The following is a 72,089-nucleotide window of genomic DNA, read 5'->3' on the forward strand; positions in this document are numbered from 1 at the left end:
CTGAACTTCAAAAAATGCCTTGTGTGTTATTCCTTCCTTAAGTGAAAGCATTTGTTCTCTATGGAGGCTGAGTAGGAGAAGGGCATCTACGGACAGGATGGTAACATAATCTTTTATGTTCTTTCATGTTTGTAAGAACTGGAGTGGACATACATAGCTTGTTCAGAGTCAGAAGGACTTTGCACAAAATTTTCCCTGAATTAAAGAGTGATTGAAGACACAGAGAACACAGCAGGATGATTCCCTCGTAGCTGGTTTTGTCAGGCTGTCTGTCTGCCTACATCCTTCACTACCAGGCAAATGCAACAAGAGCAGGAAGCCTGCTGTGCCCACAGGCACCAGACTTGGTGAGTGCAGTTTCTTACTGACTTTGCTCCTTCACCAACGTGGAACAGTGGGACCCATTCAAAAGCAAATACTGTAGTGCAGATGCTTTAGTAGATGGCTGTGCCTGAGTGCATGACTCAGTAGTCACAGCTACAACCTAAGCTGCCTAAGCAGTAACTAAGCTAGTGCTAACAAGTGCCCTATAGGAAGGATTCTAGATGCAGTATTTGTACGGAGCAATAATTTGGTATAAATTTTTATAATCCATAGTTCGGTGCATTCCCACACAGTTCAGCATAGCTGGTACTAGTGGAAGGCAGAGGTACACTAGCTAAGGGTGTGAGAGGCTGTTGAGCTAAATTCAGTAGCAGGTATCCACATGGTAAAATTTGCAAAATTTTTCAACATTGCAAAAATTACCAGTGGAGGTGTTTTTCTTCAGTGTATCGGTTGGTGCACAGCTAAACACACAGCTTCAGCCAGAGCTGTAGCTGTACCACTGCAGGGGAAGAGACTGGGAACACATCCACAGCAGACCCCCACCTGGATGGGGTGTTTCCACCTCATACCTATTTCACATCCTAATTGTACTTTCCAGACTGGTGAATGAAGCAGAGCTTACGAAATGGAATAAGATCTATGGGTTTTTTTGTGGTTGGTTGTGGGGTTTTTTGTGTGTGGGTTGTTTTGGGTTTTTTTTAATAAATCTTCTCTTTTCCCCTTATTTGTGAATTTATGCAAGAAAAGCAACTGCAGTCCCAGATTTTGGAATGCATCCAACTGTCAAAGTTCAATGATGTAGTGACAACTAAGTACTTTAATTCAGTTTGAAGTAAGAGTAATTCAGTAAGAAAGGAATGTATTGCAAAGTACTATTCAAGCCCACACATACATTAGACAGCAAGTGGACTGTACATTATTATTATTTCATTTCAAATTTCTGTCAGTTGTGCCGTGGGAAAAATTTCTTCATATAGAGTGTTTAATTCTGGAAGCAATAGTCATTTCTTAGTACTTAGGAAGGAAGTAGCAGTGGACAAAACCGCCTACAGCCTGGCAAATTTAGATCATCTCTAAATCCATCATCAGTTCCATTCTCCAGCATGTTTCAGTTACATACCTCAGACAACACTGATGGTGGCTTAACAGTAAATATGGAAATCAGTTTCTGCAAAGTTGAAGTTACAGGCTTTTCATAGGCTGCCTGGGAGGAGCTACGTGCCAAGTGCTGCGTGTGCCTGATGGTATCTGGGAGGTTGTTTCTGTGTCAGTGTGACACACAGTCACGCTGTGTCCGATCCTATTTTCTGGTGGCCTGGGGACACCAGCTCTAAACCTGGCAGGGATTTTTACATACATCAGCAGATGCCTGTTCAGTTCCACCTTTTAAATCTTGGTTTCACTGCTCATTCTGGCCCACACTTTCCATATAACTGTAGATAAGCCAGGGAGTGGCAGATATAAAATACCTGTAATAGCTGCTTAGTTCTCCAGGAAGCAACATTCAGTGGCACTGTCTCCAGCCCATGGAGATATAGGCCTGAGGGTCACTATATCTGTGAAGGGTACCACTAGATGAAACTTTTATATTAGTCCACATGCCTTCCCTTGGTGCTATTTAATTTCATTTATTAGGTCAGTTTTAATAACTGCCTAACTCTGCTTTGTAAATTGGAACCTGAAGGGCAGTGAAAAGATGATGTTAAGTGCTCACAAGCAGGACACGAATGCTGTTACACAAGCTCATTTCTATGGGAAAAGGACAGCTCAAATCACAGCTGAATAAGAAGTGGAAAAAAATTATGGCCTGTCATAATGACGATGACAGTCTCCTTGTGCATCCTTACCCTGCGGGGACAGGGAGGCAAAGCAGCCTGAGCTGTGCAAGCTACAGCATCCCTACTGCAGGATGTGCAGGCACATCCCAGTGGCCATCCAGCCAGGAGAGTGTGGCTGTGCAGGCTGTGGGAGGACAGCACTGCCTGACAAGACAGAGCCTGTGCTGATGGCCTTTCCCCCAAACTAATGCCAGTCCTGTGGTGCAAGTAGGTTTTATTCTGTGCTAAGTGGAAGTGCTGGACCAGCTTCCACTCTCGTTTCCTTGATTTAGGAAGTACCGATCTTTTCTTTAGTAATTAATGCATGACTCAGTTTTGGTTTTGTCTGTGGAGATGAATTTTCTCTGTGCTACCCAAGCTTCTAGAGAATGAACTGCAGGCCCCTCACAGCATAAACTAGCTCTGCCTAAGGAGGGAATGCCTGCACAGGGATGGGGTTCCTAAAAACTGATGCCAGAGAATCATGGCACAAACATTTTTACCTTGACCCAGAACTCCATCCTTCTGAGCTCCTGAAATAGCTGTGATCTTGATTCCTACAGTTTGTGCATGTTTGCTATGCAGCTGGAAAATGAGCAACAGAGCTTTAGATTTTCTGGCTTTCTTTGGAGATTGATCCATAATTTGGACAGATTCTCTAGAAAAATAGTGGCCAGGATGATTGAATCTATCAAGCATAACAACATGAGGAGATATCATCAGGATATGATATGAATTTTCTCAGTTCAGTGATGAGGACTGGCAGCAGAAGCCTCAAAATAAATGCTCGATTTGTTGAGGTTGTACACTTTTTTGGGCCTCCTTCCAGAACTGAACATATATAATGGAAAAAGTTAAGCAACCACTGAAACTTTGCAAAGTCACAATGTATGAACTGATGGTAAAAGAAAGTGAAGACAAAATGTTTGGAGAATTTATAGTGGATATAGGGATAAAAATTATTTCCCAAGAGAGAATATATCTAAATCAGCATAAAACAAGAACTAGCCTTTAGAATTTTGTCTGGTGGTACAACCCCAGCTCAACCGAGTGTGAAGCACGACAGGCCATCTCCATACCATGGTCTGTATGCTCTGCTAGGAAGAAGAACAGTAGCTCCAAGTTACACAACTCTGGAGTAATCTCAGTGCTCACTGAGACATGGAGTATGAGGAATGAAAGGAAGCTCCTCAAAATAAAGGCCATATGAAAAACATAGCCTAAAGCTGCAAGAGTCATTGAAATAATTGCTAACTCCTTAACCTTTCAAGAAAAAATTAGCTGAACTGTAAAAAATGGAGGATTAAATAGTGGGGAGGGGGGAGATAGAGAAAACTAGTCAGAGGAAGACACTTTTAATTTGCAGCCTGCTCTCTTCATCAGAATTACTTTAGGATAATCAGGCAGATGCGGATGTTTCTTGGAAGGTAATGCTTGAGTGCTGAAGGTAGAATATGATGGTTGGATAAAACATGCTTGCAAATTTGACAGGTTACATTATCTTTTATTGACATCCAAACAGAACTGCCAGACTCTGGAGGCTTTATTTTTGCATCAGCCTCTTTTTTTATGACATCTGCCACCTTTAGAAATTAAACAAACTTTTTATTGCTGAGTTTTAGCAGATTATCTCAAGCAGCCTTGACTGCTTCTTCGTAAATTGTGTGATATGTGATGTGTTTCTGACTTTAACCTGCATTTTTTCTCCTTTCCTTCTTTTTCTCTAAAATCATTCAAAATAATTTATGAAATTCACTATGTGTTATAATCTAACTTTGATCTGGGAAGACAATACCAAATTGAAATAGAAAAAGATGGATTATAGTTCCTACATTAATAGACTTGCAGAAAAAAACCCCCTCATACACTTTATGAAATGAAAAAGATAAGAGCATGAATTAATAATACTTTAACAGCAGTGGCACAAAATCCTTGAACAGTAATGCTCCAAAACTACTCATATTGATTTAAAATCTATATTTAAGACAGTTAGGTTTAGAAGTCCCTCTTCAGCCACATCAGATATAGATTTTCAATTTACAGGATTATTTTAAATTGTGGTCTTTAATTCAGAAAATATCAGATAAAGCTTTCCACATTTAAAAGTAAATTCCTTTCTTTTGCTCTCTCAAATTATGCTAGTTAAAGTTTAACAGTCATCACTGATAAATGCTTCTGTATGACCATGTCAAAGCAGAACTGCTGCACGACCCACACAAGCCTTCTCCCAAGCTCCATGCTTATAGGCTTTGGAGTCTGGAATGAGGAAAACCCTCAGTGGATACAGATCAGAAGAAGATGAGGCTCATGGAGCACTTAAGATCACGGAGGGCCAGATTATGCCTGAGATAATTTGTACCTATTGAGTACCACAAGGGTTTGTGTTCATGCAAGGGCAGAGTTTGTCAAAATCGTATTACTACTAATAAATAGAGATTGATCTACTTAAAAATAAAGTTAGCCAGTTCTTTGCTTTATATTGAAGTAGCAGCATCAGAGAATTGATTATTGCTTACTTGCATTCCAAAACAGTTATTGAGGACTTTGCTATATGTACTGTTCATTCAAAGGGAAATGATTACAGCCTGTAATGTGCTGATATGTAATTAGTACAGTGTCACTTTAAACAGAAAATTAATTCACAGTGGTTAGGTAAATTGTAACACATGTATCTATTTTTCAGTAAAATGACAGAAATTTTTTGTGTGCCCCAGCAAAACTGTCCTCTCCAAAGAAAAGAATGAATCGGTGTGGAAGAGATGTGAAATTTAATTAGAACTAAAGGGTATTTGTCACAAACTCAAAAATTGTTACAAAGCATGGAGGCTGGGAAAAAAAATTGATTCCAGCAGTGGCAAGAAATTTCTCTCTTAACTAATGATAGTAATGGGCAGAGAAGACAGCATCCAGATCCAAAGGAAAGTGCTAGTTAACATTTAATGGGTTGAAGATGAGGAAAAATCACCCTGGCTTGAGTTCAAATTCATATTCTGTGGCTTCCCTATTCCTGTAATGTGTTTCTGAAACTGGAAAATAATTCTCTTCTCACTTTGAGTCCAGCCACACCACTGAATTTTATGTGTGGGCTTCGTGGTGGAAGTCAGAATTCCGCTTAGACCTCCAGTTTAGGGGTTTGATTTGATGACCAGGTATGGAATGGCATCACCTCATCCTGGAGAAAGAACGCCTTGGACACCTCTGAGGTCATATGAACACATTATGTTCTTGCTCCTTATGCAAACCACAGAGGTAATGACTGTCTGGCTAATGATATCTGCCAGTGATGGTTCTTGACTGACTCACTGTGAGGATTACACTGGCCAGCGTAGCTGAGAGGCCAGATTTCAGTGATCATTCATGGTAGCTTCCAACTTCCTCTGACACTAGGGAAGAGGAGAGTGAAATACCAGGCAAGAGGCGATTTGCAATACTCTGCCTCCATTCCATCAGTATTCATCATGACTCAAAGTTTATAGCTCTGGAGTGAAAGATGATTGCACTGTCAGACTAGGGAAATGAATCCTGAGGAATGAGCAGGTTTCCCATTTATCCATAAATCAACTTATCCTTGTTGGTGGTATAAAACAGGTAAAAGGATGCTCTGTGTACAGCAGGTTGCTTGCTAATACATCCTGCTTCCTGTCTGAGGTGTCACACAGAGCAGACAACGAGACCCTTCCACAGAGCCTTGTGGGCTCAGACTTACTTCTCTCAGAAGTGCCTTCAGTGAACAAGAACGAGGAGACACAAAAGGAGGAAGTGCAGAATAATTAAGCAGAATCTTCTCTAACTCAAAATATTTTCATGCTTTTTCCACAGGGCATCAGCAAATCTTTAAGGATGCAATTTCAGCTCTAACCTTGAATTTCCTTGCTGTAGAAATAGGATGGAGTGAATCATTTAGTTTTATCTGAACATACTTTTTCTGTACAAAGCAGATTAATTCTAGGTCCCAAGTTTCTAGTACTCTGTGTTTTGATTTCTTTTAGTGCCTATATAGGCACAGTCTAGGGAATTGGTAAGACAGATGGAGCTTGGTTAGCATGATTTTTTCTTCACACTGAATGTAAAAGTGGTTGGGTATTTTTTTTACTATGCAGCTGAGATATGAAAGGCAGGTGGCTGGAAATAACTAATTTCTAGATAAACTATATAATTTGTGGCAAAAACCTTAGAATACACGCTTTAAAAGATTTGGGGATTCTTCAAGTTGCAGACTAATAGCTAAAAACTGTTGTTGCACTCATCATTAGGCAACCTTAAGAGCCATGCTACTATCTGTCAAAAATACTAATGGCATTCCTTCTGATGCCCTCCTAGGGAAAGACCTTTTAATTCATAGCTTTGTCCTTTGCCTAATTTGAGGTTGGACCAGTTGAACTGCACTTTATTCCATGCAAGATAAATCTGGAAATGAACAAACTGATAGCTGTGACTTTTTTACTTTTATTTGAAGTAGATAGAAAAGCTTAAAAAAACCCTAAAATATTTTTTAAAAGAAGTTTGACATTTTAGAACAAACAACTTATGTAATTTGCTTAATTCTGTTAATGTGAGTACTTATCAACAGAGTTCCTGAACAGGCATTTAGACGGTCATTTTCATAAAAATAGCAGCTAAGTACACTTCATTTCCTTGCCTGCTTCTTCGAGTTTGTTTGAAGAAGCAAAAGTACCAAACAAAGTAGTGACAGCATAAGAGTAATATGTGGAGAGTCAGAGACAAAGAAACCCAATAAATCTGCCAAAGATTTTTTGAACAGAGATAGCAATAATCTTGTTTTGTGCACCTGGCTTCAAAGTGCTGATCTTTATTATAATGTATAGCAATGTATTATGCTGGATTGACACATCTATCTATTTATCTATCTATCTATCTATCTATCTATCTATCTATCTATCTATCTACCTACCTACCTACCTACCTATCTATATCTATATTTATATAGATAGTATATATATATATAAGTATATGAAGGGATTTTCAAGCTCTGCTTTTCAAAACATTTCAGTTGGGAAGGAAATGTAAGTCCACAGGGAAAAGAACACAAAGAAGTAAATACTGTGCTCATAAGAAATTCAACAACAGCCTTGAATATTTTCGTTAGCATTAATTTATGACTTGAGTTGAGCAAATAGTAAGAAAACATGCTGTCCTGTGAATATCCGCTTGGATTCACAAGTGAATTTCAATTTAACTCTTTGAACCATTTCAAGGGGCTGTTTTCTGTGGATATTTGGTAGAGATTTGTTAGCAGAAACTGCTCTCAGCAATGCCCCCTTTAAATTCATAAGTTTGGATGTTCACCAAAAGTGGTTTCTTGAGCTGCATATCCACAGTGTCAGTTAGTTAATTACACAACTAACCTCATCAGGAATAACTTTTATATGGCTTATATAATTAAGAAATGCAGTATGATTTACAAATGTTCACAACTCCTTATGAGTGATCTTCAGACCTGGAATTATTAATTATGAAGGCATTCATAAATAATTCTGCATAACAAATTTGGAAATGTTGTGATCCATGTAAGGGCAATTTGCAAACAAGAAACAAAAGGCAGCATTTGTTTTTACATGATTAGTTGCTAATTATTTGCTTAGCTCTATCTACTATTGAAAGAACTGGTCCTGGCAAAGTAGCCAAAGAAATGCTTTGCCAAAGAAATTATCTGGAGATCATGCTGCAAAGTCAGTAGGGCTCATTCCAACTGCTGTGAGCTGGTGTGAGCTGGTGTGCCTTTGCTGAGGTCAACTAAATGGCAGTTTTAGATTCCAGGTTAGGACTTGGCTTTTCTGCCCCAGGTTGGCAGCTACTCGGGTGCTTTTTCCATTTGCTGTGTTGACAGTACCAATAGCACACAGTGTTATCTGTGCACCTGATTTCCATTCTTCTCCACTTCTCTTTCACAGATTGACACATAGGTTGAATTCAAAAGTGCAGGAAAAGAGCTTTGCCTGCGAAAGGAACCTGCACACCAGAAGGTTTGCTCTAAACTATTGTGAGACCTCCGGCTACAACACAGGACATGGGAGCTTTTCTGAACCCTCGTGTCTTGTGTTGCAGCCAGAGGGGCACATCTTTTCAACAGAGTCTGAGATAAAGGAGAAGAAACCAACGTGAAAGAGATGTAAAGAGAAAGTGAGAGATGGGTACAGGCATGCGACTTCACTGAACATCTAAAGAAGCAGACTCAGGAATGTGATCTTGGCATTAGCCTTGGAAGCTTTCTCCTAGATCCAGAGGAGATGTCAGATTTCTGCCTGACCCTGAATGCAGATTGAAAGTTCTGAATCAGGTAGTAAAAGTTATCTTACTTGCAGTGCCACTGGCATTGCTATTTTTGGGGTTTTTTTCTGCAAATTTGACTAGGATCACTGAATTAAACACTAAACAGTTTGCAGTTATCTCATGATCTGTCCTGTTGAACTCAGCTGTTTTGTCTCTGTACTTCAGCAGTTGTAGATATAAGTTTTCCAAAGAAATAGATCTAGAATAAGTATCCTCATATGTTTTAAGCAGAGAGCATGACTATGATTAGCATTGAAGTTTTTGTTTCTCACTGGGACAAATTTTTCACTTTTTTCAGCAGCTGACTTCAGAGTGTGCCTCATCCTGAGTAGGAACTGCAACACAATTTCTTTGTTTTGGCTTAACTTTGCCACTTGTTTAAAACATTTCATGCTTTTTGTCCCATCCAATAAAGTGTACTCAACTGAAATCTTCCTTTTTAATGCTGCATTATATTGGATACACTGGGATATAATGTTTTAAATATATGGATTAAAAATATATTGAAATACTGAAATACTCAGAGGAGGATTGTGGATTTGTATTTTGAGTTGGTAAAATAACAAAATAATGGTGATTAAAGATATTTGTGTTCCAGTCCTTCCGTTTTGACTTCTTTTAGGAAACTGCAAAGATATATCTCCTCATGTGTCAATAGACACATTTAGATTTTGGTGTAAAAGCTGAATAACTTAGGATATGTTTTCAGGCTGTCTCTGATCACTCAGACTTTGCCGCATTCTCTATTTATTGATTGATTTCAGTGGCAAGACACACAAAACAAAGCTCTGATCAAGGAGTTAAGAATAGCAGGAACTAAACCTTGGGTCATCATAAGACAGAGTTTTTGAAGACTGCCTTATCAGGCCAATACTCTATTTTTGTACTTCACTTTGCATTACTATTTCTGAGGGGGAAAAAATGGTACTTTTAAGAAATGTAAATAAATATTCTCACCTTCACTTCTCTGATCAGGCTCAGTGTTTCCTGCACACTTTGTGTAGCTATTATTTAAATGAGAGACAGTGCTTTCATTAAGAAAGTGGCCTCCTGGGTTACTGGCTGACTTTTCAATGCCATTTATACTTTTTTGTTTGATCTCTTGAGCTTCAGTGCAAGTCAGTAGAATGAATTAGCAAAATAATCCACAAGAGACCGATAGTCCAATGCCATTTCTTATCCCATTGATTCCTGCTGGGTTGAACAGCCCAGTTTTTGCATCTCTGTGTGTGCATGTCTCTGCCTCCAGCACTTCTTTCAGTCCTGAAGGATAAAACCTGATAATACTGAAAAATTTTGCTAGAGGAGCTCCATCTTTTAGAATTCTCAAATACAAGCCATGTTCGAACATCTTCTGGGGGGAAAAGGAGTAAGAAAAACTTTCCCATCCCAGTGGAAAGCCTTGGAGGTGTCAACACTTCAGGAGAGAACAGGAACTCATGCACTGGGATAGGAGAACAGAACTCTGGATGTAAATTACTGCAATTGCAAAGTTTACTACAGCCTAAGAATTTTACGTAGTTTTTTCCCTTTCTAAAATATCCCATGTGGGCTTGCAAAAATTGCAAGAGCTTCCTAAAATACTCAAAATGAAGGATGTACTTCAGGTTTTTTCAGTGATCTTGATTCAAATACTTTGCTTCCTATTGCATACATTACATTTTGCACTTGAATTACAAAGCAAATGGTTTGACAGAAAAATATGCCTATATTGTGGAAGAGGTGTAGTTTTTCCCTCTGGAATCTGCCAGCTAGACTGTACCAGTTGAATAGAGTTTTGCAAGTGGTTAGCCATCAGACTGTACCCAAACCTCTGGTTTAAAGAAAAAACCCAGCAGTTAAGTATAGTTTAATTTTTTCCCCCCAGGAAGTATTGTTATTATAAACTGTAATTAGTGGTTTTAGCTCAACAATATTTCGTTTCTCTTACTGGAGAAAAAGCTTCCTAGCTGAGCATCTTTGTTAGAGCTGTCAGTATCTGCATTTAGAAAAGGAAAGGAGCTGTGATGGAAAATGGGTAATTTCTTGGCAGTTTAGATGCAGACCCTGCCAATCAAGAAAGCTGAGGCCTCCTAATGATATTAAAATAACAAAAAAAAAAAAAAAGAGATTTTGTCAAACATTCAGGTGTTTTTCAGAGAACCTATTTGCTCAAGTGAGAAGTTTTATTTGTTGGCGGTGACTGAATGCTTGATTACAGTAGCTGTGCTAAATATCACTGCTGGCGCTTGAGATATATTTAGATTCAGCTCCCTCTGTCTCAGAAAACCAGCAATTAAAATGCAGCACTGCAACATAACGTAACTGATAATAGGTATAGGGCTGAGGAAGCTTTGAGATGTTGCCAAATCTGCTATGGAAACCATGGATGAAGCATGAAAATGGTGGGAGCTATTTCTTCCTGTACTAGTCAGAGCCTGTACCCAGTTCCATCAGTGCAACATGCAGTAGTTCAGGGATTTTCCAGGGAATCTGAAGGAGTTAGATGCCTTTGACAGTAATAATCACTACAGCATTAGCCTTACTGTCTATAACTTATCTGCCTCAAATAATGAAGCAAAGCCTAGTCTTAAACATTCCATTTAAAAGCCTCTCCTCTCCTCTCCTCTCCTCTCCTCTCCTCTCCTCTCCTCTCCTCTCCTCTCCTCTCCTCTCCTCTCCTCTCCTCTCCTCTCCTCTCCTCTCCTCTCCTCTCCTCTCCTCTCCTCTCCTCTCCTCTCCTCTCCTCTCCTCTCCTCTCCTCTCCTCTCCTCTCCTCTCCTCTCCTCTCCTCTCCTCTCCTCTCCTCTCCTCTCCTCTCCTCTCCTCTCCTCTCCTCTCCTCTCCTCTCCTCTCCTCTCCTCTCCTCCATCCTTTGGGTTCTAAATTGCTGCATGTGATTCCCATCTGATCTGACTTCTTGCACCGATCATTCCAGTTCTTCCCATATGGCTCTGATTTCATCTTGTGTTCTCAGGCAGTGAGAAAGAAGGAAACTGAGTGTGGGGCATAAAACCTAAAGAAAGGTTTATCCTATCCTATCCTATCCTATCCTATCCTATCCTATCCTATCCTATCCTATCCTATCCTATCCTATCCTATCCTATCCTATCCTATCCTATCCTATCCTATCCTATCCTATCCTATCCTCTTCATGCCTGAACCTTTTGTGATTTCATCTATTCTCTGCTTCCTGTTCTCCTCCTCCCCCTTCTCTGAATACTCTCAGCCCTCTCTGATTTAATGAGCACTAAGGTCATTAAGCTCTGTTAAAGCTCAGACACCCTCAGACAGTCCCAGGACAGAGGATGTGGCAGAATGCAGGCTCCAGTACATAATTCTTGACTGTATTTTTAACTGTCATCCATGTGCAGGAAATCCAGCACAGTACATCTTGTGGGACAGAGTGGGAAGGCATCGTCTCCTTGGCACTTAGTGTTTGACTTTGCTGGCAGAAACCAGCTTTGTAACATACATGGAAAAGGCCTGTGCACTTACAGACACTGAACTTTCCAGGGGTTGCATTTACTGTGAAAAAGAGATATAATAAAGAGCCACCCTTGTCCTCATTTGAGCTCTACTTTTGCTTTGAAAGTCACATGCTGTTCACTGAAAGAGTTTCTCCGTCTTCAAAACATGTAACATAGTGATTGTCAGAGCTCCATACTGACAGGATAAGGAGCTGGCTTAGCCTGTTTATCTGTAAAATACTGACACTGTATAAGTTACTTTAGCCAGTGACTTTCCTGGAAAGCAAGGGAGCTGTTTATATTTGCAGGCTGAATCAGTCTGTGATCACTATATAGAGCATGAGAACAAAAGTGGCAATTCACTCAAACTGCAAAAAAAGTCTTATCTGTCATTTACAGTGCCATTCTTTAAAGCTCCTTTCAGTATTTTTAAATTGAATTATCATATGTATGGTCTACATGTCTTTGATTCACTGAGTATTTAATTGACAAAAACCTCATTTTCAACTGAAAAAGGCAGCTTTGCTGGAAACATAATAATCCATGCACCATTAGCCTTCGTTACAGTCAAAAAGGAACAGTAAAAATGTCACCTTCTAGCTCAGGTCAGTTTCCTGAGTGGTTCACAGGTGTTGTTTGTTCACTTTACTGACTAAAATAAATCTTATTTCTCTCAGCTGCAAGAACAATGCAGCTAATGGAGATTGAGGTGGGCTTCAGGCTGCATCCCATGTATTCAGCAGAGATTAATTTAGTACTTTAATGAAGAATGTTTATCAGTAGTCATGATTCAGGGGAAACATCCATTAAGAGCCTTGGGTGAACTTGCAGTAGTCAGAAAAGAGATTGTCCCTGTAAATTAAGCCTCACCAAAGAGGCATGACAATCATGTGGGTCCCCACAGTGCTCATTGAGTGGAGCCAGGCTGGGCAAGGCAGGCCACTTGTGGGTGCATGCCTCCTCCCTGATGGCAAGGGAAGGGAGCAAGGCAAGATCTGCCAGAGCAATCCTGTAAATCCGACTGAGGGCTGACACAAAATCCCAGTGGGAGTGATGGGGTGAGTGAATGGTGCCCATGGCAGCAGGAAAATGAGGAGGGTATTTTTTCCCTCTTTGCACTGGCCTGCAAAGCCAGTTAGCTGTGAGAGGAAATTTTTCAAAGTTGTCTCCCTTTTTAAAGGCTGAGTGGCTTCCCTGGCAGTATGAGCTGTGTCCTGAATCCTTGTGCCTCCTGCTCCTGGCTGACACCATGACGCTGTGACAGCATTGCCAATCTTCATGCACGGGGCTGTGCCAATTGCTGGGTGCTCTCACCTCAGGCACAGGCTCCTGTCTGGCCCCACTGCACTTCTGGTGCTTTTCTCCCTTGATTCTGCTCTCCAAAGAGAAAGAAGCTGCTGTAGAAGCCAGCAGCAGAAGAGAGAAGTGGCATTTTCTGTGCAATGCCATTGGTATGTTTCTCTCACCATCACTCTGCTGGGAACAGCTCTGAGCTATATGGTCCCAGAGGGGGTTGGTAGGTTATGTGGTGTAGCTGGAGCAGGATGGAATCAGGCTGGGATTAGGGTATCCCATTAGGGCAGCATGTGAGTGGGCAACGGCCACCAGTGTCAGTCGTTCTGCTCTAAGGAGGCTGGGAGGGAAGGAGAAAGAGTCAGGGGCTGAGGTAGGGAGAGAGGAAGAGGAGGAGATCCAGACCTACATCCTGCAGGACTGCACTGCCTCCTCTTCCATGAGATTTTGCAGTACTGACCTCCTATTTCAACTTCATGGATGTTTGGAATGCCATTAGCCCTCAGCATTTGACAGAAGTGTAAAGCCACAATCTGCTTTATTTGCAGAAGTCTGGGACTATTTTGAATTTTGAAGCCATGACAATCAAAAAAGGTTTGAAATGGAGAGTGGTGCAGAAAAGGAGACAAAAACAGAGTGTGTGTGGGTGTGTGCAGGTGTACTCTCCAGATCATGGGCTGAGGAGAGAAGAGGTGCAAATGTTTGGGAGCCGATGTCAGAGACACCTGTTTCCCATGTGTTCCTCCAGAGCGACTCCATTAAATTCTGCTGAGCCACCTGGCTTCCCTTTAAAGTAGTGGGTCATGAAACTTTGCTCTCTGTCTTTGCTGCAGGAGTCATTTCAGTTTTTCAGAAGAGTTGCAAACCTGCAAGCTGAACCTAAATGTCGTTCACAAAAGCTGTTCTCTTTACCTCTCCCCCCTGCGTGGGTGTATCACGCCAGGTTACTCAGGCAGTGCTACAGTTCAGTGTTTTCTGTTTGACTTTGATAATAAACATTGCAAAAGGCAAACACATCTCCTTCTACTCTGCTAGCAGGGGAAAAGCAAGGAGTAGAAAAGGCGCTGAGATAAAAGACATAACTACAGGTGGAACACATCCACCAGCTGATGAACAAACAATACCCAGAATAGCAAGAAAATACTTTCAACACTGTGGCAGGGCAGGGCAGGCTTCCCTGTTCTCTCATGCAGTGTGCATTTACAACTGTGGCTGTCATGGGCATCCCAAAGAAACACCAAATGCAGCTGGCAGAAGGTTCCAAACTTTCCATGGCGTCATCCTCCCCAGAATGCCTCCACTGTGTGTTCTGGGGCAGTTCCAGGCAGGGAGCTGCAGGGTTCCCGTGGCAGCTGTCCAGCTGCATGCATGCTGGAATTGAGCTGAGTCTCCATCGGGGACTGACTCACTGCAGCACACTGACCTGTAAGGGAGCAGATTTCAAGGCCCAGTTGGTGGTGGCAATGTCCTCCCTTCTCACTCCCTGCTGGCAGAAGCTGCTGTGTGCTGGGGACTGCAGCTTAGTCACTCTGCAACCTGCATCCCTTGTCCTCTGCAGGATAGGGGAGAAGGGAGAAAGGACAAGAAATTGGTATCACCACCTAAACCACTGCTCCCAGAGGGCTGCACTTCTGTGTGGGTGCCTATGCCCTCTGTGAGGAGTGGGAATCACACTGAGGCTGGGGACGTTTAGTGGAATTGTTTGCCTTTGAAACGTTCATGGGAAATTTAAATGCAGGGCATCTCGGCCTGGCTGTCTTCAAAGGCTTTTTTACGTATGGATTACCTTTCCTCCTCCAAAAGTATATTTGTTCAAGCAGGAAAATTAACATTTATGTGGCCATTGTTAATCTAATAGCTTCCTTTTGCTTAATTTTGCCAATGTTATAAAAAGAAAAAACCAAAATTCTCTGTTTCCCTGGCCTCGTATAGTCTGTCCATAGCAGAGGCCAGTGCTGAGGAAGCATCTGCGGCACTCCAGGTCTTCTGCTCTTTTTTCAGCAGTGGACTCCAATATAACCAAGTTAATTGGCCAAAACCTTTTATTAGCGGTGCACAGGCTAGGTGATATAGTAAGGGCTGAATATAGTAAGGGCTGAGAAAGTCCTTGCAAACTATTTAAAGGGAGAGTCGATAATTCTTATGTGCTGCCTTCTTCTCTGCCATGGAACCATCCACACGTATTATAAGAAGAGCTGAATCACTGCATTATAAATAGACTCACCATGTATTTTTTCTCCCTGAAAATAATTTCAAATCGAACATGCCTACTCTATTCACTTTGAATTACTGCTCCTAAGAAAGGAGAAGATGATGACATTTTCTAACTCTTTCTACTTTCCCCATTAGTAATCTGACTGTTAAAAGCCTTGACTGTTAGCCTTTGGGATGCAAACCTGCTCCCATTTAAGTCAATGTGAGTTTTATCATTGACTTAATTGGAAGTGAGATTGAGCCATTGGGCATGTGAGTGGCTTTGTATAGAACTTTGAAAAAAATAATAAAGGAGACTGAGGCAAAATATAGTGCCAGTTTTTTCATCACAGTGATAACCCAGCTTTGCCCAGCCTGCCAAGAGTCATGCTAAGAGGAAAGCCTGGCCTCAAAGGAAGTGCTCATAATATTATAGCCTAATTAGTTTATGGGAGAAAAATGCTGAAGGGGAGAGCCGCTCCCGTTGTTAAATATTTCAGCATTGCAATGCTGACTAATGTTGTCTGCTCAACACTAAGTTAGCCAGAGTCCTTGTCCTGTTCCACTGCTGCCTGCCTAGGATTCCGTGCTCCCTCCTCAAGCCTTAGTTTTGGTTTAATGACAGTCATGCTGGGTATCTCTGAAAGTACAGAAAACATTGTTTTCATTGTTTTTCTGTGTATCTAATTTGCCCATTATTAATATTATCCTCAATCTTTTAAGTAGGTGATTATTAAGCAAAGAAATAGCAATGAAACAAGGAAAGAATGTGGTAGGGAGATTTACAGTGTGGGAGGCAGAGATAAAATTAGATTTCTTTAAGCTATGTAGTACAGTTATTAGGAAGTTAGGCTAATTTTTCAAGGAGCAGTCACTTAAATAACCTCATCTTATTATTCATGCTGAGGTATTTACTACAAAAATTCCTTCCCCCAGGTCATCGTTTTTTCCAGCAGCAGAAGTTGGGAACTCAACAATTGTTTGCAGACCAGAATAATGCAACGACATGTTACAGTAATGTGGATGGTAGATTATTAAAGGACATGATTTAAAACCACTCTGCTGGTTCTAGTGGGATTTGTTTGTTTGGCCTCTTTTAGCATTTTTACCAGCTCTCTCCAAGTTTTCCATTTACAGTCTCAGTGGAGACAGCAGTAAATTTTACCCACCTCAATTTGTTCTTAATGCTGTTTCCTATTATCTGCTCACTTTTCTAAAGGTGCCCCACTATCAATCCCACTGACTGATAATGGCACCAAGTATCTCCACCACCACAGAACTCCTAAGTGCATTTTGCCCTAATTAGTTTCTTTTCCCCCCCATTTCTATTCGGTTGCTCCCACCTAGTCTGTGTGTGAATTAATCAGACTGACTTTTAGGCTGAACTATTGGCTTCTAGGAGCACATGTAGCTCTTAACACAGAATACATTTTCCAAGCCCTGAAGTGAGAGGGAGTCTCAGATCATTTGTGAGTTTGGCAGTCCCGCACAGCTTGGCAAATATTTCCACTTACACTTCTTTCAACAAAATTATTCAAGTTCTGCTCCTGTTTTGTTCTGCTTTACAAGATTGTTTACAGGACTACCTCAGCATGTTCTCAGCTCCAGCTCGCTGGCACACCACACTGAGCCTCGTGGGTTTATGCAGATCTCTCCTCCTGACCTTTACTGGGCTGGGAGAGGGCTGCATAAACCCTGTGGCTCTTTACTGTGAAGTCAACCTCTCAAAATTCAGGGGAGAACTCTAGCTCTTCTATAAACTATAAACTATAAACTACAGCTCTTCTATGCTTTCATTATTTGCAGTCCTAACTTAATCTCTTGCTGCTGGTGATTTGCCAATTAAATGGGTCCTTCTTGTTTTAGAGAGGACACTTTTGAATCATTGACCTCTGCTTTGTTGTTGGCTGAATGAGACCTCACATGCCAAAGGCTGTGGTTTAGAAAAGGAGTCAACACAACATGAAGAGCTCTGCTGCTTGTGTTAGGCTGCTCAATACACATGATCTAATTTGAGGGCAGAGGTACTGAAGTGGAGATCATCTAAAGTCCCTCAAAAATGGCTAGGATTGGAGAGCCTCCTTAGAGTTGCAAATTCCATGTGTGCCCAAGACCTCTCATGGTGAGGCAGTGAAGAGGCACTTTCACTTCCACAATTATTGGTTGCTGATCTCCTGTGTCTGAGTGCGTGTAGCTGTTCCTTTAGGACAAATTTGGAGAGGCTAGCACTACCACAGATGTCATTTTTTCAAAATAAATAGGTTTTTGGTTAAAATAAGGTAAATATGAGCATGACAATGAGAGAAATGTGTCCTTAAAACACAGATTTGATTCCAGTATGTGAAAGGGAATATCCTAACCAGCTCCTGAGGTTACCTCCAAAGCAGCAGCATATGGGAAAAATCAGCTTTGAAAGCAACCACTTTGATTCATGTAAACCAGTATAAAAATTCCTGAGGAAGCTCTGAAGTAAGCTGGAAAAAGGCTAATATGGCTGTGCACTGGTTTGGCATTAATTTATTTGTGGTGAAAAGGGAAGAAGAGATTGGCTGGGGTGAGATGTGGTGCATTTTTGAAAATGCTGAGGAGAAGATGAAAATAGGGTTATTGGGAGATGTTTTTGTCTCTGAAACTTCAGCAACTACAGTTAAGCAGCACCAAGGAATGTATTTTCAAGGTAGATGCAGAACTGTGTAATGCTAACAGAGACAGGTGTACAAACAGCTCTTCTCACCTCTGCTGCTAACTCCTCATAACTGCTCTAGGTCCATGTTTCCCCCTGTCCTCCTTCCTTTCTGCATGTTTCTCTTTCTCATGTTTCTTTCTCTTTCTCTTTTTTCATTCTCTTTCTTCAAACAAGGCCAGAGCACATTCTTTTTATTAGCAGCAATAGGGAAAGGAACAAAGGATGAATCTGCCTGGCAAATTTGCATGTCAAATTCTTAAGACTGTCAGGCTCCTCTCATTCCCACTAGTATTAGTCCTTAAAAACACTTGTAACAGAAGTGACATTGTAAACAAGACAAGTGTCCCCAATGAGTAAATGAAGCTTTTCAGAATTAAATTTTTAGTAATATACGTCAGAATTCAGTCAATTGTTTTCTTAACCTGATTATGGCATTGCACTCCTTGCAAAAATAAACATTACATTTCTCTTTCATAGGAAAAAAAATGGAGGTAAGGAATGTGCAGACAGTCAGGAAGACTGTAAATGGGACATGGATTCAAGTCAGGATGCCTTGAAAACCTTCTTTCAGATTTCTCTCTCTTTTGGTGACCTTGTCCAGTTCTTTCAGGTTTCTTTTGCTGCAGTATATATGACTGTAGGACGGCAGTACAAACCCCCTTCTTCACCATGTAAGAGCAAGACATGGTTCTCCCCAGTCCCCAGTGCTGACATGCATGCATCCCTACCCTGGGCTCCGTGGTGCACTGTCACCAACATCTGGGCATGCAAGAGAGGCACAGGCCCGTTGTCACTTGGTTTCCTCACTGCATGCAGGTGACACAGGTTGTGTTTGCATGTAGGGGCTTTGCACTGTGACTACCCTGCCAGAAGTGACACACGCTGATGGGTGTGAGCTCTCTGTTTTTTTCTAAGAGGAAAGCAGCACCTTAAAATGGATCAGAAACAATATGTATATAATCACAGTATCCCGGAGCCCTTGGCTCTCTGGGGCCTTCCCAGCTGCAGGGCAGGGTGGCTGTGCTTTTTCTGCAGTCAACCCCAACCTCAAGAACCTTGGGAGAACACCAAATGCTTGGTGCAGCGCACTAATTGGTGTTATGTGCCAGGATTCATTTCTGGTCGCCTTCTCCTCCTTTGTCCGACTCCCATAGGTCCCACAGGTGTTGTGGAATTCATTCCTTGACCCAGATTTTTCTTCCCAACTTCCAAGGCCAGACGTTCAAAACTTTGGGCTTAACAGTTCTGCCTTTGTCTGAACCCTTCAGTGAAACGCAATTAGCACATATTTACCTAGCTGAGAGGCACATTGTAGAGCCTAATGAATGGCCTCACAGTACCTGGTGTGCTGTTAAAGTCTCGAAGAGCCTGATAAGGAGGTGAGCTTTACTTAATTAAGTTAACCTTCAGATTAATCGAGCTGTGTGTTAAAAAAGAAGCAACTTGAGAGCACATAGCTCCTGCAGGTCTGTAGTCTTGTTTCTGGGGCTGTTCTCATTACAGCGACGCAAACACAGTGTCTGTCAGAGGGTATGTACATTGCTGGGGTGCACGCTGATCCTCCCTGCTTATTTATGCTTTACAAAGTGTAAATTTCAGAAATAAATTGTTGATCTACTCTGCATGCAGCGAAACTTTGCCCAAGGCTGGACTGCTGAGGTTTTTTTTTTTCTGTGTGTCTACTTGCTCCTTTGGATGATGCCCACATGCTGCTATTTCAGTTCCTAACCAAGCAATTATCCAGCCACATGTATGTGCAGCAAGCAGACCGAGCACAGCTGCCTCCCCGGTGACTTCAAGGAAACTCAGGTGTCTCTTTCACTTCTTTTACTGCATTGACCCTTTGTACATTAGCCTGTACTTCTCTTTCTTTAGCGATTTATGGCTATAAAGGTATATCCTTTTAAAGCTCTCTCTCCTCTCTTGGCCGATTGCGATTTTTTTTTTTAATTTTATTTTTTAATGACTAATTACCTAGGGGCTTCGTGGATAGGCTGTTGGTTTTAGTGCCTCACTGCAGGGCCCCTTCCCGCTCAAGTGTAAAAGACAGAGAGGTCACAATACCAGTGCTCAGCATAATTTCCCCCCTCCTCCACTGGAAATCTGTCACCCACCTTTTTAGCTCTTGATGTGAAAAAAGGAAGAGAGAAGCAATATGTGGGAGAATCTCTGTGGTGTGTTGTCTGGCAGTCTGACATGCTAATGTTTTTTCCCTGGGAAACAGCTGAAAAGGGAAAGGGCTTGCTGGCTGGCTTCTCTTGCCATCCACGGTGGAGCAGAAGAAGATGCTGAGTGGGAAACCAGAGCTGGTAGAGCCAGTAAGCTGTGCAGAGGCAGTCATAAATCCCCTGTCAATGTGCAGATGAAACTCAGCAGAATGTTCTCAGATGCTGGATACAAGCCTAAGTGGAAGAAGACAGAGGACAAACAGTGTCACCCAGTGGAGCTGGAGCAGAGGGGAAGGGAGCCCTCAGCAATGGGGAGGTGTGATGCAGGGCCCCAAAGGGCCTCAGCACAAACCCAAGAGGGCTCCTGAACAGGGGACTGTACCAAGGCCCTCTGCCAAATCTCTGCTAATTGTGTCTGATGGAAAATCTTTCCATCTGAGTAGCACTGTCTCTTGGAGAGGGTTATTTTGTCTTCCCGGGGTGAAAAAGGTGAACAGAGCCAGCATGACTCTAGGCAGTGGTACTTGGTGTCATCAGGAGCTGTTTCATATCTAGTGGAGTCTTAACTGTGTAAACCTTTTGGATAATCAATAGTTTAAATGTAGTTGAACATAGCAGGCAAAAATTATTGGTTTGGCTTTTTTCATGGAAAAAAGTAGAATTCCAAGGAATGATGAAGACTTGTTTGAGAGTTGATGTGAGTATCTGTGACTTTGGGTGATTTATCAAATCTTAGAAAATATTCTGTATTGTATAAAGTAAAATGGAAAAGTAAATGGCTTACCTTTAATGGAAAGATCTGTAGTCTAATCTAGAATAGAACTAATTTATAATATACATGTATTTCTTTATGAATTTAAAAACTACATCTTCGAGTTCATACTCATAGTGCTTGTAGGGTATGTTTCAGGAGACAGAAACACCTGTAAGCAAGGAAGGTAGACTGAAGACATGTTGTATTTGTTGCTTTTGATCATGTCAGCTTGGAGGAAGAATCCTCAGGAAGAGATCTAACAGAAATATTTACAGTGACACGGATGACAATACACCCCATGGGCTTTGGCTCAGACAAGTGTGATATCCAGGGAAATCACTTTTTCTTACTGGAGAAGAAAAAAAAATGCATTAAAAAGTGTCATTTAATGCATGCCATAGTTATAGAAAGGTGTTTTTTATATGGGGAACCACTGATGTATTCCTTTACAGACAGTATACATCACTGTAAGCCAGCCTGCCTGTTTTATTTTGTGTATCTGTCTATCCAGATACCTCCTATTCTAATTTAATTCCAAGAAACTGAACTCCCACGAAGGGATTTATTAGGGATGTGATGACTTCAGACTTTACAAGTGATTTTGAAAAGATGATATAAACTTTCAGATACATCAAATGTCTCATTGGATGAAAGATTAAGATGAGCTTGCTTTTATCTGGATTATCTTTAAATGCCCAAATTAGTTTTCATGTTGTCTAAAGAGATGCAGAGATCTGGGTTTGTCTTTGTGAATCTGAGGGCTGGGGCTGACTCTTACCTGGTGTCTGAAAAGGAAACTGGATATACTTGGCTTTGGATACAGCCCACATTTCTCTAAGATATATGTTTTTTGTCCATTTGGAGACTTTACCCAGACACAGTTTGAGGACTTTTGCTGTTTGTCAGGAGTTTCTGACTGCTAAACAAAGCTTGCCAAGGGGGCAACACCTGGCAGTGTTTCACAGGTGGGGTATGGGTCTGTGTCTTGGCTTTCTGCTACACATGTGCCTGGGCAGCAGCAAGCCCCAGCATAACCTCTGCTTGGAAACTGTCTCCTGAAGCCACGATAGCTGGGGCTGGATCCAGTTTCCCACTGCTTCTTTAAACCTGTGGATGGCTGAGAATGCCTGCATGGGTCCTATCCATGCTCTCCACAAAAACGGAGACCATCAATTCCCATTTCTAGTCAAGATTAAATGACAGCATCACATGCAACTACAAAAGGAAAGTATCCAGGAGGGAGTGTGTGATCTGTCCTCCCACGTCAGTTCTTTACTGCCAGATCAAAGCTACCAGGAATTTAAAGGAGCAGGTCCAGGGAAAACCTAATCCCCCACTTGTTAGTGCTTGCCGTTCAGTGGTAAGGTTTGTGATAGCTGATGTTTTCCCCAGTGCCCCAGTTCTTTGAGTCACGAAGCTTGGTGTGAATTGTTTTCTTAAATGTTAATTTCTAGAAAAAAAGCCTGAAGACATGACCAAAGTCCTCCTTTGTCAGTGAGAAGTGAAAAGAAAAGGGGTCAAACTTATTGTTTTAAGCAGTACATTTTAAGCTTTTCTATGATCCAGCTTGTGGGGTTTTTTAAGTGTAGCTGTGACAACACTGCATTATGATTATGCAGCAAAATGCTTCCTACTGCCATCAATACTTCCTCACTTTGATAATCCTTTCTGCTTCTCCATTTCCTTCTTCCTGGGTTTGCCCCCACAGGAGGTGTGCAGCTGCAGTGAGAGGTACCAGAGGGCCACCACCCCCAGGACTGATCTTCTCAAGGTGAAGGTCACCTCATGTGACCTACCTTAGCAAGGAGAAAGAGATGATGGTGATGTTGTATAAAAGGTACAGAAATGGGGAGGGAGAAGAAGAATATTGGATTTCAGACGAATGTCTTAGTGTTTTATGATTTAGGCTTTGTTTTTGTCCAGTTGAAGTTTAGTCTGTGGGGCTGTGATTACTGCCTGTAGAAGGGAAGGCAAGGGAGGCAGCTGCACAAGGAAACTTCTGTCCATGGTGTCCTCTGTCCCTGGTCTCCCCTGACACTCACTGAAAAAAGCTAAACTCGTCTGCAGGGCAATTCAAAGCAGAAAATTAACTCCCTGCTCTCCTTTTTCTGTCCAAGGCCAAAGTTCCCTTTTCTGAATAATGCCTTCCCTGCTTTTCTTAACACATTGGTTTGTTGAATTAAATGGGGCTCAGTATGTGAGTTGACCTGAACAACCATTAGCAAACACATATAAAAGCTACACCTGTGAGGAACAATTGCAGGGAGGGCTGTCATGCGGCTCCACAGGCTGCTCTGGCTCAGAGCAGAGGAGAATTGGCAGCAGAGAATGATGGCTTTATTTGTACACCAGTTTCAGGTGTAAACAACAACTGCTTCATGCAAACCCTTCTGTTCATAAAGCTTCTTGTTTGATGATGGAGCCATTTAGCAATCACTAAACCCTGTTCAAGTGCAGATGCTCATTTTTTATTCTGAAAAGATATGTATGTGTGTTTCCTTTTGATAACTTAGTGCTGCTACCAACATCTATCACCCACATCTGCTTGAAATAACGCTTCTGACCCATTTCTCTCCCCTGCTATACACATTCTTGTTCCTATTGGATTTTTGTGTAACTGTGGGCACTGTTGGCTTGTAGCACTGGACTAATTGTGAGTCAAGTGTGAAAATGTGCCCATACTCAGCAAGTGACAATTACATGTTCCACTGGGTACAGCTGTACAGGTAAACGAGCTCTGTGTGTCACCACAGCAGGAGAATGTCTGCTGGTAGTCAGATGTGAGTCCCAGAGGCTGCTGAGACAAGATGCTGATCATCTGCAGTTCCCAGGAACTGCATTTCCTGGTGAGACCAGGAGGCTTCATGCCCCATGGAGGCTTTGCCCCTTGTAGTACCCTGCCCTTGCCCCTCAAACCTCTTCTTTGTAACTTTTGCAAATGCTTGCTGGATATGCAAGCCCTGCAGGACTTAATGGTGCTATTATGGTTGGCAGGAGTTTGCATTTCCTTGATGCATGCAAAAAGTGCCACTTCCACCAAGGCCCCTTAAGGTGTTCCTGTCTCCAACTGATGCTAAATATACTATTTAGAGTCCTTATGACCCTCTCAAAAGTACAGCTTACCTCCTGAGCAATTTCCACAAGTATCCAGGACTCGCCAGAGACAAATTCCCACAGGCAGCATGAAGCCTTGGAAGCACAGATGCAGAGTTGCTTGCAAATCTAGCTCAGAGTAAAACATAAGAAGCCCAGAAAGAAGATGCCCAGGCTCTGCAGAGGTGTGCCCATGTTTACAGACATTTCCAAATGATACCAAAGCCAGGCACAGGCTACATGAATGACTGTGGGAGAATGAAAGCAACTTCACTGGGTGTGGGGAGCCTTGCATCCAGCTACCAATTCAGAGAGCTGAGTTCAGTTACCTTTGGTGAAGGATCTGAACTCACCTCCAGAGGAACACATCTCACCCCCCAGCCTATTTGAGAATGTCCAGCTCAGATTGAGTCACACTGTCTTCTTTTGAGCACATGAGGAAAAGCTTGCCAGAACATTTCTACTTTTCCAGAGAGAAAGAGATGGTTATCTAATTAGCTTCTATTTCCAGCTGTCCCAGAGAAGCAGAGGAGGGTCTGGGCTCATTTAGCTCTAGCAGCAGGCTTTCAAGGACCCTTCCCCATAGCACTTCACTTTCCCTTGAGTTAGAGGTCTAACCCAGAGCTCTGCTTTCCCACACACTGGTTGTTCATGTAAGAGTTGGACAAGATGATCCTTGTGGGTCCCTTCCAACTCAGAATATTCTGTGATTCTGTGTCCCATGTCTTGTGTGATCAGTGGCCACTACATGGAGTGGAGGCCTGTTCAGGCAGCAATGCCAGAGATTCATTCAGAAGACCCTCACAGTGAGAGGCCATCACCAGCCTTCTCCCCTTCCTGCTTTCTCCTCCTAGCCCTGCTGCTCCCAAAGCCATTTGCTATTACCAAGCTGTTGTTGTCCCTGCAGCAAAATCAGCATAATGCACCTGAGCACTTCTCAGGGTGGCTTCTTGTAAATGATAATGTTGAAGCTGTGGTATAAGTACCAGCATGGGCGAGGAGGAGTGGATGCCCCATACCCTTGTGTTGGTTCTGTGAAAATGAAGGTAACCACTAGCTGGGCTTGGATGGAGGAGAGATACCATCTGACAGGAACACAACATTAAACTAAGTCAATCGGAGGCAAAGCCAATCTCTCAGGTTTAAGCTTAAAGCACTTTACAGGCTCCTGAGAAACAAATTTCATGGTGCTGTTGGCAAGTTTTATAGGTAAGTGTTTAATCCTTGTTCTGTTAATAAGGCAGCTAATGCATGATGTGTTCCTCAGTCATATAATGTGCCATCAACCATGTAAAATATCTTCAGCCCAGAATGGCAGGGTCTTGTCTGCACCTCTGGGCATGACACACACACAGCAGGACACCTGTGAAGCCAGAGATGTGCAAAGCCTCCAGGGATCACAGAAATTCTTGCTGATTTTGTTTGGCATGGGGTGCGTTCAGGAGTGATCTGCCTGGGGCTGCAGCACAGTCTGTGTAACTCTGTCTGAAAGCCATGGCCTGAACTCTGGTCCCTCTCTGCACTTGGGCTGGGCTCTGCTTCCCTTGGCACAAACAAGGAACGTCAACTGACTCCATCATTTCCTTAAGCACCAAAAGAAGTGGATGCTGGAAATGCTCTTTTTTGAAACATTAGTACTTGACAGCTCCTGCCAAGCATTAGTAGGCCAGTAAAATCTCTCTACATAAATTGTGTTGTAATTAGTGTGATTTGTTTAATGTCACCTTGTCTGGCTGTCTGAGAAACTGTCTCAAAATATAAAAACACTACGCTTCTCAGTTGAGAGAGTGGACTTCACTAAGACATTTTTATTTCTCACAATTTTTCTACCATGGCCCTTCCAAATCATTCAGGCTGGATAACCTAAGCCGAGTAAGGTAAGAATTCCCTAATGACGAAAACAAGGAAAATAAGATGTAGTAACAACAAGCATAATATTTTTCTTGATAAAAGTAATACGATAATAATTAATGAATGTTGAATTTCATTGACAGGACAACACAGTAAAAACATCCTGATAGAATAATTAATGAATGTTGTATTTCATTGGCAGGGCAACACAGTAGAAACATCCTGATAGCCCAAAATACCTTGTTTGGGTGCAAACAAGCCATTTTAGGGGAAGCAATAGAGAGGTGAGAGGAGATAGGAATTTGCTTGCTGGCAAGGTGTGTCAGGGTCTGACCTTTCTCCCTGATGCCCCTCAGCTCCTGAGCTGGTCTCCCTGAGCTGCACACCCAGGTCTGAAGGGCTAACAGGAGTGAATGATGGCAACTCTTCCACCAGGTGGCAACAAGGAGAGCAATAGGAAAGCAGCTGAGGGGCACTGGAAAGATTAGAGAGGAACTGGGTAGCAGCGCTGTGGCTTCCCGACGGACTCCAATACATTAAGAAAGCCCCCAGCTTGAATGTGGTCCCATCCATCAAAGCCCAGAAAAAGCTCATGACAGACACAACAGGAGGAAAACCTGTCAGGTCTTATCCTTGGTTGTTGAAACCTGATAAAATAGCTCCTATCTTCCCTATCCCATGAGCATCACCAGCAATCTGAGGAACAGAAAGAGAAAAAAAAAAAAAAGAGAGATTGGGAGCCTTTTCAAGCATGAGAACTATCTTGGGATGAGAAAGCTGCAGAAGGAGCATTGGATGCCCAGCTTAGGAACGGCATTTTTCAACTTTAATCTTTCTTCCAAATGTTTTGCTTTTATTCCAACTAATTGAACAAATGTCTTAAAATTCACAACACAAACTGAATTTGATTAAATCTAGCTTGGTTCATATGATAAAGCACTGCAGTTAGAATGCAGCTAGAAAAATACATTATGCTAGGACAAATAAGGTTAACTTCAATAAGAGCTGAGGTAAATTGCTTTTTGCATGAGATGTGCAATTTTACCTCAGTACAGCTTTAATCAAAGTAAAATATTATTGGACAAGGGAAAAAAACCAAACCCTTACAATGTAATGTTTTGTCTACCAACCACTCAGTAACATGTTAGTTTAAGATGCTAAATTTAACCTAGGCTATGCATTATCTGTCCCCAGATAATGGTATGTAAACAATTAAGGCAATATCTGGATATGAAATAATTTATATAATTTATATTTATATTTATAACGGATCAAAAAAACCCCACAGACTGTGTATGCAAATTGTCCACCAGAAGCCTGTCTCCCACCAAAAATTTCACTGAAAGGGGAAGAATGAAAATAAATACAGGTATTTAAATGGAGTTTTCAATTCACACTTATTATCACAAACATTGTGAGTATTTTCACAGCCACATGAAAAAGAATGTAAATTAAACATAGAAAATAAATTGAATAAGAAGTATTAACCTTGCATTTGTGGGAAGGAATGTTGCTGTTTTCTCCTTAGTAGTCCATAGTCGATCTTGTGTTATCCATAATTATTATGTGGATATTTTGCACATATAATACTGCTACTTCAAATTCCCACTTACAGCACATTGCAGCCTACCTTCCCTCTGGGGAGGACCTGCCCTTTTCTGAGGGGTAACACTGGTGTGCTGCTGCCCTGCTTTGCCCAGATGGATGCCTGCTTGTGGCAGAGCAGGATCACCTGCCACCCCTTTCTCACAGGGCCATGGCTGGAATTGTACCTCCTGTTAGGACACAGCATGAAGCTGGGGTAGCACAGTCCAGATACTGGGGAAAACCTTGGTCTTTGATTCCACCTGGGACTACAACCCCTGTGGCCAGGATGGGAAGACACTGACAAGCAGTTTCCAACAGAGCCTCAAAAGGATTTCACTCTCCCGTATTTCTGCATGCCACAGGAATATATTGCCTAGCATGCAGTACACATGGGAGACACACTCTCCAAGGGGATGCCTGATGATATTAAAAGTGGATGACACACCAGTCACAGCCTTCTCTGTTCACTGCAAGGCTCCTTTGGCTCTTGCACCCTCTCTTTGCAGGTTTCCCCTCAGCTTGCCAGCTGGGCAGCCAGGGTAGCTAAAGAGCAGGAAACAGCACTGGAGGGTAGGAGTCATCAAAGCTTGTGCTGGTGAATCATCAAGCTGCAGGCTTCTGAGGCAAAAAAAACCCAAAAAAAACCAAAACCACCTACACATCTGTCTGCCATGGAGAGAATGTAGGGAAGTTTTCTGAGAGTTCATGATCCGTATTTTGCTGCCCATAAGCTTCATGACTGCACAGAGGAAACTGAACTCACTGCAATCCTGAGCAGTGGTTGTGCAAGGATGGGAGGGGCCTTCTGCCTTTGCCACGGTGGCCAGAGTAACCCCTTTGCCCCCATCCATCAGTAATCCAGCTGAGGGAGAGCATGGAAGTTGTGTTTAAGCCACCAGTTCTGAGAGGATCTGCATGAAGGATGATTTAGCAACCTGGAGAGCCACCAGGAATACCTCAAGAGAACTAGTAAGGCAGTTCTCATCACCCTGTCAGCTGAAGTAAGAATAGACTAAAGCAAATGTGTAAAGCCTTGATTATAGTCAAATGTTTGGTAGAGGCAAGATAAGGGTTCATTAGATAGCAGGTAATCTGGGCAGTCTAGCACTAATGACCACATACAGTCATTTCTCAGACACAGAAAGGATTTGTTGTCTCACCATTCAACATGCCTTTTTACTGAGTATCCCACCAAAACCATCTTCATTTGAATTTTATGTGCGAATCTTAGCTTCTGGGAGGCAAGAAAAAGGAGGGACATGGCAGGGTCAAGTGTCTGCAAGTACAAAACTGTTATGCAGAGAAACTAATTCTAGGAGGAGAGGAGAGGAGAGGAGAGGAGAGGAGAGGAGAGGAGAGGAGAGGAGAGGAGAGGAGAGGAGAGGAGAGGAGAGGAGAGGAGAGGAGAGGAGAGGAGAGGAGAGGAGAGGAGAGGAGAGGAGAGGAGAGGAGAGGAGAGGAGAGGAGAGGAGAGGAGAGGAGAGGAGAGGAGAGGAGAGGAGAGGAGAGGAGAGGAGAGGAGAGGAGAGGAGAGGAGAGGAGAGGAGAGGAGAGGAGAGGAGAGGAGAGGAGAGGAGAGGAGAGGAGAGGAGAGGAGAGGAGAGGAGAGGAGAGGAGAGGAGAGGAGAGGAGGCACTTCCTTCCAGGGCTGTTCCAGAGCAGAACAAGTCAAGGGCCCATGTTGGGACACTTGGCCAGGCAGAAATTCCAGGTTGGGAATCAGGCATTCTCCTGTTAAAGTAGAGGACATGGAGGTGTGAACAAGCTGGTTCCTCTCAGTGCACACAGAGGTCCTCATGAGCTAATTTAAGCCTGGGTTTGCACCCTTGCATACAGACCACTAAATCTCCTTTATGACTGGCTCTGGAAAGAAAAGGAGAAGGGAAAAGTGACCAACGAGCCCCTTTGCAGAGGTCAGCGAAGAGTTCCAGTTGCCTTTTATTGTCCTCCAAAGCTGTGGGAACCCTGGAAGCTAAACCCACTCCAGGGGTAGCTTGAGATGAGAGTACAGGCCATCTGAGAAGGTATGGGAGCACCAAAGGGAAATACAGGCAATTTCTGCTTTGGAAGAGGCTCTCTGTCTCCTTTGGGATGGTCCTAGTGCCTCTTGGTATGACCACATGTTTCCTAATTTCACAGGGAGCCCTGGATCTGTTCTCAGGAGGAAAATGGGTTGGTAAAGGCTGAGAGACAACTAGTTTTTTTTGCCTTCCTTCTCCTCTTCCCTGTGTCCTCATTCCTGGCACATTGCAAAGCACACCCCCTGCCTCCTGGTGCCAGGAGCCCAGTATGGAGGGGATACAGCAGCTGCAGGAGAAGCAGGGTCTCCTGCTGCTCCCAGGACAAGCTGAGAACTGACTGATCCAGGCCCCATGGGCATGGTCTGTGCTCCCTGACCTGGCCATGCCTTATCCTGAGGTAAAAATGCTTCCCATCCCAAGGGAAGTGTTTTCACACAAGGACTCATGCTTTAGCAACCCACCTTGCTTCTACTATTTTTGGGCACTGTCTAAAGGAGTGAAGCATGTGCATCTGACTCCAGCTGAAATTCACCATATCTCACTTCTTCAGGAAATGTATCTTTGCAACTACAGGATAATTTTATTCCTACTACATCCAGTAGTGGATGTAGTGGAATAAAACCCATATACTGCTCAGGTCAAGACCAGGAGGACTTGAGGACAGGCATGAGTGTCCCCTTCTGTGTAGCACCTCCTCTTTCTACTCAGCTGCCTTCCTTTCACAAAGGATCTACCATCTCAGTCTCTTGGGTAGCCACCAAACTTTTCTGCTCCAAGTTTTTAGCTGTGGTTTATTCACATCCTTCCTATTAGACCCAGAGAGAATTTTTTTCCCCTTTTCAGCCCCTCGGTTTTATTAGTGCACAAATGTGTTGGTTGTGCAGAGGCCTGCACGTGATGGGATTTAACCGGGAGCATTTCACCCGGCCAGATCAGAATCTACCTCCTCTTGACAGCACACATATCACTGCCTCAAAATGCAGTACTTCATGTAATTTTGATTCTGACAGTAAAGGCTGCACTGAAATCTCATCTGGGCTTGTTAGTGATATATTGACTTAAAATACCCTGCTTTAAAGAAGGCTAGGAAAGCAAAGCAAGAAAAACTCAAATCTCCCACCGAAAGCCAGTCCTTTCAAGGGAGAATGAGCAGTTTGTGGAATAGAAGTATTTTCAGTCCAAGGGAGACCGATACTGCGTATTTCAACAAAACCAAAATATTCCTGGGTTATGTAGCCTTAATAGTTCATGTTTTAGTGAGTGTAGCTAGTGCCACAGTCCAAAGCCACATCGGTATAAACCAATCACTCACCTTATGCTGTCTGTTACCAGGTCTTTGCTGCAGCCTCCAAACAGTTTAAGCTATGCTGGCTGTAAAACAACTTAGAAAATTTTCCCAGTGCAGGCAGGCTTGAAGAAGAAACCAGTTTGTTGCAATTCATGTAAGTGAAAAATACATGACATTAAGTTGCTTCCCAGAGGCATGGCTAAATGAATAATGGATAAACAATGTCAGTGACCCCCCTGTCACTGAGGCACAAAACTGAGGCACAAAAAAAGAACAGCAGTGGCTGAAGGGTTCATTCTGCCTTGTGGGAAACTTCCCAATAGACGGAGTCCCAGACAGAAAGAGGTATCTGCCACTGCTTTATATGGAGATTACTTTCCCCATGACCACTCACTTCGCTATAAATTTCTTCTGCTCTGTGGATTTACACACTAAAAATATGTAATAGGGGAGGAATATAAACTCTCTCTTTGTGGTATCACTGGCTCACATATTGCAGCTCAGCAGTCATGGACAGCATCCAGCATTAACACTCAAAGGGAGCTGCCATATTTATGACTTCTCCAGCCTCACAAAAGCAAGAAAGGCTGGCAGAGAGTGATTGAAGCACAGCTGAATGAAATGCATAGAATAAAGACAGGAAAAATAAAATATTTTTAGAGTCTGAATTCCTAGAGAAATGAGGTTTATGCAATGCAACTTGTCTGGGCAAGGATGTGTATGTGGCAGGTTGCTCTTTCCACAAATCCCACACCATAGTTTGATTCTGCTCAGCTGCTGCCAATGACTTTTAAGATGAGAATGTCAGCAGTCTTGGAGGCAATTCAGTTTGTCCATCATGGAGGGAAACAGATGTTTATGCCTAATAAACTTATGCTTATTAGCCTTATGGAAAGGCTAATAAACTCACCATCATTTGGCATCAGACTACAAAAAAAAGGGTAAAGGTTTTTGAAACTTCACTCACCTATTCTGTAGCCCACAAAACTTCCCCGCCAAGGCTTAAACTGGCTAAAAAATATCTCTGTGTGTGTTTTAAATGCAGCTTCTTCAGGTAAACAAAAAGAATTTAATGTGCAGGTCACCTGGGAAGAGGCAGCTATAGTTGCAGAGTCCTATTCTTCTGCCACCTTCTGATTTCTCTAAAACCATCTGCAAGATGCAGTTGCTCCTCTTTGGGAGCAAGGCTGCCATCACCCGGCCCAGGCTTTGCTGAGGGCACAGTTTGTGCTGCTGCTTGTGAATTACACCAGAGCACCTGCAATGTGGAGAGGGTCCCTGAATTTGTAGTATCTGTTCAGGCTTCTGGGTAAGCAGAGAAAGTGAATATCTACAAGCTGGGCAAAGAGCATTGGGATGGTTTTCTAAGCTGTGTTCTGCCACACAATGAATGATTTCTTTATTTCACAAACATAACTGGCAAAATTTGGTTTGGGGAGGAGGGAGAAGTATAGTCAGACATTTTGCAAGGTCAAAAATTTTATACATATCCAAATGGAACTGCTTCCATTAAGAAGATCCCCAAATATACTGATCTACACAGTAGGCAAAGAAGCCTGATAATGAATGCAATGACATAAAAGACAGGCCATTACCTGTGTTTTTAATTAATGTGATCTTGGCAAAACAGTGATGAGTGGATATTTACTGCTTCTTATTGGAAACAATATTGGCACCTAACCTATTGAACTCACATTCGTAACACATTGGAAGAGAGGGAAAATTGTAAAAAGAGTGGCAAATATTAAATGCCTCCATCCAGAGAAAGCTGTGAACATACTGTCTGATGTTCAGAGGTGAAAAAGCACCAACAGCTTCCATTTCATCACTTTTAAAATCAGATCACTTGCTCGGATGCTGCTGTGATTGATAATGCCAGTGTTTGCTTCAGAAATATTCAGCCTCTCACCTCAGTGAAGAATATCCAGGACTAGGAAAGAAGTTTCGGCCTACACTGCATCTGAATGAAGTGGAGCTCACACTGTGGTACTGATTATTTCAGGTCTGTGGAATTGAAGAAAGCTCTCTCTCACCACACGCGGTATCAGCTTTCACTCAAAACCCTCCCAAACAGTAAAAACTTTTGACTTGATTGCAGCCACTAAAGCAGGATTAAATGGATAACCAGTGTATGAACTGAGATCCCTTTGACTCTGAAAAGAGCCTCGAGCAATGATTCAAAATGACATGAACTTTCAACTTCAGTTCACTCAGGGCCGTGGGGTCTTCAGTTGTAAGCTGTGTTTTTCCAAGCCTTTTTTTTTTTCCTTTTCTTTATTTTTGCTACAGGGTTCATTATTTTGCAGAGGATGGGTCTTTCTGCCCTGCAGGGATCTATCTATCACTGCTGACTCTCTGCATCTTCTCCACATGGAAGAAGTAATTGGATTGTATTTTCTGCACATGACCAAAACAGCAGGGAAACCCAGAGCTGTAAGCCAGAGAACCAAGCTGTCTAGAGGGTAAGGAAGTACCCGATGCTCAAAAAATATCTGAGTCTAACTCCAAAATCTTTCCTTTCTTTCCATGGAGGAGCTGAGACATGCTGAACTGCCTTCACCAGACTGCTCAGGAAGGTGAACTCTTCAAGGAGCAGTGAAATAACATAAACACCCAAATAATCCCTTCAAAAATGCAGCCCAGGGTCATCAAATTCTGTGACTATACAAAATAATAAGTGTGCTGTGGGATCTTACTGACATTTCTTAAAGTCACAGTGCAATTACTGCAGAATCCAGTGGCTTTTTTTACACTGCCAGGGCCTCCATGTGCTACCACATGGCTGATGTATATGATTACGCAGGAGCACCAGCAACACCTCAGCCCAGACAAAAAGGCAAAAAAAGCGCCCTTATTTCACATGTTTCCAGATAGCATTGTATTTAATATTATTATTATAATGCTGCAAAATGCTATTTTGTAGTCTTAATCATTGTGTTGTTTCTTTTTTTTTTCTTTTTCTAACACCACCAAAATCCTGACATTATTATATTTGGGGAAAGTGATGGGATTGCCAAGGCTTTATGCTGTTAGTATTTAAGAATTTAGTAGATGCATTGCTTTCCTTCAAATGAATGCCTGCTTGTCATTGTCAGCTTTCTGCTGTTTGTGTCCCCCCCACCCCCCACCTCCTTATATCCAAGCCTAAAAAAAGAATCTCTTTGGAGCTTGATGTGTTGCTTGTAGCTATGTTAGAGAAACTGTACTATTCTGGGAACACTCAGGCTCCTCCAAACAGCTCTTCCAGCAGTCATACCATGCATGGTTTTCATCTCTGCCTTAAGAACTTGTATTGGTCTCCTATCAAACGCCACCAGCCAAATCCCAAGTGCCACAGAGAAGGAACTGCACTACACCAGAATGTCACCCCCAAACTTGCGCTCATCATCATCATCATCATCATCAGGTTTCCCATGTAGGCTGATTTGTGCATTTCTTTTCAAGAAATATTTTATTGACCTTGACTGGAATAAAACACAGACACAGGGGGAAGACTGTCTGCTATTATTTTCCACTTATAACGAACACAAATCTGCATGATGAGCCAAATTCTCATATTGCAAAGATTATTCATCACATGAAATAGATAAAACAGCAGAAAGAACCCATTCCTGGAATTTATGAGGAAAAAAAATTTTTTTTAGAGCAGCAAAACACCACCATTGTCCCACTCAGCATATTAACACACAGTAATGATGGCTGTTGAAAAAATGTGGGGGAGTATATGATTAAATCAGTATTTCTTAAATAGCTTTGGAGTGTGCAAGCTGATATTTTGGAACAATAACAGAGAATATACAATGTTCTGAACTGTCATAGTTTCTGAGGGGGTAGATTCAAAAGTCTTGCGTCACTTAATGACTCCCAATCTCCAGATTAATGGAAGAGGACCAGTGGGACGGGGTATTGTACTCGCAAGTTGGATGAGTTATGATTTGTTTTCTTTTTTCTTTTTTTTAAGAAAATAAATTATTTAAATGCTGCTGTCATGAAAAACTAAAATTACACAGTACCATACACGGATTTCTTACGAATAATATGAGCTGGTGCATATATGCGTGCAAGTATTTGTGTTGTAATTTAAAACATAATATCACCGCAAGCTGAACAAGTTTAGGAAACTTCTCTGAGAGAAATTCTTTACCTCAGGAAGAGGATCCACGTTAATGAAAATCAATGTGGCAAACAGAAATAGCATTTAAACCTTTACTAGCAAGATATGACACATCAAAGGAGTTAAATTGATCTTCCAGCCTTCTGTCCCAAATATTGCTGCTGCAAGATGAGCAGCCTCCTTTTCTTTGTGCTGACAACTACACAATGTTCCTGTCCCCATCAGCGTACACTGCATGCTGTCTTTGCCACCCCCCTCTCTCTATCACCAGACATCTGAGCTAGTCAAGGATTTGGGTTAACAGGAGCAGAGTTCCGCTTGGACAGTGATGCTGTGAAATCTGTGAAACCCAAGAAATGTGGACCCTTAGCTTGTGAGCAGCCACACACACAGATTTCAGTAAGCAGCATGACTGAGGCTAAACTTGGTATCATAACAAAGCGTGGGTCTAAATGAAAGCTGCCTTAAACTCCCTGGAGATTTGCTGCTTCTACATGAGGACTTGTCAGAGAGTAGCTCTCCTACAGAAACAGCCATACCAAATATAGCGTGCTGGAGTAAATGCAAGAGGCAATGCTGAAAGAACACTAAAATTGTTTTGCTTTCTTTTTTTTCATTTTTTTTCTTTCCTCATGGATACTATATCTTAAGGCATTTGTGTGTTTGCCCCTCTAGCTCTGTGATTCCTTCAGTTATTGATACAACACAGCCGTTTTCAGAAGCTCCAGATCTTTCTAAAGGCCATGTTTTGTGTTGAGACACTCCATGGTGCCAGCCCCAGAAAAGCTGGTGAGCAAGTTGCTCTCTCTGATGAGTGTCAGCCACCAGTAGACCCTGACTATGTCACTTTACTGCTGGTTTGCTGCTGGTCAGTTGCACAGTTAGCTTTGATACAGCTGTGTATTCACACAGGCAGCAAGGTGCAGCAAGGACAGGAGGCAGCCAGGCACAATGATACAGACATTTGCCCACTCTGCTACAACAGTGGCTTTTTATAGAATAGTAGAATGGCGTGGGTTGGGAGGGACCTTAAAGATTATCTGATTCCAACACACAGGGACATCATCTGGTTCCATGGATGGGACACCTTCCACTAGACCATTTTCTGGCAACTTCCCTACTGCCCCTTCCCTCCTGCCCTGTTCAGGATGGCATGTGTTCCTCGTGCAGCTGCTGTGGCCTGCAGGAAACTTGCACGCATGTCAATCTGCAAGATCTGTAAAGACAGCAAGGTAGTGACCTTACCTGGAAGCCTAGGTACTTCAAAGCTGAAGGCAAAGCTCTCCTGGTTCACAGAACCCTGGATTTTCACCTGTGGGTTTCAAAGCACAGCAGGCAGTACCACCTATGGGATGTTTCATGCTTTTTTTTATTCTTACAATCTTCCTCCTCTGCATCTTTTTTTTTTTTTTTTTTTTTTTCTCTTTTTTTTTTTAGTTTGGAGTTGTTCAAACTTCAGCACACAAAGCAGAACATAGTGAACCCCTTGTATGTCAGTACAAAACCCTTGCTAGAAATGGTTTTGATTGAAGCTGGGCCAGCTCTCACCTGCCCCAGTCCAACACCCTTTCAGCTCCCCTGAGGAGTGGCCTCGCTGGAAAACTCTGCAAGAGGCCGAGTCTGGTGCAGCTCCATGGCAAGCCAAAATAGAACACAGCCACACTCCTAAATTCCCCTCTGGGCTGTGAGAGGGATAAGATGTCCCAGCATTTTTGTGTCTGTACAGAGCACCTTTCCACACTGCAAACTGTGGGTCTTGCTTGCTATGGGGAGGGACAGAAACTGAGCTAAACTTTCCCTAATCACCCGTGCTATGACACACCCCTGTGGGTGCCAGAGGGAGGTCAGCCTAAGGAAAAGCAAGGCTTTGGACTGCTACAAAACAGGAGATGTCCTAGGAGAGTGTGCATGCCTCTGAATGACAGCTGAGCCATCTATGGCCACCAGCGCAGCGGAGATCACCTGATGCTTCAAACATCGTCAGCAAACTTATCTACAATCCCACAGTTTTTTTGTTTTAAAATTCAAGTAATTTTCTGAGTAATAGGAGTACACTCATGCTTGGAAACAGAAGAGCACATAAAATCTTTTCTATTTCAACGCTAGAAAAAAGAAAGGGGACAAAGCACCAGGAATTGTTGTTTCTTAGCTGAACTCTTGGAGACTAAGTTTTGGTCTACAGTGAGGGTTTTTTGTGTGACCCAGTGGTAAATTTCTGAACAAAGAACTTTATGATACAGAGACAAATCTTGTAAGAAGCTTTAACTCTAGATATGCTGGAGGTCATTTTGAAAACTTCTGATATCTTTTCTTTTCTTTTCTTTTCTTTTCTTCTCACAGCAGTGCTTGCAAATGGATTGAAATCTTCCTCGGGGATTTCTGTAACAAACTGGGTAAAAATTTAAGTGCTTTGTAATCTCTGTGGGAAGAGATAGTATCAGGTGGAGTAGGTAATTTGAATTACTTAGAGCAATGATGCTTTTGAAAGCCTTACTTCACTCTTGTGAAAACTAGTTGGTAGCAAAATTACATTCCAAAAGCTTCTCTGCATACTCCCCTAATGAACTTCTGCTTTACGTGCAGTTTGTAGATATGACTCCTTTCTCCTAATGTCATTTTCTTCCTTTTCTTCAAGGCAGATTTCTGTTTTCAGGGGAAATATCATGTAGCATGTATAGCCGCTGTGGAGGAATTATTGCAAATACCTCATTTGTAATCCTTTTGTTCTTCCACTCTGAAACCCCACGTCTCACTTCTCCATGGAGGAGAGGATATTGTGTTTGACTTATTACAAAGCCTAAAGCATTCTTAGGATTAACTGCAGCTAATCACTAAAAATATGCCTTCTTATTTTGGAAGTGCTTTGACTCTTCAACATGGGAAAAGTGCTTCCAACTTAAAAATCTATTTTACTTCTAATCTTTGTTTCCCTCCCATAAGCTGGGCCTGGGTCTCACCAGCATGCCTAATAATGTCACAGGACTAAGGACATGAAGAGGACGAGGTGTCCCGCACCCAGCAGTGAAACCATGCCAGTACAAAGATCAAAACCAAAAGTGACTGGACCTCAGACAAAGGAGGAGAAGGGAAGTTGCTGAGGTCTCCACACAGAGGTCTGACTACAATTCCACCAAGGTGGATTTGAAACTGTGTCCCAGCTCTGCCTCTTCTCCCCAGTGCCTGTGGAGGCAGCTTCCAGCATGATGCATCCCATCTTTGACTCATCAGGTAAGGCTGGGATATCAGCATGAAAATTGGGCAAACACTGACTTTGCACACAGTAACTTTGTTGTACCTATGATACAACATATTTATGTAATGTTTTCAGCTTACACATGACTATGGGCTGGAATTAGTAGTTTTTTTAAGGATAATGTTGAAGAAAGAGATGTCAGATACCATGCCGGGGTTTAGAAAACTGACTGCTTATCTAGTGTTTTCCAATAAGCCACCCTGATTTACAGCACAGAATAAAAGTTGTTTCAAAAAGTAAAGTGAAATAAACTTGTGCTTTAAGACATAAACAAGCTTCATGAGAGGTTGGGATACGAACAATATCCCCTTCTGACACATTACTTTATAACTGCGGGATGTGAAACTGCTTGCATCATTCTCTGAAGGGTCTAGTCCTGGCACTTTTAGATACTAGGTAAATAATTTTCAAGATTTATAGATTTTCCAACTTCTTTCAATGGACATATAGGTTTTCAAGGATATTTTACACAGGTCAATTGCTATGTAGAGACCAAGGACTTCATTTCCTCAATCACATTTCATGATTGCATTAGAGGGAGTTCACAGATGCCCAGGGACCAATGAACCACATGAGGAAAACCATGAGACAGCTCAAACCAGGAATTGGATTCTGTCTGACAGTTTTCCAACACCTGATCTGTCTAAATCAATGCTTGCTTGTTTTTTTTTTCATTTTTAATTGCAGAAGACGTGCTTCAATTCATCTAGAAACAGGAACTTAAAGAAAGCTTTAAAGTCTGAAGCAAGCCTACAAGGACTGATGTACGACATGATTGTAAACTTTAATTCTAGACTGAAAATCAATGAACAGACAAAGATTCATATTTCTGAGAAAACAAAGGCATAAATCTACAGCCATTTTGACGAATGATGTGCAGATTTCTCCTGGGGAACACGCAAAGAAGGCCCACACCTACAGAAAGGCTGTCCCAAGATTATGTCACCTACATGGATCACAAAGGAATTTTCTTCTTGGCTGCTCAGAAGAGGGTTTTTAACATTTGCCTCCCATTTACTTCGCAACATTTCATTGCTGAGTAACTTGTACAACTTCACACCATTTTAATTTGATGGCATGTACAAGTAATGCAGAGACCTTTATTTCCTAAGGGAAATTAAGAAAATAATTCATTCTTTCACTCAGTAGCTCAACTGAATTCAATTTGGGTTCATTCTTTTAGGAAAGGTGTTCACCTAGTTTTGTCAAATTAAAATATGGAAGGAAAAATGTCAATAATACTGACCATCTTGTCATCACAATTCTTAGCTCTTTCCTGCCATGCTTCCTCCACAGAGAATTTTATTTTGCAGAGGGGAAAACTAACATAAAGTCTTAGAAAGCTAAAATCACATCTGTAATTTCTGCTTATTACTAAATACTAACATACACTATGCCCATGGAACAAGACTTCAGCAAACCAGTTTTCACAGTGATTTGGGGTTTTTTTGAGCTCATTTGTAAGATTTTAATTTTATTTTTTTTTCTCACATTTACTTCGATGTATATCTGTCAGATGAACCGTATGCACAGAAAATGGTGTAATAAAAAGGCAGGAGTATCAGCTGCATCATGTGTCCTTAAGAGACAGAGAAAAACCATAATTTGGAAATTTTGTGCCACAGGGCCCTGTGGGCAGCTGCTGATCCCATTCCTACCCCTTACATGGGGTTGTTAACACAGGGACACATTAGGGAACGGCTGAGGACTGGAGAGGCCATGGCCAAAGTGAATATTGATTCTCTTTTTCCTTGGTGTGGCTGCCTGTGTAGAAAATGTTGATCAGTAGTGCAGCCTGAGAGAAGGCAGAATAAATCAATGGAAGAGAGAACCCTCTCAGAGCTACTGAATACACGGAAAATCAGCCTGGCTCAGGATGTGCCTGGGCTGCAAGTACTCTGCAGTGGGGAGGAGAGGCTGCTTGCGATTCTCCGGTCTCACGCTCCTGGTTCCAACATCAGCTTTTGGGCGTTAGCATTAGCTGCTCTTATTTCATTATGCTTTTATTTACTGTTGGCAGGAGAGGAGGACTGGAAGCTGCCCAGAGTGCTGGCTGCAGCCGCCGAGAGACCTCTCTTTCCCCAGGGCTGGCTGCAGTACAGAATTGATGGGCGCTGAGTAAGTGTGTTTCATATCCAGAGCAAATTTTCCAGAGTGCCTAAATGACTTGAGCCTAAATGCAGGTTCTGTTGGCCAAGATCAAGTAACTTGCTTGGGAAACTGCTTCCAGTTAGCCTTCTGTCTTTTTGTCTCTCTCCCTGTGTTTGTGCATTTTCAATTATGCAGAAATGTATCATTTAGCTTCACTTCCCTTTATGTAAGCAGGCAAGGAACAGTGAGCTTCAAAACTGCAGAATACCTTGAAATCTTTTAGCTTCAACCATTCTGTCTCTGATAGAAAAAACATGTATTTCCTCTTTAACTCTCAGTCACGCTAACTGGCACTGGTAACTTTTTACCCACAAGCACAGAACACTAGATGGATAGACTGCAGCAAAACCAGTTACATGTTGTATTTAGAAACAAGTACCTTTAAAAAATTTACCTGTCTGCCAAGACTTGGAAAAACGAGAGAGCAAGTTCAGCTCAGTACACAGAGCAGTTCCTCACTGCCTGACTCTCCTCATGGCTGCTGGGAATGCCTGGCATGTCAGGTAACACATGCTGAGCAAGAGCCAAAAAGCCCTTCGTTGCTTGTAAAAATGAAACATGCTCCTTATTGGAAAACAGCTCCTTTCAGAGGCATTACAGCTGCAGATGTAGCCACACTTCTCAGCCATCAGGCAGAGTGCCTACCAGGGACCAGCTTTCAGCAGCATCAGTAGCTAAGATGTATAACACGGATAGGTCCAGTTATCTTGTGCCAGAGCATCCTACCTTTCTTTAAACCTTTATTGCACAAACAGCACACACCAACAGCAAACATTTACATGAAACAAGGAATGATTAATATACCTTTTTAATTTTTCACAATCTGCTAACTCAGGAGAACCTCTGGGTCACCCTGCACTGTTTTGACCTCCAGTTCTCTCCTGACTGATCTGCAGCTCTGCTGTTTCATGTTGGGAGGTGTTTCAGTTTTGGCTTTGCCCTGCCAGTAGCATCTGGTGCTGTTCCCTCCTGGTGTGACTGCAACTGGCTGCCCCTTCCTGAGGAAAAGAGACAATTTTTTGAGGCTGTGGTGATCTGGTGTGGCAAGTGCTGTAAAGTCTCAGATAGGAGGTCTCAACTAGCAGTCTCCTGTCTGTTCAAGAGCTTACAAGCTGGATGCCTTTGTAACCTCCTCCTGGGCTTGAGGGTGGCATCAGGTGCTGGGGCTCTTTCACACTGCAGGGTTTGTGACATCTGGCCGATGCCATGCGTTATAACAATAAATGACACCACATACAACAAACATCTCCAGGGGTTTCTCTGACTTCAGTCTCTAATCTCTCAGGCTTCCTGTGCCCTGTATCTGTCTACGATGCTTTAGAAATGACAATCCTAGTGATTTTGACATTGAGGATTTATGTGAAGCTGGTGCAGAGGCTGGTAAGAGGCCGCCCTGACCCTCTGGGCCAGGGACCGTCACATTCTCTCTGGGTTTGAACTGAAAGTGGAGAGGGTACAGAAGGGTCAGACAGACATCCGTATGATCCGGCTTTCCTCTCTGTCATGGGACTTCATGCACAACTGGCAATTATAGATGTAGCCCTGAAACTCACACCAAGCTTCTGACCTGTTGTCACACACTATTTTATGCAGCATGTCATGTCCAACATGACTGTAGTATCTTCTGTCTTACTCACATCCAGCTCTGTCTCCTACTTTTTTTAACTTCTCTCCCAGGAATTTCTCTGAGGCAGACTTTTCTTCCATTATTCATATTCAAATCACTTTTCACCACTGTTTTGTTCCACATCAAAGCTTGTAACCTCACCCCCTATGTACTTAGAGCTCCCAAAAGCCTAGAAAGCTGCTCTGAGGAAGCTGGTCTCTGTGGAGCTGGAGCAATGAGCTGGGGTGGCTGTACACATTTCTGTTATTGAAAGCAAACAGACCTGTCTATGCTGTTTGGGGTTTTTTTTGCCTCCCAGGGATTTGGCTGGGCTATCTCTCTGCCAGTTCACTGTTTTCCCTGTCTGAGAGTGTTTGCTGTGGGCAGTCATGCTTGGCCAGAGGATATGCTCCATGGGTCTGCTCAGGCAAGCCTGTCTCCCACATGTTCAGCATATGTTGTGTGAAGAATGTCAGACCTTCGCTGGAGCTATTGGGTGGCTGCTTAACAGAAATGCTGGGAGTCAGCAGAGGCACATCCAGCAGGGCCCACTGTGGGCAGTAGGTTATAGTGATTGCCAGAGCCTCCCTTCTGGGCTTGAAAAGGTTTTGCAAACAGCGCTTTTGTGTGGTACTCTGTACAGCACACCCAGCTTGCTGTATTCCAGAGGCATTGCTGGGCACTACCCTCTCCTCACCTGAGAGCTTTGGAGGCCCAGTGACATGTGTTATACTTGTCTGAGTGCTCAGCAGTGACCTCTTTGTGATGCTGGCTGATCTCTCCAGGGCTGGATCCGCTACTCTCAATAATTCCATTTGCACTCTGGAATCCCACAAGCAGCCCTTGTTTTTAATTAGGGGCTCCATAATGTCTCCAAAGATATGCGTAGTGTCAGAGATCTTACATCTGAAACATAAGGCTCAGTTGCCTCATATTTTTATTTTCGGTTTTGAGCACAATTACTGATTCCCTCTACAGTCTTATTCTGTCCAGGTCAAGTCTTCAAATAACTTTCTTGATGGTTCAATTGTTCCAAGTATTATTTTGAAAATAATAAGTGACTCTCTCAAGTCGCTTCTTGTCCTTTTTGCTCTATGAGACAGTGAAAAGTTTTACTTCCATGTTTTCTCACTCTCTTTCATGGGCAACTCCATGTATCAATTCCCTGCTCACACGAACACTTCAAAACAGCTTTTTTGAGCTCTCGGTGACCCAAGCCCCTTCTGGCAGTTTGCCTGCTTCATTCCCAGGCTGTCTTTCTGTCTTCTGTACTGGCTGATGACACAAAAGTCTGTCTTGCCTCTCAGAAAAGGATAGATTATCTCCAGCTGCAGTTCATCCCTTTGGAGTAGCACTGGTGCTGACGTTAATGAGAGAGAAGTCCTGTTAGAGTCTGTAGCAAACATCTCTCAGGTAGATGCAGCAAATGAGGAAATATTTAAAGGTGAGCTATGTCCTAATATCATCTGTTGGAAAGGACTTTATGTTTCATAAATTTCATGTTATTGCTCTGAAGGACTAGACACAGGAGCACATTAGTTATTGAAGTGCTTGTGGAAATTATATCCATGTTTAAATGAATTTGAAACTTTTTAATGCAAAATTGAGCACTTAAAATTTTTGCATCCACTCCTACTTAATTAAAATTAATAAGGTTTCAGAGAGTTTTAGTTGGGATAGATGAGGAAGAAATTTGGCCTTAAATGTGTAATTAAAATACAATTACATTGGAAGGAAGTAATTACTGAGGTTGTACCTCAAAAGCATACCTAATGGGCTATCAGGAGAAAAGGTTTATGTGTTTGGTTCACCAGCTATATAACATATAAAAGGATGTAGTCACTGAAAGAAAGAGATATTAGCAAGATCATTTAGATAGATAATAGCAGCTCTTTTATGGTCAGATCGCTCTGGCCACGTTTAGGAAGGGGACTGCTTTATCTTAAGTTTGGGGTGTGCAAGCACCTCCACAAGTTTTCCTTCCAACACATTTAATTGTTTCCTAGCCCTCTCACGGGGCTGTGAGAGAAGGAAGCATTGTTCAACCAGTGTCAAACATCCCTGGATGAGGGAAAAGTTAGCACTGATAGACCTCAGCAGTCTGATTTTAGGGACTTCTTGGCAAAGGAATACTCTAATTGAAGGGCCTAATCTGACCCTGGTTAAAACCATCTAGGGAATGCTCCTCTGGGTCCCTGAAGCAGTCTGCATGAAGCCCTGAGTGTAGAACCAGAACTGTGGTGGCAGTTTTGCATAAACCTAAACTTGGTTTTGTTTGTACATTATTGCCATGGCACACCTATGAAAAATGGTTTAATAAATATGACATTCCACAATATGTGCAAAACAGACAGGTTTGGGAGTTAAAGTTGAAATGTGAGCATTAAAACTGAACCTACTTTGTGCTCTGTGGAGACACAGCAATCCATCATGCATTTGATTTTTTGTTTGTTTGTTTTGTTTGTTTTGTTTGGCTTTTTTTCTTTTTTTGGGTAATGTGATAAATTTGGTTTTGAAATCAGTGGTGAGGTTTCTGTTGACTGTACTGGAGTTTGGATTAGGTTTATGGAAATAAATGGATTATATTTTATTATAAACTATATAGCTAGTCAAACATGCAAGGTTCACAGTCCCATTTGGATCAGCTCCTTTTCAAAAGTCCAGAGTCACGGATTGCATCGAATGGCCTGGAACAGCTGGATGTAACCTTGAGTTTCAATCACATCCAGATGATTTGATTTGTTTTTGATTTAACCTTGATTCTTCACATAACTTTCTGAGGTTTCTAACTGTGATTTTTATAAGTACAGTGTGCTTTGTAAAAAGAAGTGTGGGAGAGGAAATGTGCGTGTCTCGGCTGTGCAGTGTCCTCTTTGATACAGTATCAAACACAGTGTAAGTAGCCCGATGTTTTAATCAACAGATACATGTTCTTGTCAAGGAAGTGAATTTAGCACTCAGTGAAATGCACTCTGCTGAACTGTTGACATTCAGTTCATACTCAAACTTTTATTCGTAATGAGAAACATATGCTTTGTATTGAAGATTTAGCTCAGTAAACTAAAATTCAATTACAGTAATTTCTCTCTACCCTTACATTCCCTGCAGCAGTGCTTGTTACAGGGGTAACTAACATGGAGAGCTTGACTTGGCCTTTTTCACACCAAAACCAGATGTCTTCAGCAATACTCAACCAGGACATTTTTCAAGCTGCTTTTTTTTTTTTTTTTTTTTTTTTTTTTTTTTTTTTTTTTTTTTTTTTTTTTTTTTTTTTTCTTTTCCATTTTTAATGCAATACTGAAGATGTGGGATGGTCATTGTTGTGGTACTTCATCATCTAAAATGGTTTCCACATTAGAGCTCCCAAAGAAGCCTGAGAAAGGGTATTTTATGTACAACATTATCACAACTTGTCAACAGGGCAGGACGCAGTGAAGTCAGCCTTCTGTGGCTGTAATAGCACAAATGCTCCCTTCCCTTAAATAGTTTCTTTCTTTTCCCCCAGGGTCTTGTAGCAACTCACACCTGAAAAAGCAGCCTTTATATCTTCCTCAAGTTAATTAAATACAGATTCAAGCAGAGGAGCAATATTGCTAAGTGTCCTTTTGTTAACTTGTTGGTCTCTGAAGATTCTCACATTTCAGTCATGACCGACCTAAGTGGCAACAGAGTTCTCAGCCGTGGAAACCACATCTGGAGAAATACCACCTCTCAAAATCCCAAAACTCCTAAGGACTTACATGGGGTGACATTAACTACCAGGATCAAATAAATGTAACAAAAATATACTCCTAATCACAAAGGTCACCAAAAAGCCACACCAAGCCAAAAAGGTTTGGCTTATGCTGAGTCTTGCCTTTTCGTACCCATTTGAAACCTTTTTTTTAATGCTTCCAGAGTGGGTGGAGAAAATTTATCAGAGAAACTAATGGCCTGAGTATACAGCTAAGACAGGCAAAGTCTGTTGCTTATGTCCACACAGCATCAATATCAGCATATTTTGAGTGTGACTTACCTCCTGCAGTCTTTGGCTTTCCCCTAGACAGAGGCTCTGGTGGAGCTGGTGCTGTCAGATGGAGAGGCTGAGCCCTACTGGATGTGTTCAGAGGCTGCATGGAGGCCATTCAAACCTTGTCACCTGTGCTTTATACCAAGTCTGGAACAATGTGGTCTAGTTGATACAGTGACGTTCGGCCAAATGTTGGACTCGATGATCTTGGAGGTCATTTCCAACCCTAAGATTCTATGGTTCTGTGAATATAGATATTCACTGACAGACATCTGTGCCATTCAGTTTACAGAACTGTCCAGGTGCTAGGGATTTATATTTTGTATCCTTTATGCAGATTAAAAGACATCTTTAGTCTAGGCTTTTGATTTGTAAGCCATGTAACTAGACTGTATGAGGGGTTTATGTCTGAAAATATCAGGATTTGGCAGCAGTTTTACATAGGCATGTGGGATAATGCTTACTTCCTTTTTTCCTTTTTTCCTTTTTTTTTTTTTTTTTTTTTTTACTTGTTAAAAGCGAAACACAAATCTGTGCATTTTAAAGCAGCTCTCTGAAATTTCATGGCCTTATAATTGCAATCTATCGGACTGAAAACTAAATCTAAAATTAGACATAAAAATCACAATATTACCAGTCCTGGATTTAAGGCTTATATTGCTGTGAATTTCTACGAAAATATTTAAGAATCAATTTAAATGCTAATGGACTTGTTTGCCATAAAACTAAGCAGTAGTCATTCTCAATAGCTACTTCAGAGTCATAGTATGACTCTTTCCTTCACTGGACTTCACTTGTGACATTAAATTTAGAGATGCTGCTGATGTCATAGACCTATGCACAGGGTGGGTGGGGAGGGAGTGGTTCCCTGGAACCCTGCAGAAAGCAACTTCTCAAAACCTGAAATTGCTCATGTGGACTTTGAAAATCTGATTGTAGAGCCAGACGTGAACTTGTGCAATCCTGAGGAAGAGTTAAAGGCAGAAGTACTTGTCTCTTCCTGTCCTGTAGCTGGTACTTGCTGTGGTTCCCAGCGTTGCCTGTGGGACGTCCTCTGTAGTTCAGACACCTTACAACCGGATTCCTCTGCCAGCTTTGTGCAGTTCCTTTGGGCTGCACTTTTTGGGGACCACAGGCACTTCCCACTCTGGGTTGTGGTGGGATTACAGCCCATTAGAGGCTCTTTCCACTTAAATCAGGACCAACTGCTTCATAACTTGTGAAAAGCACATTCTGTGACCTCTATCACACCGTCTAGAGCTGGGTCTGACACTGTGTGATAGAGGGGACAGCCACAAAGGTGGCTCCTTTACCTAGCACACAACCAGAGACCTTGTTAAACTTTTGATCTGAGGGCCTGGAGGCAGCAATTTCCCCCACATTTTCTGAAGCAGCCATGGGCAGTGCTGTAAGAGCAAACAGCCCTGGGTCAGGCCATCCACACAGACCTGGAGCATCTCTGTTCTCAACCACTGCCAACTCATCCCTGAGCTGATGAAATCCATGTTGTGAGGCTGTCCTGTGTCCAGGCTCTCCAGTGTCAGGAGATTACTTGGTGTAGGTTCCTGGCTCTCTGCTGTCTGGCTTTCATCTCTGTTCCATTTTCAGGCATATCCATTGGATACATCCATTTGAGAAAACTAAGATGTGTCTATGGACACGCTGTCATTTATACATAAGCACAAGATTCTGGTGACCCCTTACCCCATTTTGGCCTGTGCTGACCAGCACTCATCCAGCAATTCCTGCACATGATATAAGAGTCAAGCCCCGGACCATTCCAAATACACAGTGTTGGGAAAAAGTTGTTGAATCACGTGGGCAAGCAAGAACTGTTCTGTGCCAGGGAACAAATCCAGACATATTTAATTCATTGTTGTATTTGTAGCATTTGGAGCCACTTTCATTTGATCAAAATTGTTTGGAAACTGCCTAGCAAATCCCGAGGTCATTTGGAAGAACTGTCAGAGAAAAAAAGAGGGAGTGAAAAAGAAAATAAACACATTTACCAGTAGCAGTTTTTTGCTAAATAGCTAGGTTGGGAAAAAAAAAAAAAAAAAAAAAAAAAAAAAGGAAGAAGTGAAGAAATCTCCCCCTCCTGGTACCATAGGCATCCACAAGCATGTTCATGATCTGCAAAATGTGTTCTGGGAGCAACAAGTTGAAGGAGAGTGAGAAAGTTACTCCAGTGGAACTGTTGATGGAGGAAGGCTGCTGCTGGTATGTTCCTACAAAATAGAGTGCACTCACCAGGACTGCTGAAACACCTTTGGACTTTCTGTCAGAAGAGGAAACATGATTTTTGCAATGTAACCCGGCCTGAAAGAGGATGGAGGGGCAGGACAAGGAGTCAAGCCCTTGCTAACCCAGTGATAATACAGCCTGTGAGACACAGAAGATGGAGTAGTTCTGGAGAAGCAGATTTTAAAAGCCCAGCAGCTGCACAGTGCATGGTGCTATCTTGTTTGTTCTGTATTTCATCTGTGGTTGTACCCAAAGAGCTGTGGTATGAGTGTGGCTTCCCTGTGCTAGGGGTCAGACACCCCAAAGCAGCAGAGAAATGTGGCCCCTGCCAGCAGACACACCAGAGAGCAGAGACACCTTCACTCTCTGCAGGCAGAGGGAGGGATGGGGCACCATGGCATTGCCTCCTTCTATGTCTCAGTGAGCTCAACAGCCTTGGATGGCACCAAGGTGTGGGGACATTTGCCTGCACCACTTCTGAACAAGTGCAGACTCATTTTCATCCTGTTGATTGTTCATCACATTGACTATCGGTGGGTTTGGAATTTAAATATTAAAGGACAGCTTCAGAATTAAGCAGGCAGAAACCTTAGCCCTTTTTCATTAAGGAAACATCTGGAGGCTTTTTTGCCCTCCTGAATAAGGTTTGAAAAGACAAGTTATCCTCATAAAATCCTACAAACGCCCACAGGACAATTTTACTTTGAAGTATCAATGTGACAGGGCAAAAGCAGAACAATTTGATACTAATGATTTCAGTCACCATCCTAATGCTTCATGTTTTAAAGATCATTTTGCAATAAAGACATCATGATTTTACAGTCACATTAGAATAATAAACCATAGCGCTTACTGAGTACTTTTCCTCTAAGACATGAAATAAATTGGAACAATAAGTGTTTTTCTCATTTTACAGTTGGAGAAACTGAGGTCCAAGGACATGACCTTCTCATAGCACAATCTGAGAGAACCTCACCTGCATCTTTGTTCCAGGGCTGCCCTCTGGGTCATACTGTTCCTCACCTGCTAGTCCAGACAAGATGACTGATGACAACTCTCTGCAGCAGAGAGCAGATGCAGATTGATGTTCTCTCTTCCTCCTTTTTAACTTCAGGCACTTCACCAAGACATCTCAGATAGGACTATTGAAACTGTCATTAGGAAAAATAATAAAGGAAGAAAGAAGAAGTGTCAGGATCTATTCACAGTAGACAAGCTGAATACAATTCACTAGACCTGCTGATAATATCAGGAGGGAGGTGGGGTGGCCACTGAGTCACCTTTTCCCATCATTTTTGCTGGCACATCCTCTATCTTTTCATCTGCATGAGGGAAGCAGTGATGTTGTCCCCAGCCTGGGTGGCTGCATCTCACCTGGTCTCACAACAGGCTCCCTCACTGCCATTGCAGTCACCAAGAGGTGGGGAGCACAGGGACGTGTGGCTGGTACTGAGCATCCTTTGGAGTGCAGAGAGCACCAAGGTGGGAGGCTCATGATATGTCAGCTTTCTAATTAAGATTCACCAGTCTCCAGCCTGCCTCAATTCATTATTCATCTGGAAAATTTCCTCCCTAACTTCCTTCTTTTCTTTTGCTGTCACCTACTAAGCAAAGCTATTCTTTTCCCTCCCAGAAGCTCCATCCACATCTCTGCTAATATGTCGCCCTCAGATTGTGACAGAAGATAAAGAAATGGTTACAAACCAGGTCCCGGAGCAGTCATCAATATTTACAGGACTCTGACAATGACTTATCTTAGACCATTTACATTTAAACTGCAGAAATGCAAATGAGGTGTTGTTTGCATTGTGAGCAGCAAGGATGGGATATTCTTACACTTGTAGAGATCTGTTGCTCTTCCAGAAATATTTCTTTTTATTGCTGCCCTGGCACCTCACTGTAACATGCAGTCAGGTATTCAGTTTGGGAAGGCAATACAAAAGACAGAGTGGGTATCCTGGCCCAGAAACAGGTGTACATTGCTTAAAATTTTGGCAGAGGAAAAAAGTGAGAAAAAAGTCTTCGCAGCAGTTGTTCACCATCAGAGCCTCTGCTGTGCTCTTTCATGGCAGCTGCCCAGCGAGCCATGTGAGTGATGAACTGATATAAAAGATTGATCCAGATAAAATATCTAGGGATTGACATTATTAAATATGCAGGGTTTGAAATGAACATTTCACTCTCCACCGTTCTTCTCCAAAACATGATCCCACATATTGCACACTGTGGGTAAGATGGCACGGGGGAAAGAGGAAAAGGAAGGAAAATCTCTTAACTGGATGCTCTCACTTTGAGCCTTCAGAGGAAAGACAGTCTGTGCTGATGGGATTGCAATCCTCAAGATGAAGTTTCAATGCAGGGTGTCCACAGGGAGGAGGAGTGCTGCCTGCCTCCCTGCTGCCCAGGGAAGGGCCTGCAGGTGCTCTCGCTGTGATGGTCGTGCTCACTCACCGCAGCTTCCTGGCCCTGGGACACCGGTTGAAAGCCATCCAGAGCATCAGATGGCACATCAGAGAGCAGAAAGCAATTTCAGCCACGGGATTGCTTCTGGGAGCAGCACTCATTGCCAGTTCAAGGTTGTCAGCCTCCCAAACTGGCTTTTATTCTCAGCTAGGGTGGTTGTTGTTGTTTTCCTTAACACAGCAATCTTTATGCTAGGCATCACTTGCAGAATTGGCTGGAAAGATATAGATTATCATTCCATCAAGTTCCCTAGATCTGAATCTTCATGTTTATTTGTCTTTGCATGACTGAGGAATGCCCTCAGGGCTGCTCTGGGAGTAGAGACTACCTTCAGGAATAAGGAAAAGTCCCATGAGTGTAAGAGATAATTTCACCACATCTTGGATGTGTGAGATGTGGGAGGACAACCCCCCCTTTTTTTGCTGCTTGCTTATGTTGCTGTGTGAGTTATTTCTAAATGATGAAAGTGTTTGCCAGGAGTAGACAGGTTGTTATGAATGGCGTAGCTTTTGAATTCTGCTTATAATTACCCATAGTTCCTGGACATGTTTTCTTTCCTTTTATTTTTTTTTAATTTTTATTTTTAGGGCCCGTATCTAGTACATTTCTTGCCTTACGTGAAAGACTTAATAGTCCATTGCTTGATTTCCATGCTAATTGAGCACGTGGCTTCTCTAAATAACTACCACATCCTCACTTACTTAATATGTACTTTTATACCCTTAGCAATGATCTGATAACATTGTCAGAGCAAAACAGAGAACAAGAAACTGCGGGGATTAGATATCAAGGAGGACACTATAGGGACTGTGTTAATTGAGGCAATCAGCAAGATTAAGATAAGTCTTGCTGCTTCCTCATATTGGTCTTAATGACACAACACAGGCCCCAAAGCACTTTACCTGCTGTACAATGTGGTTAAGTCACTTTCTTCCCTAGGGTGTGTAATCTAATCTGCGAGATAAAACACTTAGCAGACTCAAACCAGCTGGTGTTAAAAGCTGTATTTCTAAGATATGGCAACCTGTGTAAGGCTTTAAAAACTACTAAAAATAGGGAAGGCCAATAAAAGTTGTCATTTCGTGTGAATGTGCATGCACACAGAGACAGAGATATGTGTGTGAGTGTTGGTGGTGCTGGACTGACCTGGGTTGATGCTGGGTTGATGCCAGCTTCAATGCCGAGGCTTGCCCGAGTGGAGTGATCCCCAGGGGATCTCTAAACAACGTTTCCCTGAATTTCCAATAGAATCCATAGGCATGGATGTGACACAATTTAAGATTAAAATTTTAAAACCAGCTATTCCTGTTTCAAAAATATTGGCATTTTTTCTTCTCCCCCCTGCAGGCTTCTTTCTACAATTAAAATGAAAATACCTGTGCAACAAATGATTTTGCATAAATAGGCTTTGAATAATGGAACTGTTGACAAGTAAAAAAAAGGCACTACCCAAACCTTTTCCAAATCAATTCTTGACAGAGTTTTTCAAACAGAGATAAACATTGCTCGTGTAATGATTTGCCACATGACCTTGCACTTGAAGTGCCAAGCAAAGTGAAAAATAGCACATTCAAACAAGAAAAAGTGCTGATTTTGATTCCCAAAATAATGTTTTTGTAGATGGAACTATTTCTGCTATGGACTAGCATGCACATACAGAGAGAAAGTTAAGATTTTCCTGCAGCAATATATGACATTTCCCTCTCAGCTAAATAACTGAGAGGCTATTTGGGCTCACTAGAAACACTTCTGCACATCTGGGAGCAATACAGCTCAAAAGCAATTCGGGAGGAAGGATAAATCTTGTAGTCAAGGTGGAGGATTAATAAGGACAGATCAGTTCAACCCTGTCCTGACCTCTGAGCCAGCCTTTTTCTCCCTCCAAGCTTCCCATTCCCATGACTCTCTGTGCGTCTGGGGTTTCTATTTGACCAGAGACCCTTCCATCTTCTGTGTTATCACACATTGTTTTCCATGCATTTATAGACAACTAAGAGAACTCTGTGAAATAAGCAGGAGAAAATGAAAGTAATCCCTTACAGGAAGAAATCCAACATTAAGTGGCCTGCTGAAACCACCTGGGAGGCTCTGTGTGATGGCAATGTTAAAAGTGCTGGGTAAAACCAGCCTGGCAGGGCACAGGCTGTAAGGGGGAAGGTGGTACGTTCCCCAGCATTGTTGGTTTGGGATGGCAGGCACGGCACACCAGGGACAGCAAACCTGCTCTGCCTCTGTGTCAGGGAATGGCTTCATAAATTGCACAGACTGATGGAACCAAAACGGTCCTTCAGAGAGAAGAGAACTTTTGCAGCCCCAGTCCTGGTGCAGATTGCTGTCCTCCTTCAGCAATGAGAAGTTCCTGCTGAAACAGGAAGAACAGGCTGCTAGGGAGAGCTGCCATCGCTGCCCTGGCCAGCTAACTCCAAGTGCCACATACACTCAATAGTTAAAAACACTAGTTTCCCAAACTGGAAAAGTTACAAGTGACGCTGAGTGTAAAAAAATTGTTAGGGAGAAGCACATATTAAATGGCCAAAAAGCCATTACTTCACAGTAAAGGAGCTGAATAATATTGGTGAAAAGCACATTCTCTTTCAGCGGAAGAATGAAGGCAAGAATAATGAATTAAAAAGCAATATGCAACATATGGCAAAAAGGAGGAGCTAATAAAAATCCATATAAATAAGAGTTTATGAGGTGTAGAAAATTGGTAAAGGATACTAAAGACATCGGAAAAAACTTCATGGCTGGTCAGACTTTGTTTAAGAAGAAGGCTTTTCTTGAAAACATATAAATATTAGTGGGAAAATTATCAATGCCGTAGACTCATTACTAGCTGAAGACAGCCCAGTCATTAATAACAATGAAGAAAACCCCCAAACTGTTCAACAATTATTTCTGCTCTCTATTTGGAATAATGCCTTTTCTGACACATTACTAATTAAGAAAGATATTGAACAATTTTCACTAGGGTTAACCCATTTTTTAAGTTGCAAGGTCCACAAAACTGGCCCACATGAGTCAATGCGGAATATTTTTAGCTTGTGTATGTAAATTCTTTATATTAATACTAATATTAATACTTTTAATAGTGGGGACATTTCATTGTTCAATGTCAATACTGTGTAAAAATTCAGGAATAAATGAAACCATGCAGGTAAATATAGTGCAGTTTACTTGATATCAATATCAGGCGGAGTATTGGAGAAATTAATGGAAAATTTAATTAATAAAGAGTGATAAGAGAGGCGTATAATTAACATGGCCGTACTGAGAAGGAGTTTGTGATTTCAGCCTGACCACCTGAGGTGGGAAGTGTGCTTACTGGAGGGTAACCAGGCAGGACCAATCTGTTCAGTGCACAAGGCTAGAGTATGCAGGAGACCCAGGACCATTACAACAAAAACCAGCGTGCTGCTTCCCTTCATCCAAGGCAGATTCGGTGATTCACGTCTCCAGCTGTCCCCTAACCCTGTAAGGGGTGAGTAACCTCCCCAGCCACGGTCACACAGTGATAGGCAGCACTAAAGAAAAGCCACAGGAGCCAGGGACAGAGTCTGAAATGACTTCCAGATTGGAAGGTGGAGAAGCCTGGTGGCTCCTAGTGGCAAGGGTAGCCCAGATGGCCAGTGCATACACGAGGGCTGGGGCTGTAACAAAATGCAGGGCACCGAGATAGGGACAGGGGGTCAGTGAGGCAGGAGTAAAGGCAGCAGAAAAGCAGTGGGAGCTGGCGGGAGGAACAAAGAAAGTGTGAATTTTTCAACAAGAAGGCATTTTCTGAAAGAGCTGCGTCCTGGGCAAGAGATGAGACAGGCTGCCGTGGGCAGAACCATAGGGTCTGGTGCTGTCACTTCACTGTCACAAGTCCCATGCATGGTCTTCATAAGAAAGGCAAGCTTTCATCACTGAGCAGTGAATCTCAAATGGCTTTTCTGTTTAAATTTGTTGTTCTTTAACACATAAAAGTCACTCAGGTAAATAAATAAGGTGATTGTGCAGAAAGTTGTGAAGCCAAAAATGAAATGGAGGCAGGAGGCAGGAACAGCCCAGTGTAGGTGCTTCAGGAAAGGAGTGGAGCAATTGGGCTGTGGGGTGCTCAGCTGGCAAAAAAAAAAAAAAAAAAAAAAGGAAAGGGCATGTGATATATACTTTAGAGCTCCATCAAATGCCCTTAACCAGCTTTCATGAAATGATGAGTGTGTGGCTGAACTACCCTTTCAAAGGAGTGCTCCAGCAGATTGGAGGAGAATAAAATGAAGGGTCATTTTTCTCTTGGAGCTCTTGAATTCCTTTCTTTTACTGAATCAGTGAATAGCAGATTTTGCTTATCAAAGGTCCAGGTTCCTTTGGAGCTGTTTGATGGTGAGCCATATTCTGCCTTGACTTCCATCCCAGGCAACCCACCAAGTTCAATGGCATCTTGTGGAGAGTAAAGCAGGACAGACTTTAGCTTGATGTTCCTAACAGTGTTGTGGCTGGTAATGAAGCATGACCTGATCTGGTACATGTTCAGACACTGCTGTCAGAGCCTGCAGTGGAATAGACTGTCTTTAAAGTGAATATGCAAGTGATTTGTCAGTACATCATGTATACAGGAAAGTAGAACAAGTTTTCTCTTCTGTTTGGTTTTGTTCCCATTGAGGAGTCACTTGGACAAAACATGCAACAAATGATTCGGGCATTTTAGGCAGTGAAAAGGTTTCTTTCCCCCTGCTCCTGCCCCAGCCAAGAGTAAAGGAGCTGATTACCTTGTTAGATAACAGTGGCAAGTTTTAAGACTCCTATAAAATAAAGGATAGGAATGTTGCTTTTATAAGGAAGAATTGCAGAACTGGAAATGATCCATATTTGGGACATGAATGCAAGCTGTTATGCAGATCAAAGTATCTATTTGAAGCTGAATTACTCAACAGCATCTATCTATGCCTCTTCAACACCTGCAGATTAGCAATGTAATCATGTGGAGGTTGCTATAGCTACATCTCTAGAGCAGGTGGAGTTCCTCATCTCTTGGAGCATTATGTTCATTCTTTGCAAATAAACCATGTAAGAGTATATTTAAAATGCCACCCTAGTGGCATCAGCTCCTGTCTCTTGCTGACAATGTCATGCCTAATCTGTCCTTACCCTATTAGTCCCGATTGTTTTCTCTAGAAACAATGCCACTTCCATCTGAGCATCAAAGCCTACCCTATAAATACACCTGAACAAGCACCGGGGCCTTGCCAGCCCAGACCTAGTCAGGTCATAAAGCAAGTGCTTGAGTTCAAGCTGGGGAGGACTGCTCAAGTACAGCTAGCAAATGTGTAGGCTTGCCTTGGGGCTGATGGCACGTAAGCCTATAAGCTGGAGCTAAATACAGCACCTAGCAAAACTACCAGCCTTCAGCAACAACACTTTCCAGGGCCTGACAAATGCTCAAACAGCAGGAGTGCTGGTTGTGGTGGTTGTCAGCTGCTTGTTTGCCTAAGTCTCTTTCAGAAGAAGGGCTCTAATCACTCTGTTTAGGGTGGTTTGTTTTGGTTTTTTGCTTGGTGGTTTGTTTGTTTGTTCGTTTTTTGTTTGTTGGGTGGGGTGGGTTGTTTTATTTTTTTTTTTTTGTTTGTGTTTTTTTGTTTGGTTTTTTTTTTTGGTGGGTTTTTTGTGGGTTTTTTTGGGGGTTGTTTTGTTTTGTTTTGTTGTTGTTGTTTGGTTTTTTGTGTTTTTTGGGGTTTTTTTTTGCATGGAATACTTCAACCTTCTTGTTTGGCTTCCTCTACTGTTTACTGTAGCAAAGAGCTGTCCAGATGACCTTTCCTTCTAGCTGTCTTTCTGCAGTGACTGGCATATGATCTAACCCTTAACCCTCTGCCAGTCAAGACCACAACATGCTAACCTGTGTGAAAACTCAATAGCAATCCCTGTGCAAAATGCTGGTAGTCTAAAAGAAGAGCCTCAAAAAGTAGGGGGAAAAAAGTGACAAGAAGCTAAGAGTAGATAAAAAAATCATGGTGCTTTGACTTGTCTAATTTTGTCATTCTCCTTGTTTGTCTTTTGCTCTAGCTCTGCACCAAGTGCAAGATTTCATTCCCCAGTGAAGGTAGGGAAGGAGAGATTTCTTCCTGAAAATTGACAACAGCAACAACAACAGAGCATGTTCTCCCTCTGTGGCAAATTTTAATTACTAGACTAGAAAGCTGAGTACCAGAAAATTCTCCAAACATAGCATTACTTCAATAGCTTTTCAATAGAAAACTCTGGTTTTCCCCAGAAACTTGATGCTGTTGAAAGGGCGTTTAGCAAAACAGTAGAAATTTCTGCCAATGCACAGCTTCATTCTCAGCAGTGGTCTGTTTCCACTTACTTCTTATCCCCCACCTGTCCCTTAAGTCATGTCTTTGATACACTGACTTTTAAATTTTTTACAAATTACTGAAATATGGATGCTCCTCAGAGCCTACTAACTTTCGTTTGCTCAAAAAGCAGTGCTGCGAAATTTATTTCTATAAATGCAGACAGATAAAAATATACCGTGTTGTTTTGAGAGAAATCCATCTTCAGGTCAATTGGTGGGTTACATGTCATAGAATCACAGAATCACAGAATTGTGAAACCGTAGAGTCGTTTAGGTCAGAAAAGACCTTTGTTTGTCTCTCTATCTCCAGGCTGTTTCCTTTCTGCCAGTTTCTCCTGCGTGTTCTCCAGACTGCGGGTACTGATGACAATAACAAAGAGGCCGCTCATTAGGAGAGACGCTGTTTAGTGCCGCCCTTTCCATTTACTCCAGGAATGGCTGCTGAAAAAGGTGAGGCAGACAAAGGCAGCGCAGAGAAAATCACACAGCCTTGCCTTTCTTTACTTCTGCTGCTGTCGTGGTCATAACCAGCAATCAAAACGTTGCCAAATGCAGCCGTGTGCATTCTGGCTTTGAAAAGGGTATGGCTTTAAAATATAGAGGTGAAGCCGGTGACAGCACCTGTGCTGTGAGAAATGGCCCCTCCTACCTGTCTAGGTGCCGAATTCCCATCAGGGCTGAGTCATTACAGAGCAGGAATTAAGCTCTGGTAAATGTAAGACTTTGAAGAAATGTGCAGATTGGACAACTATGAAAATGGACTTGTTTGTTTTTTAAAGCTCCAAGTCTTGGATTAGGTTGGTTGTTTTTTGTTTTGTTTTGTTGTGGTTTTTTGTTTGGTTGGTTTTTTTGTTTGTTTGGTTTTTTGTTTTTTGTTTTTGTTTGGGTGGGTTTTTTGTTTGGTTGGTTTTTTTGGTTTTTTTTCTCTTTGAGCTGTTTTTTTCTCTAAGGTCTATTAAAATTTGTAAACTGTTAATTTTGTACTACAGCAAATTAAGAGTAACATTTGTTCACGATTTAGCTGCCAGGAACTGGATTTTGCTTTTTGTGACCTGCCTGAAAAACAAAAGGCACACTCAAACTTGCAAGACCAAAAGGTTTTCAAAAGCAATTGGCAATGTGGGCAACTGTGTTTCCCCACCCTGAGACTCCTGCAGTCAACTTCCTTCCCTGAAACTGAGCCTTTCTTAAGATATCTCCAATCCAGCAAACAAAAGACATTTCCAATATCATCAGTCAGTTTTAACGCAAGCCACCTGAACCATCAAAAATGAAGAACGTGGGCCCAATAATTGCCACTGTGCTTCAACTGCCATGGGCACCTGCAGAACTTTTTCTGAACTGCTAAAAAATCCTGCTGGGAAGTCTCCTGGATGACTTTGTTACAGAGAAAATAAAAGACAGTCAGTCCATTTGAAGTGGTAGCAATCAGTACTGAAGCTGAGAGAGAATCTTCTTTTTTTTTTTTTTTTTTTTTTTTTTTTTTTTTTTTCAAGAAATGCACAGGGAAGAGCAAGGCACACAAAATATGGCATCTGTCTCTTTTGAGGGGGAGCGGAGTGGGAGGAGGATGTCAAACTCCATCCCTTAGTACAGCACCGTGCTCACAGCCCCCTAGCTGGGCTTGGCCAGGGACACAGCCTGTGCTGAGCCTGTGCTGCCCTGGGGGTCCATCAGTGGCACCGTGGTCCCGTGTTAGCCCGGTGCATCCACCCTGGCTGCCGCTGGGAGCCCCAGGCACACTGCCCGGCCCCTCGCTGCCCGTGCACTTCAGAGGCCAAAGAGCTGCAGTGGGTCGCCCACAATCTGCAGCACAGCTTCCTTTCTACTCCCATTGCTATGGAAATTGTTTCTGGAGGCAGCCCTAATTTTCTTTTCATCAATCAATTAGGGGCAGGCTTTGCACTGGGCTGTTTGTTTTCCCAGCACTGCTCCATTTGATATTATTTTCTCCATGACAAATTAACCACAGCTGGACCTGTCTGAAATTGCTAAGATTTCTCTTATATAAAGTGAAGAAAAGGAGAAAAAGATGGAATAAGCATGAGAAACAGGAATAAATAAATAAGTTGATATTTTTGGGGGAAAGAGTGGGAATACCAGGGACCTGACAGCTGCCAAGGAAAAAGGATGTCCTCTGATTGCCTGTCTGGTCAGTTCCCACCATCTCCCAGGGTCAGGCAGGCTAACAGTGTGGTGCAAAATCCACAGCTCCTGGATGTATTAGTGGTGACACTTCTTGTTATGCTGAGCTATGTAACCAGCCAGGAGCTTTCTGGAAAAGTCCAGTTGTGAGGTGGTCCCTTATCCCTTTACCACAGACACAGTCAAGCCAAGACTCCCGTGTTCTACATAAGGACATGTCCTCTCAGGGAATGAGAAAAGGGGAGGTGGGTGAAGTTCTTTTTTTTTTTTTTTGCTACTATTAAAGTCTGGTACAAGGAGCTTTGAAATTCTCGCATCATGATCCCTTAGTTCAAACAAACTTGTTTCACATTTTCCCTCTGCCTTCCCCCATCTTCTACGCTTCCTTGCCGCAACAATCTCCCATAACACATTTAACAGATTAAAAATAACCTTCTGCCACCCTTCATCTACTTTGGCCAATTTAAAACTAGACAAACTACCCCAGGCACTGTGGAGTAGAGGAAGCAATGTGTGCACATGTGCATGCATATGGGCTCTGACCTAAAGGGAACAACTTTAATAGCAAGAGGCAAGAGGTTATTTTTATTTTCAAGATGTCTGATTTTGCACCTTCCCTTTTCTGCTGGTTCTTTTTTCTACTTCTGCTAAGACAATCAGCCAAAGGTCTAGAAAAGAAGTAATTATAGTTATTGTGTGTCAGGAACAATGATTCATGAACGTCCGGATGCAAAAAGACCCTGTCAACACATTCATCTTTGCTGAAGTGATCAGGTCCTAATGATTAGAGCTGAGTGAGCAGAGGAGAGAGAGAGATGCATTGAAAGGCAGAGCTGTGTTTTGAGTTGGCCCCGGGTGCAGATATTTCTCAAAGAGTTGTGTGAAAATGGCTATTAGCTGCCATCCTGCACACCCCACCTCCGTATGAAGTATTTTGAGGGGACCTTTGGTTCACAAGTGTCAGCAGGAGAGTGAGCACAGCACCGTGTGCAGAAGCAGTTACAGTCCTAAAGCAAGTGCAACCTGTTCGATGGCTGCATGTACTTACAAGGAAAGATATAAGGAATCCAAGGAATACAGGGGTTTGGAACTGCATCTTAATATCATGGGTGTTCTTGCAAAATTATAGTAACTGCAATGCCTTTACGAGCAGCATGAGATTGGACAAGGGCAAAAAACCTGTGGGTTATGGGGGAAAGAGATGCTGTGATCTGTGTCCTCTGTCTACCCAGGAGCTGAATGGCTCAGGATACCTGAGGTGTGGAGGGCAGAGGGGAAACTGGACAAGAACAACCCCAGCACCCTCTTGATACACAACACCCACCTGTAGGAAGGGATAGCAGGGCCATGTAGGGGGGGTGTAGGCCATCTCAGCTGAGGGTCACCACTGATTTTCTCCTGTGGTAGTGCTCAGTATTCTCTTCCACAGGTTGTCTCTTCAATATCTCCATAAACTTGGACATGGGACTTGAGGCATAACAAGTATGTTTGCTGATGAAAGTAAATTTGGAGAAGCTGTTGAGTCCCTCAGAGGGAGAGAGACCCTGTGCAGAGAGATCTCAACAAATCAGAGGGGTGTGTAATCACCAGCTGTATGAAATTTAACGAAGGCAGGTGCTGGGTTCTGCATCTGGGATGGAGCAGCCCTGGATGTATGGACACACTGGGGAAGGAAATGCTGGGAAGCAGTGCCATGGAAGGGGATTTGAGGGTCCTGGTCAGTGGCAAGTTGACCATGAGTCAGCAGTGCCCTGTCAGCCAGGAGGGCCAAGGATGTCCTGGAGAGCATCAGGCACAGCACTGCCAGTGGGGACAGGGAGGGGACTGTCCTGCTCTGCTCTGCACTGGGGTAGCCTCACCTCCACTGTTGGGGACAATTTTGGGTGCCACAATATGAGAAAGACATTAAACAGTTAGAGAGTGCTCAAAGCAGAGCCACAAGGATGGTGAAGAGCCTTGAGGGGAAGCCAAGTGAGGAATAGCTGAGGTCACTTGGCCTGGAGGAGACAGAAGGGAGACCTCAACACAGTTACAAATTCCTCACGAGGGGAAGAGGAGGCACTGATCCCTTCTCTTGGGACCAGTGACAGGACCCAAGGGAATGGCCTGAAGCTGCGTCAGGGGAGGTTTAGGTTGGATATCAGGAAAAAGTTTTTCATTCAGAGGGTGGTTGGACACTGGAACAGGCTGCCCAGGTGAGTGGTCACAGCACCAGCCTGACAGAGTTAAAGAAGTCTTTGGACACTGCTCTCAGGCACAGACTCTTGAAGTGTCTTGTGCAAGGTCAGGAATTAGACTTCAATGATCCCTGTCCAATTAAGGGTCCTTTCCAATTAGTGATAGTCTATGATTCACACAAAATGTTTTGTGTAATGACTTAAGATACACAAATCCTTCAGCAAGGATTTGGAACATATTTTTCTAAAATATTTAATAATTTGCTTCAAAGATCATTTGTGATGGTTATTAAGTGGTGTTAACCAGGTTCAGTCAATCTATAAATTGGGCTGGATGGCAAAATATAGAAATTTCTGGGTAACCGGGGCTGATACAAAATCTATTTCCCCATTGTTCCCTTGAGAACATGCAAAAATCAATAGCTCAGAAAGCCCTTCAATGCCTCTGTCCCCACATGAACTCTATTTTTTCCCAGCTGCTACTCATTTACCTACCAAGGCAAACAGATGCTTCCTGAGGTTTGCTGCCAATATTGTGTCATCAAAGGTGAACTGGTGTCAAGACACAGCAGAGTGCATGCTGAAAGCCTGAGCTTGTTCAGAAGCCGTGGTTTGCTTCCCTCAATCTTCACACACATCTGTACTTATCCATGCATACACACACAGCTAAAAGAGCACCTGTTATTGGGACAACCATCTCTGCAAACTGGTGCATCTTCTCTGCTTCCCTCAGTCCACAACTTCAGCCTCCCTCCCTCTGTGAGGTACATCAAATTGCAGGGTAGGCCAAAAAATGCTATTAATTTGGACCTATCCAAGGACTGAAATTCATCACAGAAGCATGTCTGCCCAACCTGTAAAGTGAGGAGGCTTTGGAGGATTTCTTTCTCCTTTGACTTTGTATAGAGCTGTTCATTGCATGTGGAAAAACACAATATCTTGTTACACAAGTCCTGAGGTACTCATCTCTCTCATGCTGCTGCATGGCTGCATGTCTGGCATAAATCAAGGACTCTAAGGTCCTGGTGACTTAATGTCTGTCTTGTTTTCTGCATAAAGCTTTTAATGATATATTTAGGATTGTTATTATTTTTGTTCCCTTCATTTGAATTTGAAAACATTTCCTGGCAATGGAATATTGAATAAATCTTTGAAACTGATGGACTTGGTTGCTTTTGTGGGGGGAAGTAAGGACATTTCAGCTCTGACAATTGTTCTTCAGATCCCCTAGTTAGTTAGCTGGGAATTTTCTTTCAGATTTAAGTACTCTTCAGGATGGAATTAAAATCATACTTTTCAAATTTAGTGCTCATTAGGACTTGTAAATTCTCCACTGGTACACTAGCTGGGGGAAGATGCTCATTAATATCTGTTGTTTTCTTACTAGAAATAATTCTTAAGGTCTGTTCTATGAATACTTTGGGTAAAATGCTTAGAGGTAATTTCCTCAGAGCACTAAGGATTGTTAGGGTGACAAGAGAAAACAGTTACAGCCTTGTATTTTTTTTTATTTGCTCTGTCAAATCACTCAGCAAAAAACCAAAACAAACCAGCATCAAGACAGTAGCAGTCGTCTCCCATTCCCCCACTCTGCAGCCCTGAACCAATAACTCCCATCTTTCCTGTGGGTAGGGACGAATTATTCCATGCTGTTATAAAGTCTTTCAAAATTAGGCGTGTCCCTTTGTGCATGAAAATGTGGACATAATATTCCTCAGCTGTCAGCATTACTGAGCAACAACTGGAGTTCCCAGCAATGCTGCTTTGGACTGCCCTGCTTGTGGGGGGAAGAAGGTGGGGAAGGAGCTTCCTACCTGGATACCTTGGATGGGAGGTGACAGCTCTGGGTGGGACAGTGCAGGTGATGTCCCCACCATCCCACAGCTTTCCTTCAGCTTGACTGGAGTCAGAGGAAACCTCGTGTCTGTGCCCACACAGGTCACCCTGCAGTCCTGGGGATCCCTTCTCCTGCATAAACTGGAGGTTTCCTTCTGGTGGGAACTCTCATGTTCTCCAGCAAGCAGCCTCGACTCAGGACACTTTTTCCGCTGGCTGGATACCAGCTGATTGGAACAGGACTCCTGGGGCACTGGAGAGCTGGATGATGAAATGCCTAACCCTTCGCTGCTCACAGTCTCATGCTGCTTCCTCCTTGCCATAATGCTCCCACACTGACATCCATTTACTTATCTAACCACGGGATAACTTTTTTGTCTGTTGTTTTCCTAAGCTGCTGTGGGATTTGTTTCCAGTAGGCGTATTTCTTGATTAATGATCTTTCTGTTAACACTTGCTCATATTGCATATGGGATCTTCTTGGGTTATCTAAATGCACAAAATACTTAAAACAATATTTTTTTTTTCTCAGCTCATCTCTGTTTTAATAACACAACTTGTTTCTCCCTCCTCCAAAGAAAAAAAAAGAGCATTTTTCAGCTTGCCTTAACTCCTGCTGAATGTTATTTGTGATTCATGTTATCACCTTGTGCAATATTCTTAGAAAACAGAGCATGGACAGGCTCTGTCAGGAAGGGTTTCATAATGTATTTGTCATTTCTTTTCTGTATAGATTAAGGGCTAAATATTTTGATGGTAGATGAATTTGTAGACCCCATCTCTTTGAAATCACAGCAGCTATTCAAAAGAGAGAAGCTGCTTTTCTTTCAACCAATGATAGTAGCACTTGCCTGGATACAAGTCAAAAAATATTTACATCAGTTTAAATGAGCAGTGTGTAACTATAAATAAAGAACACAGGTAATGAAGTGTTATCATTGAAGTTGAAATTAAAATTGAATCCTGCCAAAACCTAAACACGGATCATGACAGAAAAATCCAATACTGTTTGGTGTTTTTTTTGTTTGGAGCTGCTGTAATTATAGACTAGGTAAAGGAAAAAAGATTATACAGCAGGCATAATTTGTAGTGATTTCAGTAACATTTCTGATGCAATAACATGAAAAGAATGATTACCTGTTCATGGCATCTTAATGTGCATCAACAGCCCGGCCCAGCCAGGTGCCATAGGCAGCACTTGCCTCTTAACCTGAGTGATATCACAGGCTGTGTGACCATGGGCTGTGTGACCACGGGCTATGTGACCGCAGCCCCTATGGCCATGGGCCTGCTTCCAAAGGGGATCCACTGCTATCTGCTGGGTGACTCTTGCTAGGGTTGTCCCTGCCCTGCAGCTGGATGCCCCTGCCCAGGAGAGCCCCTGGTGTAAGATAAATTAAGAAACTCTAGGGCAGAGGGATGTGTTCGCTATCCCTAACGCCAAGACATTCATCTCAGATAAGTTACATGATTGGCAGGGTTTGGTTTAAGCACTGTGTCCTCCACTGTCAGAGAAGGAAAAGATTTGCATCCATTAGAAACACAGAACATTGTGGAAAAGTGCAGGCGGGCTCAGAAAGGCCCTCAGAGATGTTCACACCAAAATGGAAAGCATTCCCTTTTAGTTACCAAGGGTGAAGTCTCTTCTTGCCTTTCTGTAAAGCAAGGCTCCAGGCAACTTCTTGTACTTCAATAGCTGAAAATAAAGCCTTAAAAAAGAACATGTCAGGGAATTAAATGAGAACCACAAATTTAGCAGGGCTAGTGATTGCCCAGGAGAATACTGAGGTGAAATGTATAGAAAAGAGGGGTTTTCAGAAAGAGTTAAGTGAATTACTAGTCCCATCCATAACATCTGTTATAGTCTTGGCTGCTGGGTATTTACTTTCAAAGAAATCAGGTTCCACTGCTGTCTGCTGAGGAGTCCTAAATCAGGTGTGCAGGCACAATTACTGAAAATGAATCTGTCAGAGCAAATCTCAGGTAATCAAGGAATCCTGATTTGGCTTCCCTCCTGCACCCTTCTTTGCTTTAGGGATAACCTAAACCAATGTTCCTCAAACCTGATGGGAATAAGCAACACAAGTACAAGGTAGACTCACTAAGCAGGTTGAAACTTTAAAACATTGGCCACAAGATGATGATGGCATCTGTGAATCAGCCATTCACAGGCCATGTCAAATGGTGCTGTGTTTGTATTGCCATTGAAAGAATTGGGGTTGTCTCAGTGCCAAACAGCAGACATAACCTGATGCCACTTTCAGAAGTACCAGCAGCCCCTCGTGGACAGCCCATGCCCAGAACTTCTTATACCTTCATGGAACAGCAGGTATTTGTTCAGGCAGGGGTTCAGTGCACAGTGCCTGAAAGCTAATTTGTAAAGTGTATATTCTTGTGGAATGGGCATGAGAGCCTCATTTCCTCCTCTGAGCTTAGTCCAAGTACTTGGGTCTCTGAGAAAAAATGTCTTTTTTTTTTTTCATTAACTAGACATCTGTTTATCTGTGCCTTTCTTATTATAGATGATATTCCCTCCAGATGGGATTGTCCATTTTCCTTGATCTATGCATGTTTGTGTAGGAAATTGCTCATGAATATATAAAAGGCTATGGACAATGTCAAGAAATGAGTATGTAAACATTTCTGGTTTTCAGATATATTTGGGGTGGTTTTGTTTTTTTGTTATGGGGATGTTGTTTGTTTGTTTGAATAAAACTTTGCTCAATGGATTGCTGTTGACTGAAGTTTGCAGCATGTTCTTGCTTTTGTCCCTGCTCTGCACAGCAAAGACACATGGAAGCCCATTGAGCCATGGCTCCTGATTATCTGCAGACAAAGGTTTCAGAGCTCTCCTGAAAGGGACCAAACTCTTATTCAGAGCCATGATATCTGTGCTGTCCCTTCTGTGAAGCAGGCAGAAAAAAACCCCAGGTATTTCCTTCTCACAGCCTCTGTCAGAGTTACTCAGAACACCTTTGCTCCCAGTGGATGCACAACTCAGATGAAAATGTTTTCCCAAATTTGCCCTAAACCAGAACACAAACAAATAAACCAACAACCCCCCCCCCCAATATTTTCTTTAAAAAAAACAGTTGAAATTATTTTCCCAACCTAAATTTTTATGTTAACATTTTCAGTTTGTTTGGGTTTTTTATCTTCTATCTTTTTATTTAAGTTTGGGCAAGGGGAAAAATTTAAAATCCAATGGTTATATTTCATGACAAAAGAGAGTATTTTTCTTGTGGCTTTGTTGGTTTTGTTTGGTTGGTTGGTTGGTTTGTTTTTTTTTTAAAGTCGTATTTCGGCTTCCAATTATTTTTCCAAGTATTTTTATTCCCCTCTGTACTCAGGTCACTTGATTTATATGAGGCAATGCTGTGTTTAACCTTACTAGCACTGAAAGCAATAAAATATGAAATGGATAGGTGAAAAGGGATAGCAAATCCCAATTGCAGAATTACCTGGCATGTTCTGAGTCATGGGAAGATGTTAACAAAATAAAATTTACTTAATACTGATGAATGTGGCAATACTGCACCTGGAGAGAAATAACAATAATCAACACAAATATTTAGGAAACATTATTATAGGAAAATACCTTGGGGTTATTGTAGGTAATGAAAAGAGTTCCCATTGTGAGGAAAGCAATCACTGTTGGGGGGGTACAAAAAGAAATCTGCCATGTGACAAAAAGAGAGTGATGGGAGCAGCATTATGCAGTCTGGGTAAGGCTGGAGCAGAGCACATATTTATAAGAGTCACTTTCTAGAAAGGACAGCGAAAAGTGACAGAGGACATGAGGATGGGCAGCAGGAATGGTGAAGGGAACCACAGGTTTGGTGGGGGGAGGGGGCAGAAAGCAATTCACAGTGCAGGAGGGAGTCCCAGCTAGCTCTGGGATGAACACTCGTATTTGTGTGCTGTCAGGATGGACGTTCCCTGCAGCAGAGATGGAGGAAGGGTATTGGATTAAAAGTGGAACAATCCCATTTAGATACAAGAGAAATGACTCTATAATAAGGGCTATTACACAAGTAATAGAATAAGCTGACTGATGAGCAGCTGAACATGACTCACGATTGGTAGAAGGTTTCCAAGGCAAGGCTGGAAAATGTAGCAGTGGGATTACTGTAGAAGAGGCCTCTCAGCCTCATCTGAGCACGGCTGATCCAAAAGCTCCTCTGCTGTCATTTTCATTTGCCATTCTGGGATCTCATTGGCTGCAAAAAAAAAATGACTCCACACACAGCAGAAGAGCTTTATTAATTAAATCCATCTGCCAAATGTGATAAGCCTGGAGTGTGATTGGGACAAAAGTTCCAACTATGCAAGCCTCACCATTGCTGTCCCATCTGCTTTACAAGCATTTGCAAGTGCAGGTCCAGAAGCTGGAGGTGCTGCGTTCGGAGTCATCTGCAGAGGTGGCTTTTACCTCACGCATTTCCAAAGAGGGCTGGCACGGCTCCTGCCTATTTTAAAATGTTTGCTTCTGGAATTTGCAATGCTTGTACCAGTTAAATACTAAATTATCATAAATGTAATTTACATGTTTCCCAAATAAGGGAATGCAAGCAGAGAAGAGCTTTTCTGAATGTTCATATTTCCAAATTAAAGGAATGTAAATGAGCCTGCTGTTCAATTCAGTGTGTAATGTGTTATTTCACGGTTGTCTCCTTGATATTACAGTCCCACTTTACATTAGGCAATGTCATATCCCACCCAAATCACCGTGAGATAAAGATGTTCCCCTTTAATGTAATAAAGGACAATGACGATATTCCAACAGAGAAAAGAGCATGCATTCTGATTTGTATAAATGCACCATCTCCCACTGGAAATACTCCACCTTGTCCCCTCCACCACAATACTTGTCCCCTCCACCACAATACGCAGTGTTGTGTAGCACCTTTCAACAAAAAGCCCTTTGTGGCAAGGCTCCCACTCCTCATCCTCCCCTCAACACCCCACACCCTTCTGAGGAAGCAGCTGCTTCAGAGCTTCAGATGGACTAGTCTGGCTCCCGACAGCACAGGTGTGATGTGGTGCTCAGGAGCTCTTGACTGCTTCTTGCCAGAGGATTTCTGCTCTGCTTGTTTTCCTCCTGTGCTTATAACCAAGCAGAGAGAAATTATAGGATGGCTCAACATTCATTCATTCATTAGGTGCTTGTGACAGCTGTTCCTTCCCTCTTCTGTTATCTTTAAAGGAAGAGCTGGCACTCTGTGTAGCATGGTTAAAGGGACAGTGGGAGGAGATTGATTTGTTAGACTTTAAAGGAATGATTTGTTAGACTTTAAGTCAATCATAGCTTAGTCTGGACAACCATAAAACATCTTTACTTCCACCAATAGGTGAAGTTTATAGTGCTGCTTACTGCAAAGTGGAATGTTCCCACAGGGTGAGGGGAAGTCCTGAGAGTTTCTTATTCAAGGGGGAATATGGTGCTCCTTGCTCCCTTTTCCCAAGATTTACTTCCAGCAGCCAGTCAAGTGCATCTGTTTTTGTGACAACCTTTTGATGGTGTAGGAAAGCAGAGAGCACATTCCCAAGTCACAGTGGTTTAGGGATAGGGAGATCTTACCCCTTGGTGCTCAGGCAGGGCATCTTCTGTACATGCCACAGTCTCAAGCTTTTCCTGTGTGGCTGAGGATAGCCCAGGCAGCTGCTCTGGCCACTTCCTCAGCTCTCTGAGGTGCTGGATCTCTTGAGGTGCACGTAGCACCAGGGCATTGCAGCTGCCCCCCTGCCTGCCACCAGTATGCCATGGTCACTTCCCTGCTTGGAACTGAGTAAAAGCAGGAGAGGAGCCTCAGGTGCCCTTTGTGTTACAGCTGCTGACGTGCCCCTGCTGTTTGCACTGTGTCTCAGACAGAGATTTCTCCTGCTGGATCCACCATCCTCCTTGCTCAGCTGGGCAAGGATGCACAATGTCCTTCTGAAAGGGTAACCCAGAGCACTGGCTCCTTGTGCCCTCTGGAGTGCTGCCAAAAGAAAAGTTTTGGGAAGAAGGGTGACTTGCTCACCAAAGAGTACAAACAGTATCCAGGGCATGAAAGCTTAGGAAGTCCTACATTACTTACTTCAGTTCCTGACAGCATGGGCAAGCTGTAAAAGCCATTTTCTTGTAAGAAGATAGGTGGCCCACTAGAGTCTTTCAGCTGGATTATAGCCTCTTGCTGTCCCCAGGAGCTTTTAAACTGAGCTGGTGGAAAGTGGCTCAGCATGGGGGAGCTGAGCACCTGCCAGGTCTCAGCAGAAGCAGGCTCAGGACAAAGTGATCCCATTAGAGCTGATCCCTTTCATTTTCTAATATTTGCTTTGCCTATACAAGTATTCCTTTATCTAAACACAACTCCTGCACATGGTTCGGCCACAGCCTACAGAGACAAAAAATTGCTCCACACAGTGCTAACCAAATTGGGTTACCCTGATGTAATTGCAGCCCCCTGACACTTAAATTCATGTAGTCATCCAGATTCACAGCACTGGATCTGAAAACACTCACTGCTGTTAATACTGCAATTGTTCTCTGCAGCCAAGTCTAAGGCAAAGTGCTGAATGTGCAAAACACTGGAAGCTTATGTCTTACACGCAGCTCTGCCACAGTTTTCGTGCTTATGGTATCTTGTCTTTACTCTCAGAGAAGATGCTACAATGCTGACTTGGGGGTCTGCTGGTTGGTAAAATAATTTTTTCTGGCCGTAAAATTGTGATATGACAAACCAATTCCTTCCTGGGAATATATCTGTCACAGCAATTTCTGTGTGGCAGGCAAGCTTCTGTGGTCCAAGGGGAGGTGTCTCATTTCATCAGAGAGTGCTCAAGCTTAGATGGGGAGCAGTAAATGGAAAACATCATCTTAGTGCTCCCTATAAGGCAGTAGAGAGCTGGTACAAGTTGTAATTCACAAAGTAGAAATAGGTGAAGAGCCTCTGCCCTTCACCACATCACCATGTCACTGGAACAGATGAAGGGACACCACATCCTCTTACAGAAGAAGACAGAGTCAAGCCAAACCTGCATGAAGTAAGAGGGAGATTCAGAAGTTTGGCTGTTTCCATCTTCCAACCAACTGCTCAGTCACAAACACATGGAGCCTGGCTCATCCCTGTCAGTGTGAACATCTCCCACCACAGGAGCAAAACGACTGCAGGCAACACAGTAGTTAGGGCACATTTAAATGCAAGGCCTACTCTGGGCTTGAAGGCAAATCCTCCTCAGCTTGGATGTGCTTAACATATGGTGTGCTAACGGTCTTCTGGTTTTTATTAGCATTTTTGAAAGGCTGGATTTGCTTCTACTTCAAAATGGAAAAACCCTGGATTTTTTTAAAAATGAACCCGTATCTGGTTAGCCCTTATTCTGATCAGCATGAATTGCCTTGAGAGTCATCGATTAAGAGCACTATATAAAAGGTATTTTTTCTCAAATGTCCTGGAAGACTTAGGGTATACTCCATGTGCTCTGAAATTGTCATTAGTTTGTGAATTCAAAACACCAAATATTTCAGACAGAACAAAGGCAGTGCTCTTCAGCAAATACTAATTTCACAGGAAGTTTTAACTTCCAAGATTTATCCATATTTTAGCATAAGTCTCATTTGCAGTTATTTCATGCAGTTTTCTGCTTGAAAAAACAGTCTTAGCTTTAGGAGATAGTATATCTTGTCAGCCTTCATAAGGCAAACACTGTTAAAGCTATTACTTGGCTTAAATGCCTTGGAAGAGAATTTCTCCCCAAAGAAGTTCTGCAAAAACTTAAAAGAAAAATGGGAACTGAAGTTCAGAACGGAAATAATTTTGCAGCCTGAATTGCAGTGGAGGTGAACGGTATGGGCTAGAACATAAAATCCTTATTTCTGCTATTGCAGTGCTGGAAGGCAGACGTTATTCACCAGAAAAGACGAAGATCATAAGCTCCAGCCAGTCAAAAAATAAAAGGACTGGTTTCTCAAGGTGGTTTTCTTTCATAAACAGCACTGTAATGGCCAAGTTGTTCTGTAGTACTGGCTGGCTGAGGCTTTCAGTTGTTGCATTCCCCACGGCAGCACGAGCACCACTGGACAATCAGGTTAAAGTGAGGAATTTTTAGTCTAACCCATGAGCCGCTATCCAGCAGCAGCACGTCCTAACTGCAGCAGAGCCACCTTGAAAGTTGTCCTCCTACTCCTGTGAAGTGGCTGCAGGCCAAAAGGGATTAAATCTGCTGCCCCTCATTTTTCTGACAAAATGGAAGTAAAGGTATCAAAAACAGAAGTGCGTCCCAAGATCAATGCCTCCTGCTTTGAAAATAAACATCCCGGCTTCCCTTCTGTATTTACTGCATTTGCCATTTATACAGCAGCAGGAGACCATTATTGTGTGACAATGTTCTGCTCTACTGACATTACCTCTTAATTATATCTTCATTAAAACCAAATTAGAAAGCGGTCAGGAAAGTTAAGCCAACTGAATTGCCCATTTGGCTGAACACCCTGACGCTTTTTTTAGAAAAGTGATGCTGGCTCATGCAACAAAATGTTTAATGATCTGCCTCACTGCTGGGAAGTGTTGATTTTCACTTTAAATGGTGAACTTGCTGCTCAGTCACACTGCATTCGTTCTGAATGGACGCTGCTTAGCTAAATGCTGGCATGGTAGCACAGCTGGTTTAGCTCTTACCTGCAAGGTGATGAAGCTAGATTGGGTTTGCTGCTGCTGTCTCTTGACATCGTTTCTTCATTAAAGCTGCAGGCAGAAATAATCCATGCCCTGATGAGTACAGAAAGAACCAGGGAATTCCATTCCCCAACAGCAGAGCTGGTACCTCCCTTCCACTCTCCCTCCTCTGCACTATGAGGAGGACAGTGAGGGTGCTGGGACAGACATCAGCTGTTGGACACCTGCCCTGCTCCTGCAGGGTGAGGGCTGCCAGGGCAGCTGCAGTGCTGCTCCCTG

The 72,089-nt window shown here is 42.6% G+C and overlaps 2 long non-coding RNA genes across 2 annotated transcripts in view; one reads left to right on the plus strand and one right to left on the minus strand.

Moving 5' to 3' along the window:
* The first annotated feature begins 8,227 nt into the window (after positions 1-8,227).
* Positions 8,228-33,768, plus strand: LOC136366193 (uncharacterized). The gene is made up of 3 exons (XR_010744489.1): positions 8,228-8,442; positions 16,307-16,384; positions 33,108-33,768. It is a non-coding gene; the product is annotated as an uncharacterized lncRNA (long non-coding RNA).
* Positions 33,769-68,932: 35,164 nt separating this feature from the next.
* The window catches only part of LOC136368745 (uncharacterized), a 4,106-nt gene continuing 949 nt past the window's right edge, over positions 68,933-72,089 (minus strand). The window contains exons 2-3 of the long non-coding RNA XR_010744908.1: positions 71,814-71,879; positions 68,933-69,134 (exon numbers count right to left, since the gene is read on the minus strand). This is a non-coding gene — a long non-coding RNA (uncharacterized lncRNA). The remainder of the gene's footprint in view (positions 69,135-71,813; positions 71,880-72,089) is intronic.

The sequence above is a fragment of the Sylvia atricapilla genome, chromosome 1 (assembly GCF_009819655.1).
Source record: "Sylvia atricapilla isolate bSylAtr1 chromosome 1, bSylAtr1.pri, whole genome shotgun sequence".
Classification (NCBI taxonomy): Eukaryota; Metazoa; Chordata; class Aves; order Passeriformes; family Sylviidae; genus Sylvia; species Sylvia atricapilla.